The sequence below is a fragment of the Balaenoptera acutorostrata genome, chromosome 11, assembly GCF_949987535.1.
Source record: "Balaenoptera acutorostrata chromosome 11, mBalAcu1.1, whole genome shotgun sequence".
Lineage (NCBI taxonomy): Eukaryota > Metazoa > Chordata > Mammalia > Artiodactyla > Balaenopteridae > Balaenoptera > Balaenoptera acutorostrata.
The window spans coordinates 63,031,350-63,101,848 of record NC_080074.1 but is presented as its reverse complement, the minus strand read 5'-3'; the positions used below and the strand labels follow the sequence as shown (position 1 = coordinate 63,101,848).

Below are 70,499 nucleotides of genomic sequence, written 5' to 3'. Positions count from 1 at the left end.
TCGATCGTGGGGTCCAGAGGTCATGGAAAGAACACCTTCCACGGTGCTCAGTGAGATGCTTGGTTCAAAGTATTGACCTCTGGAACTACAGTCCCTAGTCCCCAGATGTCACTCCATGTGACTTCTAGGGGGTATAAGTCAAGAACCTCGTGTTTGTCCCACCTCTTCCTCATAGCCTGGAGGAGATGAAGGGAAACATTGTGGCTGCCATTTCAACTATCAAAAGTAATATTCAACAAAGGGTCTGGGATTAATTGATGCAATTATTAGCCTACAGACTTGAGGCGTGTCATGTGCCTTGAGGGACAAAAATTGAGTGTTTGTACAGTTATAGAAAAAAAAAAAACTCTGATTTTTCCCTTCAGCTGATTTTGGTACCTCTTCTTATAAAACCTAGTTACTGAGTAATACATTTTTGGAAATGTTCATTTCTTTTTGACTCTCCCTGTACATACTGGTATTGGGTAGGTAGGTACACTTGAAAGTATAAGTCACTGATAAGTGCATCATTGGGCTGGGACTGAAGGCATAGTTGGATGAAGGGGACAACCTTTGGCTTTCCTAATTGATGTGGGGAAACTAGTTGGAGGAGGAGGAGCAATTGGTATCTTGTGAGTGAGGCATTTTAATGCTCTGAAGCAAGAGTGATGCAGGAGGTGAGAAGTGTTTTAGAGAAGATGTGAGGATGGGGAGAGGACAAGCTGAACCCCAGGGCTAGTGTGGAGCATGCCTGGGATGAGCAGCCAAAAAGAGCATGGGGAAGAGGACAAGGGGCCAGAGCCTCCCTCGTCATATGTCCTCAGTCCTCAGTAGGAACAGAGGTTGAAGAGAGCCAAGCCAGGGCTCCAGGGGAGACCAAGAAAGTGCCCAAGAAGAGTTACCAGTGGACTGGTTTCTTTCTCTCTCCACTGCCTCCCTCACATCCTTGCCTCCCTTCTTATGTCTGCCTCCTCTTTGAGCTTCTTGTTTTCACCTCCTCACCTCTGCAGGGTCCACCTCTCTATACTGTGTCATTAAAAAAAAAAAGTATAGTTGGGTGAAAATTCTCCAACATTTTTAATAAGATACACGAAGTATCTGACTTAAATAACATGAGTGATTAGAAAAGATGCACCTTATGGGATGATGTCTTACTACCTCTGCCTTCTGGTTAAACTCCCTTTATTTCAGTAAAGGGGAAATATTGGTTAATTATGAATGTACTGGGTAATTCTCCCCACCAATTCAGGATGATTTGGAGTAATTCCTACCCCCCAAAAAATTCATCTCAAAACCATCTGAATGTCCTAGAGAGCAAACATGCCTCCAACTGTCTCCTCTGAGATTTCTTGGCATTCAATGGCTACTTCCATTTGTTAATCCTTTATAATCTTACTTTAAACCTAGGGCTGGAATTAGTAACAGATCATTGATACTCTGGCACAAGTCTGTGGAACTAACATTGCAAAGGAGACCTCAGGGTGGATCTGATACATTTAGCTTCCTTCCAATTTTCCTCTGCCCTTCCCTCAGCCACTTCCAGAAAATAGCTTGAATTTTTCTGATAGGCCCAGAAGAACATTCAAGATGGCTGGAAAAGTTTGGACCCTGTGGCAGAAACTGTTGATTTGGCTAATCTAGATTCCATTCCTGATTTACTTTTTTCTTTCCCGTTTCTACTTTAGAAACTTGAAACATGAAATATTCTTTCTCTTAAAAATTTTTGTGTTTATTGAGGTATAGTTTATATACAGTGAAATGCACAGATCTTAAGTGTGGTGTTCAATTGATTTTGACAAATTTGCTCACTTCTGTATCCACACAATATCAAGACATAGAACACTTCCATTCCTCCAGAAAATTCCTCTGTGCCCTTTCCCTTTAAGCCCACTGCCTAAAGCAATCACTGTTTTGATTTTTCCACCTTGAATTAATTTATTTTAGAATTTTATATAAATGGAATCACACAGCATTTACTTACATATTTATAAATATATATGTATATATTTGTGTGTGTGTAGTTTTTTCAGTCAGCAAAACATTTTTGAGATTCATCCAGATGGTTGTGAATATTGGTAGTTCATTCTTTTTTATGGCTGAGTACTGTACCATTGTATGAATAAACCACAGTTTCTTTACCCATTCTGACTCGTGGGTTCCTAAAATATTTCCATTTTGGGGTTACTTTCCATTAAACAATTATGAGCATACTTGTGAGTCTTTGTGTTGACATATGTTTCATTTTCCTTAAATAAGTACCTAGGAATGTAACTGCTGCATCAAGAGGAAATGTACAGCCAGCCCAGCCAGGCACATCTTATGTGTATATAACCAGAGCCATAGAAAATTCCATTCCTCTCTCTCTCTCTCTCTCACACACACATATACACACACAGATGAGTAAACGTATATCAGTTTTCTAAAATGGTTGAATCATTTTTTAACATTAGACTTTAATTTTTAGAGCAGTTTTAGGTTCACAACAAAATTGAGTATGATGTACAGAGTTCCCATACACTCCCTGCCCCCTCACACACATAGCCTTCCCCACTATCAACATTCCACATCAGAGTGGTACAGTTTCTACAGTCAATGAATCTATACTGCTATAAACATCATGTACAGGTTTTTGGGTTTTTTTGTTTGGTTGGTTTTTATTTTATTTATTTTTTTATACAACAGGTTCTTATTAGTTATCCATTTTATACATATTAGTGTATATATGTCAATCTCAATCTCCCAATTCATCACACCGCCATCTCCCCCCCCCCTCCACTTTCCCCCCTTGGTGTCCATAAGTTTGTTCCCTACATCTGTGTCTCAATTTCTGCCCTGAAAACCGGTTCATCTGTACCATTTTTCTAGGTTCCACATATATGCGTTAATATACGATTTTGTTCTTCTCTTTCTGACTTACTTCACTCTGTATGACAGTCTCTAGATTCATCCACGTCTCTACAAATGACCCAATTTAGTTTCTTTCTATGGCTGAGTAATATTCCATTGTATATATGTACCACATCTTCTTTATCCATTCGTCTGTCAATGGGCATTTAGGTTGCTTCCATGACCTAGCTATTGTAAATAGTGCTGCAATGAACATTGGGGTGCATGTGTCTTTTTGAATTATGGTTTTCTCTGGGTATATGCCCAGTAGTGGGATTGCTGGGTCATATGGTAATTCTATTTTCAGTTTTTTAAGGAACTTCCATACTGTTCTCCATAGTGGCTTTGGCAATTTATGTTCCCACTAACAGTGCAAGAGGATTCCCTTTTCTCCACACCCTCTTCAGCATTTGTTTTTTGTAGATTTTCTTTTTTTTTTTTTTTAATATTTTACTGAAAGAAAAGTCCTTAAGGTTGTGAACGTCTAGAAAGATGAGTTGTATTTTTATTTTTTAATTTATTTATTTTATTTATTTTTGGCTGTGTTGGGTCTTCGTTTCTGCGCGAGGGCTTTCTCTAGTTGCGGCAAGCGGGGGCCACTCTTCATCGCGGTGCACGGGCCTCTCACTGTCGCGGCCTCTCTTATTGCGGAGCACAGGCTCCAGACGCGCAGGCTCAGTAGTTGTGACTCACGGGCCTAGTTGCTCTGCGGCATGTGGGATCTTCCCAGACCAGGGCTCGAACCCGTGTCCCCTGCATTGGCAGGCAGATTCTCAACCACTGCGCCACCAGGGAAGCCCCTTTTGTAGATTTTCTGATGATGCCCATTCTAACTGGTGTGAGGTGATACCTCATTGTAGTTTTGATTTGCATTTCTCTAATAATTAGTGATATTGAGCAGCTTTTCATGTGCTTCTTGGCCATCTGTATGTCTTCTTTGGAGAAATGTCTATTTAGGTCTTCTGCTCATTTTTGGATTGGGTTGTTTGTTTTTTTTAATATTGAGCTGCATGAACCGTTTATATATTTGGGAGATTAATCCTTTGCCCACTGATTCATTTGCAAATATTTTCTCCCATTCTGAGGGTTGTCTTTTCATCTTGTTTGTAGTTTCCTTTGCTTTGCAAAAGCTTTTAAGTTTCACTAGGTCCCATTTGTTTATTTTTGTCTCAATGCTATGAGATTAGAAATCAATTACAGGGAAAAAAACATTAAAAAACTCAAACACATGGAGGCTAAACAATACGTTACTAAATAACCAAGAGATCACTGAAGAAATCAAAGAGGAAATCAAAAAATACCTAGAGACAAATGAAAATGAAAACACGATGATCCAAAACCTATGGGATGCAGCAAAAGCCGTTCTAAGAGGGAAGTTTATAGCAAAACAAGCCTACCTCAAGAAACAAGAAAATTCTCAAATAAACAATCTAACCTTACACCTAAAGGAACTAGAGAAGGAAGAACAAACAAAACCCAAAGTTAGCAGAAGGAAAGGAATCATAAAGATCAGAGAGGAAATAAATGAAATAGAAACAAAGAAAACAATAGCAAAGATCAATAAAACTGAAAGCTGGTTCTTTGAGAAGATAAACTAAATTGATAAACCATTAGCTAAACTCATCAAGAAAAAGAGGGAGAGGACTCAAATCAATAAAATTAGAAATGAAAAAGGAGAGATTACAACTGACACCACAGAAATACAAAGCATCCTAAGAGACTACTACAAGCAACTCTATGCCAATAAAATGGACAACCTGGAAGAAATGGACAAATTCTTAGAAAGGTATAGCCTTCCAAGACTGAACCAGGAAGAAATAGAAAATATGAGCAGACCAATCACAAGTAATGAAATTGAAACTGTGATTAAAAATCTTCCAACAAACAAACGTCCAGGATCAGATGGCTTCACAGGTGAATTCTATCAAACATTTAGAGAAGAGCTAACACCCATCCTTCTCAAACTCTTCCAAAAAATTGCAGAGGAAGGAACACTCCCAAACTCGTTCTACGAGGCCACCATCACCCTGATACCAAAACCAGACAAAGATACTACAAAAAAAGAAAATTACAGACCAATATCACTGATGAATATATATGCAAAAATCCTCAACAAAATACTAGCAAACAGAATCCAACAACACATTAAAAGGATCATACACCATGATCAAGTGGGGTTTTTCTCAGGGATGCAAGGATTCTTCATTATATGCAAAGCAATCAATGTGATACACCATATTAACAAATTGAAGAATAAAAACCATGTGATCATCTCAATAGATGCAGAAAAAGCTTTTGACAAAATTCAACACCCATTTATGATAAAAAAGCTCTCCAGAAAGTGGGCAAAGAGGGAACCTACCTCAACGTAATAAAGGCCACATATGACAAACCCACAGCAAACATCATTCTCAGTGGTGAAAAACTGAAAGCATTTCCTCTAAGATCAGGAACAAGACAAGGATGTCCACTCTCACCACTATTATTCAACATAGTTTTGGAAATCCTAGCCACAGCAATCAGAGAAGAAAAAGAAATAAAAGGAATACAAATTGGAAAAGAAGAAGTAAAACTGTCACTGTTTGCAGATGACATGATACTACATATAGAGAATCCTAAAGATGCCACCAGAAAACTACTAGAGCTAATCAATGAATTTGGTAAAGTTACAGGATACAAAATTAATGCACAGAAATCTCTTGCATTCCTATACACTAATGATGAAAAATCTGAAAGAGAAATTAAGGAAACACGCCCATTACCATTGCAACAAAAAGAATAAAATACCTAGGAATAAACCTACCTAGGGAGACAAAAGACCTGTATGCAGAAAACTATAAGACACTGATGAAAGAAATTAAAGATGACACAAATAGATGGAGAGATATACCATGTTCTTGGATTGGAAGAATCAATATTGTGAAAATGACTATACTACCCAAAGCAATCTACAGATTCAATGCAATCCCTATCAAATTACCAATGACATTTTTTACAGAACTAGAACAAAAAATCTTAAAATTTGTATGGAGACACAAAAGACCCCGAATAGCCAAAGCAGTCTTGAGGGAAAAAAATGGAGCTGGAGGGATCAGACTCCCTGACTTCAGACTATACTATAAAGCTACAGTAATCAAGACAACATGGTACTGGCACAAAAACAGAAATATAGATCAATGGAACAGGATAGAAAGCCCAGAGATAGACCCACACACCTATGGTCAACTAATCTATGACAAAGGAGGCAAGGATATACAATGGAGAAAAGACAGTCTCTTCAATAAGTGGTGCTGGGAAAACTGGACCGCTACATGTAAAAGAATGAAATTAGAATGCTCCCTAACACCATACACAAAAATAAACTCAAAATGGATTAGAGACCTAAATGTAAGACTGGACACTATAAACCTCTTAGAGGAAAACATAGGAAGAACACTCTTTGACATAAATCACAGCAAGATCTTTTTTGATCCACCTCCTAGAGTAATGGAAATAAAAACAAAAATAAACAAATGGGACCTAATGAAACTCGTGTACAGGTTTTTGTGTGGACATGAATTTCAACTCATTTGAACAAATACTAATGAGTACAATTGCTGGGGTGTATGGTAAGAGTATGCTTAGTTTTATAAGAAAAGTCCAAACTGTCTCCTACATTGCTGTATCATTTTGCACTCCCACCAGCAATGAATGAGAGTTATTGTTGTTCTACATCCTTGTCAGCATTTGTTGTTCTCAGAGTTTTGGATTTTCACCATTCTAGTAAGTGTGTGGTGGTGTCTCATTGTTTTAACTTGCATTGCCCTAATGAAATATGATGTGGGCATTTTTTTCATACACTTATTTGCATTCTGTATATCTTCTTTGGTGAAGTATCTGTTAAGATCTTTAGCCTATTTTCTAATTAGGTTGTTAGTTTTCTTATTGTTGAGTTTTAAGAGCTCTTTATATTTCAGATAACGGTCTTTTTATTGGATATGTCTTTTGCGAATATTTTCTCCCAATTTGTGGCTTGACTTACCATTTTTTGAGTGTCTTTTGCAGAGCAGAAGTTTTTAATTTTAATGAAGTCCAATTTATTAATTATGTCTTTCATGACTCATGCCCTTGGTGTTGTATCCAAGTCATTACCAGACCTAAGGTCATCTAGATTTTCTCCTATGTTATCTTCTAGGAGTTTTACGGTTTTGCATTTTACATGTAGGACTATGATGCATTTTGAGTTAATTTTTGGGAAGGGTGTAATGTCTGTGTTTATATTAATTTATTGTATGTGGATGTCCTGTTGTGCTAGCACCATTTATTTAAAAAGATTATCTTTTCTCCATTGTATTGCCTTTGTTCCTTTGTCAAAGACCAGTTGGCTATTGTTGTGTGGGTCTACTTCTAGGCTTTCTATTCTGTTCCATTGACCTATTTGTCTATTCTTTCAACAGTACCATACTGTCTTGATTGCCTTAACATAGTAAGTCTTGAGACTGTGTAGTGTCAATCCTCCAACTTTGTTGTCCTTCAATATTGTGTTGGTTATTCTGGTTCTTTTGCCTCCATATAAACTTTAGAAAGAGTTTGTTGATATCCACCAAATAACTTGCTATAATTTTGATTGGGATTGCATTGAATCTAAAGATTAAGTTGGGAAGAACTGACATCTTGACAATATTGAGTCCTTCTATCCATGAACATGGAATAGCCCTTTATTTATTTAGTTCTTTGATTTTGTTCATGAGAGTTTTAGTGTCTTCCTCATATAGATCTTCTACATATGTAGTTAGATTTATACCTACATATTATATTTCATTTTGGGGGATACTAATGTAAATAGTGTTGGGTTTTTAATTTCAAATTCCACTTGTTCATTGCTGGTATAAGCAAAGCAATCAACTTTTATATATTAACTGTGTATCCTAAAACCTTGCTATAATTGCTTATTAGTTCTAGGAGTATTTTTTATCAATTCTTTTGGATTTTCTACATAAACAATCAAGTCATCTGTGAACAGATAGTCTCATTCTTTCTTCCGAATCTGTACACCTTTATTTCCTTTTCCTGTCTTAATGCATTAACTGGGAATTCCAGTACAATGCTGAAATGGAGTGGTGAGAGGGAACATCTTTGCCCTGTTCCTGATCTTAGTGGGAAAACTTCTATTTTCTCACCACTGAATATGATGTTAGCTGTAGGTTGTTTGTAGATTTTTTTGTCAGGTTGAGGAAGTTCCCCTCTATTTCTAGCTTGCTGAGAGTTTTTATCATGAATGGTGTTGGATTCTGTCAAATACTTTTTCTGCATCTATTGATATAATCTTGTGATTTTTCTTCTATAGTCTGTTGATGTGATGGATTATGTTAATTGATTTCTGGATGCTGAACCAGCTTCATATACCTGGAATAAATCCTACTTGATCACGATATATAATTCTTTTTATACATTGTCAGATTTGATTTGCTGATATTTTATTGAGAATTTTTGCATCTAAGTTCATGAGAGATATTGGTCTATAGTTTTCTTTTCCTGTAATGTCTTTGATTTTGGTATTAAGGCAATGCTGGCCTTGTAGAATGAGAAAATATTGTCTCTGATTCTATCTTCCAGAAAAAATTGTATAGAATTGGTACAATTTCTTCCTTAAGTTTTTCACCAGTGAAAAACTTTCTGAGTTTCATCAGACTCAGAAACCATCTGAGTCTGATGCTTTTTGTTTTGGAAGGTTATTAATTTTTGATTCAATTTTTAGATAGATATAGCCTCATTGAGATTGTCTGTTTCTTCTTGTGTGAATTTTGGCAGATTGCATCTTTCAAGAAATTGGTCCATTTCGTTCAGGTTATCAACTTTGTGGACACAGAGTTGTTCATAGTATTCCTTTGTTATTTCTTTAATGTCCATGGGATCTATAGTGATCTCCACTCCTTGGTTTTGATATTAGTAATTTGTGTTTTTTCTCTTTTTTTTTCTTAGTTAACTAGGCTAGAGGCTTATTGATCTTATTGATCATTTCAAAGAACAAGTTTTGGGTTTCATTAATTTTTTCTATTAATTTCTTTTTTTAACTTCATTGATTTCTGTTTATTATTTCTTTTCTTCTACTTACTTTGGATTTATTTTGTTCTTCTTTTTCTAGTTTCCAAAGGTGAACACTTGGATTATTGATTTTAGACTTTTCTTCTTTTCTAATATATGCGTTCAGTGCTATAAATTTCTTTTTAAACATTGCTTTAGCCTACAAAATTTAGTTGTTATACTTTAATTTTCATTTAGTTCAAAATATTTTAACATTTCTCCTGAGATTTCTTCTTTGACCCATGTGTTATTTAGAAGTTTGTTGTTTAGTCTCCTCATTTTAAAAAGATTTTTTTGGCTATCTTTCTGTTATTCATTTCTGATTTATTTCTGGTTTTGGTCTGGGAACATAGATTGTACAATTTCATTCTTTCTACCCTGATGAGTGTTCCATGTAAGCTTGAGAAGAATGTGTATTCTGCTATTTTTGGATGAAGTATTCTATAGATGTCAATTATATCCAGTTAATTCATGGTGTTGTTGAGTTCAACTATGTCCTTATTGAGTTTCTGTCTGCTAGATTTGCCTGTCACTAACAGAGAAGGGTTGAAGTTTCCAATTATAATAGTAGCCATCTATTTCTCTGTACCATTCTATCATTTTTTGTGTGATGTATTTTGGTACTCTGTTATAGGTATGTACATGTTAAAGATTGTTATATCTTCTTGGAGAATTGATCCCTTTATCATTAGGTAATGCCCCTCTTTATCCCTGATAATTTTCCTTGCTCTGAAGTCTACTCTTTCTGAAATTAATACAGCTACTCCAACTTTATTTCAGTTAGTGTTAACATGGTATATCTTTCTCCATCACTTTACTTTTAACCTATATATGTCTTTATATAAGTGGGTTTCTTGTAGACAACCTATAGCTGGGTCTTTTGTTTTGATCCATTCTGTTAATCTGTCTTTTAATTGGTGTACTTAGATCATTGTTGTGTAAAGTGATCATCAATGTAGTTCAATCAATATCATTATTGTTACAGTTTTCTAGTCATTGCCCTTGTTCTTTGTTCTTATTTTTGTTTTCCACTTTTTTTTCTACCTTTGGTAGTTTTAATTGAGCATTTTATATGATTCCATTTTCTCTTTTTTCTTAACATATTAATTATACATCTTTTAAAAATTCTTTTACTGGTTGCCCTAGAGTTTGCGATATACATTTATAACTAATCCCAGTCTGCTTTTAAATAACAACTGTACTACTTCATGAGTAGTGCAAGTTCCTTATATTAACCAAGCATTCCAAATTCTTTCCTTGTGTTGTCATTCATCTCATTTGCACATAAGCTATAAACATTGAATATATTGTTGCTGTTTTTATTTTGAACAGGTATTATCTGTTAGATCAACTCAGAATAAGAAAAATGAAAACTTTTGCTTTACCTTTACTTATTCCTTCTCTAATTCTCTTCCTTACTTTATGTATATTTGAATTTCTGACCCATATCATTTTCTTTCTTTATGAAGAATTTCTTTTAACATTTCTTGCAAGTCAAAACTACTGGCAAGAAATTTCCCCAATTTTCATTTATCTGAGAAAGTCTTTATTTCTCTTTCACTTTTGAATGATAGTTTTGCAGAGTACAGAATTCTAGGTTGGTGTTTTGATTTCCTTTCAACATTTTAAATATTTCATTCCACTCTCATCCTGCTTGCATGGTTTCTGAGGAGAAATCAAAGGTATCTTCTGTAGGTAAGCTGTTTTTTCCTCAAACATTTTTTCAAGATTTTTTTCTTTTTTATCTTTGATTTTTTTGCTGTTTGAATATGCCTAGGTGTCTTTTTGTTTGTTTGTTTTTTGTGGTTCTGTTTTGTCACTTATCCTGCTTGGTGTTATCTGAACTTGGATCTGTAGTTTGGTGTCTGACAATAATTTGGAGAATTTTTCAGTCATTAATGCCTCCAATATTATTTCTGTTTCTGTCTTTTTTTCTCCTTCTTCTGGTATTCCCACTGCACGTGGGTTACACCTTTTGTAGTTATTCCACAGTTCTTGGATATTCTGTTCTGGCTTTTTTTTTTTTCTCTCTTTGCTTTTCAATTTTGGAAGTTTCTATTGACATATACTCAAGTTCAGGTAATCTTTCTTCAGCCATGCCCCATCTAATGAGACTATCAAAGGCATTTATCACTTCTGTTATAGGGTTTTTGATCTCTAGTGTTTATTTTTATTCTTTCTTAGAATTTCTATCTCTCTGCTAACATTATCCATCTGTTCTTGCATACTGTCTTTTTTCCCATTAGTGTCTTTAGCATATTAGTCATAGTTATTTTAAATTCCTGGTCTGATAATTCCAACATTCCTGCCATACCTGAGTCTGGTTCTTGTGCTTGCTTGTTGTGTCTCTTCAAACTTCTTTTTTTTTTTTTCTTTTTCTTTTTTTTTGCCTTTTAGTATGCCTTGTAAATTTTTGTTGAAAGCCAGCCATGATGTACTGGGTGAAAAAACTGTGCTATTTAAATAGGCCTTTAGTGATGTGGTGGTAAGGTGTGGGAGGAAGAAAACATCCTATAGTCCCATGATTAGGTCCTGGTTTTTTTGAGCTTGTGTTCCTGGGCTGTGAACTCCACATGTGCTTCTCAGGGGGTTTTTTCACCCCTTAGGTGGGACAGGATGGCTAGAGGAGGCTGGAGTCAGGTATTCTCTTCCCCTAGGTTGATTAGGTTCTGACAAAACCACAGCAGTTTAGACTCTTACAATACAGCTGATCCTTGAACAATGAGGGGTTAGGGGTACCAGGCCCCCACGCAGTTGAAAATTTGTGTGTAACTTTACAGTTGGCCCTCTGTATTTGCAGTTCTGCATCCATGGATTCAACCATCGATGGATCATGTAGTATTGTAGTATGTATTTTCCTGGGTTGTGGCTTGCTGTTTTGTTCTCTTTGTGTCTTATGGGCAGAAGTTTCTTTTTTAAGGGAAGCAGTTTTTTATGGTGTTTAAGATATTTTGCCTATCCTCAGGTCATAATGATATATTCTATTTTCTTCTAAATACATTATTTTACCTTTCACATATAGAACTATAATACAGCTGAAACTGATATTTGTGAATGTTTTGAATTAGGACTCGATACATTTTTTCCCATATGGAGAGTTAACTGATCTTGCATCATTTATTGTGCAAAGCCATCCTTTCCCTATTGCACTTCAAGGGCCCCATTGTTGTAAATCTAGTGAGTCTACGTGTGGTTTGTTTCCAGTTTCTGTATATAGTTCCATTGGTCCGTTTTTCAGTCATTTCCTCAATATCGCAATCTCTTAATTACTATATCTTTCTAATAATTCTCAGCATCTAGAACTATAAGAATTTTGTTCTTCTTTTTCAGGATTGTTTTGATTATTTTAGATCTTTTTCATTTCCATACAAATTTTAGAATAGGTTTATAAATTTTCATAAAATACCAAATGAAATTTGATTGAAATTGCTTTGAATCCATAGTTCAATTGGAGGAAATTGATATATTTACATTATTAAGTTTTCCAATCCATGAAGATAGTATATACATACCTGTTTATTAACTTTCTTTAGTCATTTTCAATAAACTTTTGTAGTTTTCTGTGTACAAGTATTGCATATCTTTGACTACGTTTATTCCTAGATATCAGATTTTTTTTTTTGATATCAGATATTTTTGATGCTACTGAAAATGGTATCTTTTAAATTTCATTTTCTAATTGTTTCTTGTAGGTATATAGAAATACAATTAATTTTTATATTTATTTTCCAGTGACCTTAATAAATTCACTTATTAGTTCTAGTAGTTAGGAGACTCTCTTGATTTTCTACATACATAATCATGTCATATGTGAGTAACTGTGGTTTGCTTTCTTTCTTTCTAATCCATAAGATATGTATTTCCTTCAGAAAATCTACAAACAACAAATGCTGGAGAGGGTATGGAGAAAAGGGAACCCTCTTGCACTGTTGGTGGGAAAGTAAATTGATACAGCCACTATGGAGAACAGTATGGAGGTTCCTTAAAAAACTAAAAATAGAATTACCATATGATCCAGCAATCCCACTACTGGGCATATACCCAGAGAAAACCATAATTCAAAAAGACACATGCACCCCAATGTTCATTGCAGCACTATTTACAATAGCCAGGTCATGGAAGCAACCTAAATGTCCATTGACAGATGAATGGATAAAGAAGATGTGGTACATATATACAATGGAATATTACTTAGCCCTAAAAAGGAACGAAATTGAGTCACTTGTTGAGACGTGGATGGATCTAGAGACTGTCATACAGAGTGAAGTAAGTCGGAAAGAGAAAAACAAATATCATATATTAACGCATATATGTGGAACCTAGAAAAATGGTACAGGTGAACCGGTTTGCAGGGCAGAAGTTGAGACACAGATGTAGAGAACAAACGTATGGACACCAAGGGGGGAAAACCATGGTGGAGTGGGGATGGCGGTGTGCTGAATTGGGCGATTGGGATTGACATGTATACACTGATGTGTATAAAATTGATGACTAATAAGAACCTGCAGTATAAAAAAACAAACAAACAACAAAAAAACAACTAATACTAAACTTTCTTTAGGTTATTTGTATGGAAATATGTTAATATAAATGTTTCAGACATTACATGAAATTTCTAAAAATCTTATATGTTATGGTATAGTGTTATGTCATAATTCTAGTTATTACTTTAAAATGTATGTCTCAGAAATAACTAAATTTCCTTGTCAATTGCATTATTATGAACTTTCATCAAATCTTTAACCGTGGTCATTTTTAAGTCTTTTGTCATTTACAGACAGTTCTGGGTGTACTCTGATGCTTTTGCAAAAATGTTCCTATAAAAGGGTTTCATCTTCAAGGAATTCATGGAAAAGACTCTGACAAGTACAAGTTTCTGGTAACTGACTATTCTGCTGAACTGAATGAATAAGCATTTTCAGAACTCTAATGGAAAACTGATGAATTCATAAAAGTGCTAACAAAAGATCAAGATGAAAAAAAATTAATTACATGGGACTGAGTGAACTGATGAGGATGCTTATAATTTTTGTGACTTTCTGTTTGAATTTAAAAAAAAATCCCACAAGGACTCAGAGGCAAAAAATATACAAATCAATTTTCACTGCAAAGTAAAGGAGCTGTTACAGTGGAGGATTACTGATCTGAATGTCAATATTATGACATAGTATGATTGTGTTTCGTGTTTGGTAATTGCAATCATTGTTGCTTTTGTTGTGGTCATCCATTTACAATGCTTGGTGTCAGTTTATTTATCTCTTGTAAAAATAAAATACAATGTGTGTGTGTGAAAAAAAAAAGATATTTATTTCTTTGTCTTGACTTGCACTGGCTAAAGCTCCAGTATAATGTTGAATAACTGTGGTGATATGGTTTTTCTTTTCTTTCTGATCTCAATGGAAAGTTTTGATCATTCACTATTAAGTATAATATTTCCTGTCTATTTGGAGGGAGAGGTGACCATTTGACTCCTCTCTTTTTATTCTGTAAATTTGCGTATTATGTGATTGAATTTTTTGAATGTTAAAGCACTCTTACTGGAATGATGCTTGACAGTTGACAGCTTCTAATCCCCACCCCTCTTCCTTCCCCAGCTAATAAGAAAGCCTGGGTGATCCCCACCCTGTTCGTGACTAGTGGGAACTTCAAACCATGTGCAGGAATCCTTGGCCTGGCCCAACCCCTAACCACCATAATAAACCCACTCCAGTCTCTTTCAAGCCATATGTGGACCAGCATGGGAGGCCTGCCCTACTCTTTCCAGAAAGCTTTATTATGTGAATAATATCATTTTCATACCATGTTGGTGTGTGTGTGTGGAGTCATCAGTCTCAATAGTGGAACCACATTTTGAGTGAGGGTGTTCACAATAATTGGTTTTGTGAGCAGGATGTCTGGATGATGACTGCTACCACTGAGATCTTTCTTTTCTTGTTTTAGCTTGCAGCATGGCAATATGCACTTTGAGCCGCTGCTTTCTGCCTAGTGAGCTCTTTGAGCTGTGTTGCTACCTGCTGTCAAGCTTGCACTTGAGCTGTACTGCTTTGTGCTACATTTATTGAGTTATACCAAGGCCTCTGTTATAGACTTAACTGATCTATGTCAGAAGTTTCAATCATTGTCATTTGGAGACAGTTATGGGATTGGAGCCCTCCTTAAAGTGTCATGTGCCTCGGCCTGGACCTATCTGTGTGTCTCATATTGAATTGTGTTTCTTGACTCCTCCATAAACAATGACTGGCGCCAAGCTCAAGGGAATGACTGTTACCCTGTGAAGATTGGTGTGTGTCTTAAGCAGGTGTTGGCCCCCATTCTATGAAGTGCTCAGGGGAAAGACTACAACCTGTGCAATATATGGTCCTATCAGGTGATCACTCATTGGGAGAAAAAGCAGTCACTCTGTAGCGTACTGAGGCCACACTCTTAAAGGCAGATAATGTATGAGAACCCTACAAAATGCTTTTCTGCTGCTGCTGCCTATGCCTCTGTTACCAAGAAAAGATCCTCTTCTTCAGGGTTATAGGGGAAGACACATAGGGCACCCTTGTAGCACAACTAAGGAGTTAATTCAACTATTTCTGTGGGGGAGGCCTTAAACCCTGATGATACTGATTTGAGGCCTTCTGGAGGAACAAATTTATAGATATGAGCAGGGTAGCAAGAATTCCTCTCTCATAAGTAATTCTAGTAACCCTAGAAAAGAGAGGGGGCATGGGAGAGGGAGGGAGGGAGGAAGGAAGGAAAGGAGGGAGGGAGGGAGGGAGGAAGGAAAGGAGGGAGGGAGGGAGGGAGGAAGGAAGGGAGGGAGGAAGAAGAAATAGAGAGAGAGAACCAGAGTGAGGAAGCAAGAAAAGAAAGAAACCTGGAAACAGGGGGAGGAAACAAAAAAAAACTTAAACACAATTCGATGTAATTGAAAATCCAAAATTTACTGAAAGAATTAATACATAAAAAAAGATATAAAGGGGTGTGGACTGGCTTTGCACCTCTACTGCATAGGTTCTGAATTAACTTTAACGTCTGTTGAAATACACCAATTGGCAAATCTTCATGGCCTTAATCCATACTGGAGCTCATATTATACTGGGGATCTCACTAAATTTAAACAAGGTACCCCCCTGTAATCTTGAAGAAGTTATTGAACACAAAAGAGAGAACAAACAAGTATGCCTCACCTTAATTATCAGAACTACTGACTTGCCTAAATTTCACAAGATAATTGCCCACACACCCCCCCCCCCCAGTGTATCTCACAGTGGTCATGGACACTCTGATCCAGTGAGTAACAAACCTAAAATTAAATTAAATCCTTGACACTAACAAATTTGCTTGTCACAATGGGACCCCATGGACCTTCCCCCAGGTAAAATTGTTAATACGTCCCAATGTAAATGAAAACAGGGCCTTCAAAGGTCAAACCCATTAAAGGGAATATATTTAGAGAATGGGGTGATTATGCCCGCTGTTTCTCCATTCAACAACTCAATTTGGCCTACTTTTAAACGTGGAAAGAATAAAGGTGCATGGCAGTGGATTACCACAACCTTAATGCCATGGTCACTCCCGTTAAGGCTCACTACCCAATATTATTGAAATCGTTGACTCTGTTCAATCAGCAACTGGTAGATATTTTGCTCTTGTGGATTTGGCTAATAATGTTCTGTTCAGTGCCCATTGCAACAGCCTCTCCATCACAGTTTGTTTCACCTCAGAAGGGGCACAATCCATCTCTACCCAGACGCTGGTGAGGTACCTCAACAGCCCTGCCATCACACACAGTCTTTGCCGGCAAGATTTTAAATGCATCTGACTTTCCCCAGGAGCATAGGTATGATATTGCATTGTTAAATCCCCCTTCGAAAAGATTCATTAAACGTACCCATTCAGGACCAACAAAGACTCACAAAGAAGTTCAGAAAAAGAGGATGGGCCATTGTCCAACACATAGTGCAAGTTCCGGTCACCTCCATTAAATTCTTGAAATTATTTGCTAATCCGAGGGCTACTTCATGCCTGACGCTGTTAAGAAACTATAAGCTATTGACACTCTCAGCACCCACGTTATTAGAACAGGCCCAATATCTTTTAGGCCTTTGTGGGGTTTCAAGGCAACATATTCCTTATTTACAAATTTGACTTAAGCGCATTATGTCGTTACTTGCAAGTTGGCCCACCTTCATTGGGGCCCCCCTCCAACAAACAGCTCTGTAATCTGTCGAAACAAGGAACCCTCCCCTTCGTGCCCTCCAGAGACTCCTTCATTCTAGAGGATTCGGCATCCACTTCTCATGCCTCCTGGAGTCTCTGGACCGCCCACGAGGACCACTTTCCCTCCAAGGCCATTCCGTCTCCCTGTGAATCATGCAAGGAACAAATCACACCTGGACAGATGGACCCACAGGGGTTCTCTAGGTTGGTTGTTGATCTTGAAAAAACAATTCTTCCCAACAGCTTATATTATAAAAGCATTTTATTGAACACACTCTGGAGATAGACCAGATGGGATTGGGGTAGGGACTCTGTTCTGATGGTTTCAATACTGGAAAACATTGGATTCTTCTGTCACCGAGGACCAGGCTGTAGAGACCCAAAGGCTAATTGCAAGCAGAGCATAGAATCAGGACACAGCAGGCTAGAGACTGGGGGTTGAGCCTTTCAGGAACCAAAGAATGTGGGTCTGCGATAGACTTGGTCGACTAGACTCCAGAAAAAGAGAAAACTTGGCTTGGGCCACCACCTAGAAGAGGCTGTTGCCACGGCCGGCTTCTGCACTTGAGAGACAGTGACCTGCCGCAGGCTCTTAGCTCTTGAAGCTCTTCCGGGAGGACGAGGTGGTGGAGACAAACTTGACGTTGGAGCTGCTGCCCCCACCACTGCCAAAGCCCAGGCTTCGGCCACTGCTCGCACTGAAGCCAGAGCCCCCCACACCGAGCCCACTGCCTAGGCCGACGCCCCCGCTGCTGCTAGAGTAGAAGCCGCCGCTGCCTCCACCAAGGCCGCTGCCAAGACCACCGCCAAGGCCGCCGCCGAGGCCGCTGCCAAAGCCGCCACCAAAGCTGCCGCCACTGCCGTAGGCAGAGGAGACGGTGTTCGTGACAAAAGCTGTGGAGAAAGGAGGGAGAACCTGGTGAGACCAGTCTGCCAGATTAGAGCCTAGGCATCTAATTTATTTGATCCTGCTGGTGTCGGCACTGTACTTGGCCCCTTTTACAGAGCAGCAGATGAGGCCCAGAAGAGCTAAGTCATTTAGTGAAGATCCCTAACAGAAAGCTGGTGAACACAGTAGGCAAGGGACAGTGCTAAGTCATCAGGGGATGGGGGTCAGGGCAAGGCAGGGGAACAGGGTCCAAGATAGTTAAGATACACGGCCTGCTCTTTAGGAGATAAGAAATGAGCCCTGTTGCTTCCTGTCTCAACCTGCGTTCTTTCCCCTCCACCACCTGCTTCTCACTAAGTGTATTAAATAACCATTTTGGGGAGGGGAGTGTCTGGTATCTAGAAACAGCAGGATTCTGAGTTGACACCAAGTACCCCATATTGTCATCATTGTGAATGTCTGTTCAAAGTTACTTACAGATGTTGACTGGTCCAACTCCTTCTCCACTCAGTCTGAAAGGGGAAAAATTGAAATAAGAGTTAAAAACTCCCCCCAAAGACAGCATTAGTCTGTATGGATAACTCCCATAGTCATGTTTAGAACTTGTTTTCTGAGCAAGGAGACTGCATGCCTGAAAAACTGCTTAAATTAGAGAAAGAGACAGTTCTCTGGAGGGACTTCCCAAGGAAGAGGTCTTGATCTAGAAACAGGTTATCAAAGGAAGCTTATAATTCACACTGTCCTCTACCCATTGTATGGAAAACGTGAGGGAGAGGCTGTGGGAACTGTGAATATGTAGGAAGCAGTTTTCGCCTTGTAGGAGCTTACGTCCTGTGAGAAGACTTGGCCTGGACAGAAATACTTCAGACAGGACGTAGGCGGTGGGCAGTGTCAGAAGACTGAAGAAAACCCAGTAGTTTGAGAATCCAAAGGCAGGTGAGTTTAACTCAGCTGGAGTAATCATGAAAGGCTTCCTGAAGGAAGAAGCACCTGAAGAATGGGGAAGACATTTGCTGGGTTGCTTGGTTGTTTGAAGGAGAGGCAGCATTCAAGAATACTGGTGGTGGGAATAGGGTCAGAAAGTGAGTTGAGGTCACATTGTGTAGGTCAGCTGTATGCCCAGGTGTCAGATTGGATTGGATTGGATCATCAGATTAATGATGGGTAATCGTCATGCACAAGATAGTGGCCACCTGTGTGTGTGTTTGACACCCTGCAGTGAAGAAGAAGCTCCACTTTATCAAATGTGAGGCCATCGTGGGCTCGTGATGTCGGCCGTGTCACCCACCTGCACTCCTCGCCCTCCAGCAGCTTCCTGTAGGTGGCGATCTCCACGTCCAGAGACAGCTTGGTGTTCATGAGCTCCTGGTAGTCCTTCAGTAGCCGCGCCATGTCCTGCTTGGCCTTCTGCAGGGCGTCCTCCAGCTCGGTCAGCTTGTTCCTGGCGTCCTTGAGGGCCAGCTCCCCACGCTGCTCAGCATCGGCGATGGCGTTCTGCAGGTTGGCGCACTAGAGGGGAAGGAAGGAAGGGTGGGGACCCTTTAGAGGCTGAGCTGGGCCTGCAGTGTCTCTTTCTGAGATTCCAGAGAGAAGCCAGCACATTTGTCCTGGTCATTGTGGATGGTGGAATACTGAAATGCTGGTACTTGCTCCAGCTCTGTGTATGTGTGTATGTGTGTGTATACTTAGAAAACGTAAAACAAAACAAAATAGGTCTCCCTTTCAAAGTGGAGGCCCCTTCTCTGCCTTCTTTCCCTACCTGCTTCTTGACGTTGTCGATATCGGATCTCAGCCTCTGGATCATCCTGTTCATCTCGGAGATCTCATGCTTGGTGTTGCGGAGATCGTCGTCGTGCCGGCCCGCAGTCTGCTGCAGCTCCTCGTACTGATGCCACCAGAAAAGAGGAAAGAGTCCATTTATATGAGGATGGAAACACTTTCCCAGGTTCACAGGCGGACGCTACCAAGAGGTGGCAAGTGGTGTAGTTACTGGGGGCCCGGGGCTGGTCTTCAATAATCTGCTCTTTTTGCCTTTGCTTTTCTAGAGACACTGGTGTGAAACTCAGTGAGATGTTCTCTAATGTTCCTGAATTTATGTGGCAGATGCACGCATGACTGTTCCCATAACTCCTCCCGGTAGGCCTCAGCCAGTCTCAGGAGCCACATGCTTAGCATTTGGTCATGGCCTGGAATCCTAGACATGTGTCCGTCCCTCGCTCAGGACACACTCGCACATTCGCCACAGCACCCACCTTGGTCTGGTACCAGGACTCGGCTTCCGTGCGGCTGCGGTTGGCGATCTCCTCGTACTGGGCCTTGACCTCGGCGATGATGCTGTCCAGGTCCAGGCAGCGGTTGTTGTCCATGGACAGAACCACGGACGTGTCTGAGATGTGCGTCTGCATCTGGGACAGCTCCTGCGGGGAGATTTCAAGTCAGTCATGGGAGTCCGTGTTATTTAATAGCAGGTCCATTCAAATCTTCTACTCATTGTGCTATGTCGACTTGAGAAAAATAAGAATAACCACCTATGTAAAAAACTTAGGTCAGTTAATAAATAATCCAGGGCTTCCCTGGTGGCACAGTGGTTGAGAATCTGCCTGCCAATGCGGGGGACGCGGGTTCGAGGCCTGGTCTGGGAGGATCTCACATGCCGCGGAGCGGCTGGCCCCGTGAGCCACAACTACTGAGCCTGCGTGTCTGGAGCCTGTGCTCCGCAACGGGAGAGGCCGCGGCGGTGAGAGGCCCGCGCACCGTGATGAAGAGCGGCCCCCCCCCCCCGCCACAGCTGGAGAAAGCCCTCGCACAGAAACGGGGACCCAACACAGCCATAAATAAATAAATAAATAAATAAAATTTAATAAATAAATAAATAATCCAAATCACTACTAAATCTATTTTTTTTTAATTTAACAACTCTGAACATCAAGAAACCCCTACCGTGTAACCTCTCAGACTTGAATCTTCTTAGGTCATAACTTATTTTAAACAAAATTGAGTTATTTGTAGTGAGGTCGATGGACCTAGCGTCTGTTATACAGAGTGAAGTAAGTCAGAAAGAGAAAAACAAATACTGTATGCTAACACATATGTATGGAATCTAAAAAAAAAAAAAAAAAACGTTCTGAAGAACCTAGGGACAGGACAAGAATAAAGACGCAGACGTAGAGAATGGACTTGAGGACACGGGGAGGGGGAAGGGGAAGCTGGGATGAAGTGAGAGAGTGGCATGGACATATATACACTACCAAACGTAAAATAGATAGCTAGTGGGAAGCAGCCACATAGCACTGGGAGATCAGACCAGTGCTTTGTGACCACCTAGAGAGGAGGGAGAGGGAGGGTGGGAGGGAGACCGCAAGAGGGATGGGATATGGGAATATATGTGTACGTATAGCTGATTCACTTTGTTATACAGCAGCAAGTAACTCAACAATGTAAAGCAATTATACTCCAATAAAGATGTTTTAAAAAAAGGAAAGAAAAAAAAAGAATCTAGTTGTGTGGTCTGCCATGCTGGGAGTAAATAAAGACGGGATGATACTCCAGAAAGGGGAGGTGGCTGGGAAAGGTATACCTGGGGCTCTAATAACTCATTCTAAATCTCGCTCTGCAAAATGATTACTGAAGCGGTCTTTTGCTTTAAATTTGACTTAAAAAAAAAAAAAGAATTGGCTTTATTAAGTAATGTGAATAGTACTAAAGGAGTAGGAAAGACAAAAATGTGCCCATAGCTTAGGAACCACTGAAAGTCACTTAACCCTGGAGACCCTAATCCCTGGTGGTGTCCTCGTGGCCATCTCTCTGGGTCCCGAATAGGGGGCATTTCTTACCGCCTCAAAGAACATCTTCAAGAAGTTGATCTCGTCCATCAGTGCATCGACCTTGGCCTCTAGCTCCACCTTGTTCATGTAGGCGGCGTCCACATCCTAGAGAAACAGGGATGGTTGGCACCGCACCCCATTTCCACCCTGACTTAAATGAACAACACCTTAAGTGAGCATAGCCACAGGCAACAGGTTCTCTGCTACCCACATACCTTCTTCAGCATCACAAACTCATTCTCGGCGGTGGTACGCTTGTTGATTTCATCTTCATACCTGGTGGTAAAAAGGAAGAGAAGTGCTTATCAAAGGATGAGGTCTGGGGTCTGTACTGCATAAAGTCAACTGTGAGCCTGCTTTCCCACCAAAAGGGGCTTCTCACATCATATAGGCAGAGAGGGAGGGACACTGGGAGGGTGAGCCTTTGGGCAAGGTCCTTACCCATTAGGGTACTGTTTTCTCTATAATTGTCTAGCAGATAACTATTGTTTTATTGCTATAATTCAGTTGCTTCAAGAACATTCCTGTAGAAAAGCTGTGCTGTTTCTCCCCAACTCCACATCTAGTCAATTTCTGTAATGCTTTTTTTTTTTTTTTTCAGCTTTCATAGCCTTTGAAAAAAACCAAAAAATTAGCAACCCAGCTGCCGGTTCATAAGGACTAAAGAAATACTTTGAGCCACCAAACTAGGTTACGTCATCAGTTCCTGCTTTGGGGGGAATCCATCAAAAAGCCAATGCTGTGTGCTTTGAGTGTACTGGGGAGAAAAGCCCCATAAAGCAAGGATTACATGACAGCTTTTTCCACCAAGTGGTACCAAGGGTGCTGAGTCTGTTACTCTGGCTGGAGGCTAAGTGCCTCGCAGAGAGACTGAGCTTGCAGCTAGAACTTTCTAAACACCGACCTGGATTTTTTTCCAGTACTTTAGGCGTCCATGGAAGGTATATGATTTCACCCCTTGGGAAAGGCATAAGCAGTAGTCTGGTTATAAAGTACATCTGATGCCAAGACCCGCCCCTGTCTCCACTCCACCCCAACTCACTTGTTCTTGAAGTCCTCCACCAAGTCCTGCATGTTCCTCAGCTCTGAGTCCAGGCGACCTCTCTCCCCCAGGATACCATCCAGCTGTCTCCTGAGATTGTTGATGTACTGCTCAAACAGAGGCTCCAGGTTCTGCTTCACGGTCCTGGTGCCCTGCTCCTGCAGCAGGGTCCACTTGGTGTCCAGGACCTTGTTCTGCTGTTCCAGGAACCGCACCTGGAGGGGACAGAGTTCGAAGATGGACAAACTTGGATTTCATGTTTCAGTGATCAATTTCCCAGTTTTCCTCCCATCTCATTCTGTCCTCCTAAACCTTCCCATGATGGGCAGTGCTTGGACCTGGGCCCCAGAGGGCAGGTCCAGAGTGAAGCGTTTAAACTCACTCTTCTAGGGGAGACAGGACACTTCTCCAGGGCACAGATAGCAGTGGGCACGGCTGGGCAGAGAGTGGCCCGGTGCAGGGGTGGCTGCAAAAGCACTCAGGCTGCTGCCCAATGAGCTCAGCCACCTTTCTGTGCAATCAGCCCTGTTACCTGGAGTACAGAATATACCTCTCTGCCCAACAGTAAGCAAGGATCCCTTGTGAGGTTATCTCTGAAGGGGAAGAATTAAGACCTTCTCTTCCAAGCTGCCAGTCTAATTAAGAAAGCAGGCCACAAATCCAGGACACAGAAACAAAGAGAAAAACATAACTGCAAACTATGAAGATATTTGCACAAAGTCAGGAAATTGCCCCTCTTTCCACTTTCTTTGACACTTATTCCACACTCATAGCGGTTTTTCACAAAGAATCATGTCTCACCTTGTCGATGAAGGAGGCGAACCTGTTGTTGAGGGTCTTGATCTGCTCCCGCTCCTCAGTCCTGACTCGCTGGATGGTGGGGTCGATTTGCAGGTTGAGGGGAGTCAGGAGACTCTGGTTGATGGTGACCTCTTGGATGCCTCCAGGGGGACAGACGGCCATGCCAGGGCCCCCATAGCCACCTCCAAAGCCAGATCCACCACCGAACCCAAAGCCACCACCAGCTCCACCGCCAAAACCAAATCCACTCCCGGTTCCACCTCCAAAGCCATAGCTGCCTCCAGCACCGGTGGCACAAACTCGGTTCCTGAAGCCACCGCCGCTACTGCCAATGGAGATCCTCTTGGAGCCCCCCAGGTTGTAGAGGCTCCGGCTGCCATAGCCACCCGCGCCGTAAGCACCCCCAGGGCCGACCCTGCCAAAGCCGCCACCTCCACCCCCGGACCGGGACACAGAGGTGAAACTGGTGCGGGAGACAGACGGGGTGATGGCAGAGGCGGTGCTGAAGCTACGGCTGCCCCCGCTCCGGAAGGACACGCTCGACTGGCGAGACATGATGGCTTGTTCCCGGTGGAGCGAGAGTAGTGGGCACTAGCGGTCACGAGGTGCTGGAGAGAAAGAACAGAGCAGGACAGGACGCAGGACGTGGCTCTGTTAGCCAGGAGCGGCAAGGCATCCTTTTATCCTCTAGACCTGGGTTGGGCGGGAGAGTTGTCGAGCTGTGAATGATTAAGTGGGCTGGGCATGCCTGAGGGGCAGCTGTGAGCTCACCGGCACACCTGCACAGCGGTGTGGGGTGCAACCGCTTTCTTCCTGGCAGGCTCTGCTCAGGTAGGGATAAACTTGCCTTGCAGCCCAGATGTCTTGGCAGCAAACCTCTCTTCACCGTGGGAGCCCAGGGCTGTGAGTAGCCCAAAGAAGCAAGGGGGCATTTGGCCAATGTCCTGAAGGATCCTTCCAGGACCAGGGATGTTGTCAAGTATCCCAGCACGTGTACACTGTCCGTGAACAGGAGGCTTGGGGGCAGAGCGAGTCCCCCACGGGCAGTGGTCTGCTTTGCTTACTCCCCTAATGACAGGTTGTTTCAGGGATTTCAGCCCTTGGAAAGCCGAGTGTGGCCTGATATCTCAGCTCTGTGCCAGAGGCGAAAATAGACTTCGGTCCGCTACTGCAAAATTTCCTTTCCTGGAAGAGGTACAGTTATCCCAGAGCCCACTGGGCAGATTCTCCTGCAAGGTTCGGGCCAGAAAGACTCCCCAAGCCCCAAGCTCCAGAAACAGAGTATGTGGGAGACCCCCAGCCTCCGGTCTATCCCACTTTGTTCTCTGCACGGGCAGACCCATCCCTCCACAACGCCTCCTAATTCAGCCTTTTCTGTGTCACTGAACTTTTCCCTTGCTCTTTGGCTTGGCCGGGACCCTATGAGGGCTAAGTAAACCCAGGTGTCCCATGCAATCAATAGTCCCCTGCCCCCGAGGTCCTGAGACTACGCCTGGCAGTCAAGTCTCTCTTCAGGGGGAGCTGCTCTGCTGTCTCCCCAGCACCCCAGGTGTGTTCCAGCAAGCCCTCAGTGATTCCACTAGGGAAGAAATGAGTCATCATATCTGTTGATACAGGCTGAAGGCCGCCACAAACACATACCTGCAGGAGCTTCTAGTCTCATTAGGAACATGTTGAGAGTTGGCCGGCCTGTTACACCAGTGAACCACCCTGTTCCAAGCAGCGGGAATTGCTGGGCTTTCTCTGAGCTCCAGCCCGAACCCTCCTTCAGGGCCTGGAGAATGGAAAAGGAATTCTAAATCTATGGATCGTCCTGCCAGAGAGACTAGAAGGGGCAGGTTTGGGCGACCAGACAGCTGGCCTAACAATCTGCTGAAGTTGTTTTAGAAAGCCCCCATGTCCCGCCTCTCAGGAAGACCCCTCTGCAAAGCTTGTCCGGATGGGCTGTGGTACCGGATGGAGGACAAGGGGTCTGGTTGGGTTTTACAAGTGTCTGTCTTAGATCATACCCCATCTTTTTGGCTGCAGACCTGAGTGGGCTCACATCTCTTCCTCCCCAGAAGAGAAGCAGGACTCTCAGGCAGTGCCTCGGCCATTAAGAGCTGTGGGCCGGGCCGGGGGGGCACCCCTGGGCTGGGGCTGGAGGAAGAGGTAGGGTGAGGGTAAGTTTGAAGCCTCAAGGCTAAGGAGGTACGTTCTCAAGGGTAAAGGAGTGAGGACCCAGCCGTGGCTTAGGAATCTCTAGTCAGGGCCTGCAGCTGGCCACAAGGCAGCCCTGGCTGTGGAAAAATGACTCGGAGCCACTGGGGATCAGCCGAGAGGTGATTGCTCATCAGAGGCTGTGATGAGAAAGCAGTGGATAGGTAAATCCAGACAGACAGGTCAATGGCCAGAGCTGGCCTTACAGGTCTTGGGCAATGAGGTTTGGTTGCCTCCCTCCCTGAAGGATTCCTGAGATACTCAAAGATGCAATTTACTGAGCTTGTCAATTTCACACTCTCTTGCCTCTCAGGGAACAGATGTGAGTGTCTTGGGGGCCCTGTCTCATATGGGTAGACTCTCAGCCCCTGACAGAACAGATCTGGGGACCCCTAGCACGAGTCTTCTCTCTCCACTGGAAGGTCACCGTCAGGGTATGTCCCCCCGCTGCCCACCCCCCCCCCAACACACACACATCCTGGGTCTAGTCTCCACTGCTCTTGGGAAGCCCCACCCTCCTAAGACACCAGAACATTTGCTTCTCCCCATTCCTCCTCCTCCCAGGAAGAAGCAGGACTCCGTGTAACAGGAAGGCATTCTGGCCAGCCTGAGAATGGCTGGAGTGTGCCAAGCTCAGATTCAGATGCCAGGGACAAGTCACTGTGGCTGGGACTGTTTGGATGCCTCACTGGGGGAAAAGCATCTCTCTCTGTGGGAACTGCCCCCCAAGCAGGCAGGGCAGCCCCTCCCACAATGCCAGACCCGGATGGCTACAAATAGTGGCGATGCTCCCCTGGGGAACCAGGCCCCAGCACCACTACAGTGTGAGAGAGTCCCACCCCAGCCTGGAATTTCACCGTGGCAGGAAGAGAGAGATTACACAGAGCTTGCCGAGCTTTTCTACCAGGCATTCTCACAGAGAGAGTTACCAAGGCTTGGCAGGACATGTGAATTAGCTTCTCCGGGCATCATTTTCCTCATCAGCAAGAGGCGAGTGTAGGACTGAAGGAGCTTCAGTGGCTGTCCCTGCTGGTCTCCGTGTCAGAGGGGGACAGGGGCAGCTGCCTTGTCCTCCCTCATAAGGTGTGCGAACCTAGAGCATGGGCAGCATTTGTCCACAGGGACGCACCTCACAGACCAGGCAGGGAGTAGGATTGGTCCAGGTGACCGTGGGACAAAGATTAGGCAAATCCTGTGATCCCAGCCTAGAGCTCCCTCCACGGATCCCCCAGCACTCTCTGTGTGCCTTTCATAGAAAACGATGGAATGGACATATTTAACGGGAGATGGTTTGGCACATGCCCTCTAGGTTTCCCCAGACAGTAGACTCCCCCAGGTTAGGGAGCACACCTGGCTCGCCTTGCCGCACCCTCAGCCCAGCCGCACACACTGATGGGGCTCAGCAAACAGTTTCGAATTGAACTGACAGAATAAGGTCATCTCCCTTCCCTAGGTCTTTGTGGGAGGCCCTCCCCAGCCCCATGCCAAGTCCCAGGGTCCTGTCTACCTGCTGCTGTCCCTGGCTTCCCATCCAGAGAGCAGATCTCTTGTCCCCTTTAGCCTGGGCACCCTCTGAGGACACAGTTCATGACTCTTCATCTCTTGGACTTCCCTTCATTCCTCTCCCCCAGCCCTCAGCCCCAGCAGCCTCGTCCCCCTCCAGGAGAGAAAGAGAGCTGCAGTGTCCTTGTCTTTGCGGACCTTCTATCCCATGCTTGTTCATCACAGACAGTGGGGAGCAATAGTTGAGACATGAGTCACCTATTCATTGGATGATGGTTGGCTTCCTCATCTGGGAGCACGGAGCCAGATCCAGCAGAATGGGGAAGGACTGACGGAGCCCAGAGCCAGCCCTCGAAACTCCTCACAAAGCCCTAGCCTCAGGGAGGAATTGAGGGAAGAATTCTCCTGCCTCCACCCAAAGCCAGAGGGAACTCTGGGTCCCAGCTTTGATCTCAGATTCTGGATTCCCGGAACTGCAGGGGCAGAGAGGAGTCGGGCCCCTTTGCGGACGGGAGAGCAGGATCCACCACCCCTCCTTCATGTGACCACATCTGCCAGAGGTACTTGTCGATGCAAGTACCACCCGGCCTCTCTAGGACTCTCACGTCTGAGAAGAGGCCTGGGTAGAAATGCACATGTCCACAAGTAAAGGAACCACTCTTTCTTGGCTTTGGAGTGGCTTTGGAGGGGTGCCCTGCTGCCATTATTTGGGTCATGGTGACAAGGGGGCCTTTGGAGTTGACTTTTGTGCAAGGGCTTCACACAAATTGTGGGTCCCAGCAGAGGTACAAAAGCCAGTCCCCCCCCGCCCCCGCTCCCAGGCCATGTCTTGGTCCTAATCCAGCCCTTGAATTGCTGGGATCCCAGACACAAAGCCCAGCTTTCAATGCAGCTTCCCCCACTGGTGCTGGGAGACGCAGCAGGAAAGGGGTCTGGGCTCATTGGAGGAGGCCATGGGAGCTGGAATGGTAATTTCAAGCTGGCTGGGGTTGGCTGGAAGGGTGAGGCCAACATGTAGGGGGCTGTGGGGAGCAGCCTTGGCCCCCACCCCTCAGACTGAGCTGGCGATTGGCACTGGTGGGGCGAGAACCACAGAGCAGACCTCTCAGCCTCCCTCCAACAGGTCCCTGCAAGTCTGGGGAGTGTTCTTCCCTCATCGGAAGGGTATTTTGCCAAAGGCATAGCAAAGTCTTTGAAAGTCTCCCTCGGTTGATTGAAACTATGGACTGGATATCAACAAATAATTAGTCAGAGGGACTAAAAAAAGGGACAGGCAGCAAAAACCTCTGTGCTTTGTTTTCTCATGGAGGGTGGTTTTATTTTTCTTTTAATAAACACTCATATAGGGCTTATCATATGCCAGACCCTGTCCTACAAACTCCACATCTGTGAATCTAAAATTGCAAAGAAAGGCTTTTACCATTTTCTTGGCCTTTCCTTTTTTCCCACGTGGGTGTGGGCAGGCCTGGTACTCCAGAAATTCGCAGACTTTCTCTACAATGGAGAGGCAGGGACATGATTCATTTATACCAGGCTTCTATCCTTATAGGGTCAGAGGCATGCCGGGAAACTTTTTTACATCCCTAACCTCCCCCATGGTTTTGTTTTGTTTTTTCCTTCCTGCTCCTTTCTCTACCCCCAGCATACTAGTGACTTCTCATCCAGGGATGAGAAGATGAAGGTAGAGACGGGAGCTGCCCTCCTGGAGTATGTGTCTGGTGTACCACTTCCTCATCCTGAGGAGGTAGGGCAAGGCACGGGGACCGAGGCTTGTTTCCATCTCCCAGGTGGCGAGGTCCAATCACTGGGGCATGATTCAGTGTAGACAGTGATGATACGATAGGGAAGGAAAGAAAGAGACGACAGTGCAGAGGCTGGAGATGTTATCCCTCCCAGGGCTGGTTTCTGAAACACACCTGGAGTTTGGACAGCCCCAGAGGCAAATGGTTGCCTTCCCAGCCCAGCTACACCCTCTGCACGTGCTCTCAGCTCCTGCACATCCCCCAGGTACACAGACCGCTGGCCTCACCCACTGTCCACGGGGACCACCAGGCACTGTCCAGGGCTCGTGGAACCAGGTTAGCTTTTCCAAGAGAGACACAGCTTCAAAGGCACCTGAGAAAAGAAAGAGCACGGGAACACGTGTACCAATCACCTGATCACTTCTTCATCCAGCACGTGTGTCTTGAGCAGTTGTGGGGTGCCACGCACTGGGGCGCAGTCGGGGTACAGCCATGAACAAGACAGGCCCGGGGGGAGACGCAGGGTCCGAGGACAGGCCTGGGTCCTGCCAGGCCCAGGATGGTTTGCCCACACCACTCTCCTGGTGACAGGGGGTGGCCATGCCAAGGCGGGCTTAGGGAATCCCGCCTGACTTGGTTTCAGGAAAACTCAGCTCCCACAGGCCATTCCAGGCAAGTCTTGGCCATACTTGCTTATGTGAATCTTCTGACTCTGATTCCTACCCTTACTCTCCCCCTGCCCGTCCATGCCCAGGTGTCCACCAGAAACCTATTCCCAGAGGAGGAAGCTGAGTTCAGAGAGGGAAGACCTAACCCCAAATCCCCCAGCGAGCTGCTGTCAGAGCCAGGACCAAGCCAGGGCCCGTCCCATGTGCTGCCATTGCCCTGCACTGCCTCACCTGCACCCCAGCAAGAGCCCACGCATGTCTCACTCAAGGCTGCGTGTCTCGGCCCCCTTCGGAGAACCACCTCCCCAGGCCAGTGTGGAAGGAGGCCTGCGTGTATGAGGCCACTTATGGGTGATGCAAATTTACTGCTTCCCACCTCACCTCCATCCAGAGCCCTGACAGCTTCTGACGCTGACCCGGTCTTTCCCGGGCGAGACCAGCCTCAGGGCGAGACCAGCCTCAGCCAAAGTCAACACCAGGGCCCTTCCCCAGGGCTCTTGCCTGTGCCAGGCCTCTAGGTCCCAGAGGCTGTGGTGCTGACCAAAGATAGGAAGAGGAGTGGTTGATGGAAACCACTTTCTGCCCTGCCCCTCTCCCCACCTCCTACTCCCACCGAGTGAGAATTCACACCTCACTCCGTTTGCCAGGGTTCAGAGCCCCGCAGTGCTCTCTGCTGGCTCTCGTCAAATCGTATCCTCTGAAACAGTTCCAAGGGCTCCCCATTCCACTCACCCATCGTTGGGTTCCCATGGCTGTTCAGCCTCAACTCTGCTCCCCAGCCAGGGGGATCCATCCGCACCCACACGCGAGGGCCTACCTGCTCCCCTGCTTTCATGCTAGGAGGAACAGCCAGCTGAGTGCTGGCTCCGTCTCTGTGTCTCTGTGTCTCTCTATCTCTCTCTCTCTGTCCTGACTTCCCACAAACATGAAGCAAAGACCCAGATGTTTTCTCAGACAGTCTCTTCCAAATGGGGGAGACATGTCTGATGATTGCTAGATGGGGTGCCTCTCTGAAACTCTGAACTTTCCATGATCCCAAAGCAGCTCAATATATGGGTTGGGTCAGTGCCCAGGATGTGCTCTGTGGCATGATAAAAGGCCATAACAACAGCCACACTTATAGAGCACTGACTGTGTGCCAGGCATGGCTCTGGATGTATCAATTCATTTAATCCTTACAACCCCAGGAGATGGGCCTATTATTCATTATCCCTATTTTACAGATGAGAAAACTGAGGCTCAGAGAGAGGTTAAGTAGATGGTCAGTGGCAGAGCCTAGATAGGAATCCAGGTAAGTGTGGCTCCAAGAACCCTTGTCTTCACCATTGAGGATACTCAAGTTGTTGGCCCGTGACCCTGACTTGACCCTGAAGAGGAGGCCTTTAGCTGCAGCTCTGGTCTCCAGCCAACCTGTGAGGGCAGCAAACACACAGGGCCTTAGATGCCACTCGGCAGTCAGTGTTCTCAGCGTCTTCCAGCAACCCTCAGGGAGAAGAAGCTCTAGCCTTGGGTGGAGATAGGGGAATGGATCCCTGGAGAGACCCTTCCCCTCTCTGAACTGTCAGAACCTGTGGTGAAGCAGCTGGGGCCCTGGGGCAAGGTTCCAGTTAATTGGGGTCACTCGATACAATGTTCCTGGCAGTGAAGCTCTGCCTACTGCTGCTCCTCTGCCCGCTTCCCTAGCACCAGACACAAAGCAAAGGTTCAGGTGCCTTTGGGGTAGTCTCTTCCAAAGGTCCAGACATGTCTAACAACCTCATGTGTGGACTGGTGCCTTGGTTCAACCTTCAGCTTTTTCTTCTATGTCTCGTCTCTCCCAGCCTCCAAGGTCCCTATGGCCAAGACTCCCAGACCGGGCCCCACACAACTTTGCTCTGAATGAGCAGAGGCCACGAACAGGAGAGGATGAAATGGGATGACCCAGCCTGATGTTCCTTTGCCATTTGTAATCCTTTGGGATGGGCCGAGCTAGCCAGTGGCCTCACAGGGATTACGCCAACTCCTTGCGTGAGGCTGCCCCACTCAGAAAAGAAATGAACCCCATTTCATTCAGATAGGTGGCCTCATTTCTTTGGGTGACACTGGGCCTGATTTCTTCTACCCCTCTTTGAAATGAATGACTATTGGAGGCTTGCTCTGTGCCTGACACTGAGCTAAGACTTAACATACATTGTCGTATTTGCTACTCGTGTCACCGATAGGCAATAAAGCATCATTATCCCCATTTTCTGAACCTCAGAAAGGAAATGTGTCTTATCTAAGGTCACACAGCTAATAAGTGTCACACCTGAGAGTTGACCCCAGGTCTGGCTGGTCCTAGAGCCCATGTTCTTAACCAGCACACAAGTGGTGGTGCCCAGGGGACCTTGAGGAGCCCAGCACGCCCCTGATCTCCATCAGCAGCCCATACGCCAAAGCCTCTTTAAATAAACATACCACCTAAATGAAAAAAGTGTGCTCCCAGGCAAACTAGCTCTGAGACCAAGCCTGCCATACAATTGTCTCTCTCTAACTAGATCACAGTTCCTCAACTCCAAGCCCGACCCGTAAGAAAATTCTGGAGGCACCATTAGGGCCATCAACACCACAATGCCCCAGCAAGACGGAACTTCCCAACTGTCTGAATCCACAGGCCTGAGTGTTCGCCACTGATCCATCGCTTCCCAGGCAGGGTATGAGCCAAGGAGTGAACAAAAGCTCCTTTCACGTTGACCCTCCCCCTGCCCCCACCATGCCCCGCTTCCCTCCTCAGCAGCCCAGGAGTCCCAACCGGTTCCAGAGTCTGCCCGAAAGACTTGTCCCACCCATTGGTCTCCTCACCCTCCAGGCCCCCCCGGAAGGGGCAGCCTCACCATTCAGACCTGCGGAGACACTCAGCACCTCTCCAGGCCTCACAGCCAGAATGTCATGACCTATCCAGCCTCTTGGACAGCCTCCAGCTGACCTGGGCATCCCCGAGGGCTGGGCCCCCTCACTCTGGTACCAGCTATGGCCTCCTGCAGGTTGGCACCCTGCCCTCAGCAGAGAACAGTAACACGTTATGGTCTGCAAGCCCTCAGACAGAACATGGCTCCGTTGTTCTGAGACTGGAAAATGATCTCATGATAACCCTGTGAATGTCGGTTAGCCCCAGTCTCTCTGTGAAGCGCGGTCCTCTTTTGCTCAAGAACATAAAATAGCTTCTTACTGGCCTTAAACTCACCTCCACATTCCTCTGGGTCCCCCTACCTCACCATCCCTCCTACCATCTATGGTAGGCAGGACAATGGCACCCAAAGGTGTCCACGCCCTAATCCCCAGAACCTGTGAGTGTGGTATTCTACATGGAAAAGGGAAATTAAGGTGCAGAAGGAATTAAGGTTGTTAGTCAGCTGACCTTAAAATTGGGACACTCTCCTAGATTATCTAGGTGGGGCCAATGTAATCCCAAAGGCCCTTAAATGTGGAGGAAGGAGGCAGGAGAGGGAGGAGGTCAGAGTGATGTCAAGTGAGAACTTGACTACCATTGCCAACTCTGAAGAAGGGCGGAGAGGGGCTGTGAGCCAAGGAATGTGGGTGGCCTCTGGAAGGTGGAAAAGGCAAGGAAACAGATTCTCCTCTAGAGCCTCCAGAAGACATGTAGCCCTGCCGACACCCTGATTTTAGCCCAGTGACACTCATTTCAGACTCTGATCTCTAGAACTATGAGATAATAAATTTGTGGTTTTGGTAATTTGTTACAGTAGCAACAGAAAATAAAGACATCGTGCTCTCCAGATTCTGCTTTGACCAAGGAAATCCAGCCTGCATCCTCCACATCCAGGTTACCCTCCCCCGACTTCAAGATGTCTTCCTTGCCTTCTCCACGCAGCCCTGCCTGCCCCTCCGTCTCCCTGAATTCTGCTCCTCACAGTGTCCTCCAAAATCTGCCCACTGCCCAGGCTCACCTGTCACCTCATTTACTCACCCATCCCACAAGCTGTACCACCAGGAGCTGGACTAGGTCTACGGGACAACGGCGAATAGGCCACACTCACCATCTGCTGGGGGTCCTCTGCTTGGATGCATGTTTTTCTGCCCCAGGATCTGTATGCATTTCGTCCACTGCTCTCAGCTTGGAGTTCAGTATGGATTGGGTCCCTAAGCCCACCTTCCTCAGTACTGACCTTCCCTCCGATGTGTCCACATCCCCTTGCCCAGGGCTCAGCAGGGGCAGTGCCTGCTGCAGACTGACAGGTGCAGGAGCTCACCCGCTGGCTGAGGGCAGGGAGAACTCGGGCTGGAACAGGCCCAGTCTTTGCTTCCTATTTGATGAGAGCGAGCCGTCAAGCCATACCTGCTCCACCCTGGGACCTGGCCTCTTGGAGTGAGCACAGCCTGCTTGGTGGAGATCACCCCGCCTTGCCAGGCTCTGTCCTGTCTTTTTAAGAGGATTGGCCCCTTGGCAGCTCAGTGGCTCACTTCCTGGCCAGTTAACTTTGCCCGTTGCTGCCTTTGTCTACCTTGGGTTCTCCCCCCATCACCTGCCAGCTCCTGGTCTTCATGCTGGTGAGGCCAAGAAAGGGAAGATGGCAGTTCGTAGGGAAAGAGTCTCTGCCAGCTGGTAAAAAATGTGTCTGCCCCAGAAGGTGACACCATGATCACTGTCGTCCTGAGGACGTTGGCCTGATGGACAGATGCTGACATTTCCCAGTGTTCCAGCTCCTTGAGAGGGAGGCTGTGGACACTAGCCCCACCCTTTCCCCAGACAGTCCCCAGAGGGCTTTCTTCAAATGGCATGGACTCTCTCCATCTGCCCAAAGCCTCACAGCCTTCCTGGTTGGCGAGGACAGAGAGCACCTTTGTGATAGAATTAGGTCTAGTCCTGGAGGAGAACCAGGGTGTGCCCGATAGGTCTATCTCATAACGACCTCAGCTGGGAGCACAAGCTAAAATAGCTCTGGGCTACTCGGGAATTGTGCCCTCCCCTTGACCTACACCCTCGTGAGGATTCCCACGGCCTGTGTCCCCCACCATGTCCCTGCAGATAACTGAGCAGCTGGGCTACAGCTCCTCCATGGCCGGGGGCAGCCCCAATGGCAGTGGAAGGAGGAAAGTCGGTGTTGTCTTGGGTTTGCTCCCTGAAGAAACTGACGCAGCACGCATATCCCAACACCCAAACATTGGTTTCATGGTACCAAATTGATACCATGAGTCAGCTGGGCAGGCACCTCCAAAGGCCTCCAGCAGCATCAGTTACCTGCCTTGCTCTGGTACCCAATTCCAGCTGGGCCTCAGGCTGGGTGGCATGTTGGCCACATTCTTCAAGCTGACACTCTCAGATCGAGGCTGTGGTTGTTTTCCATGGACAGGAATCCTGACATGTCTGATGCAGGGTCTGCATCCAAAACTCTCCTGAGGACTGAGGGAGGGAGCCCATTCTATCAGGTTTCAGAGTGTCTCTCTCCCTGTTCTCCTTCATCTGCTCCCAGCAATCAGAATTGGCCTTTAACTGGCCTATCAAGCATCTCCCCTCAGGCTCCAGGAAGAAAGCAGAAGTAGACCCTCCCCTCTGTTTCCTGGCTACCTTTGTCCATTCTCCGGCCATATAGCCAGGTCTTGCTCTCTGCTCCTGGGCCTCAACTCTCGCCAAGCCAGAGCCCCCTCGGGGGCACTTAGGAGAGATGGGGGCCGGGGCGATAACCTGGGCTGCTTTACATTCTCAGAACATCCAGCTGTGAACCTGGGCCAACAGGTACACCTGGGCCTCAACTCTCGCCAAGCCAGAGCCCCCTTGGGGGCACTTAGGAGAGATGGGGGCCGGGGCGATAACCTGGGCTGCTTTACATTCTCAGAACATCCAGCTGTGAACCTGGGCCAACAGGTACACCTGACCCAGAGTCATGGAGGTGGAGAGTCCATTTCCGTAATTATACCACTGAGTGTCTGGAAACCACAAATGAGCACTTAGAAAGGCAAATTACAGTCCTTTGAGGGCGAGAGGGTGAGTGTAGCAAGCAGCAGCTTCTGACCAGGCAGTCAAAACAACCGGGGCTGTCGGCAGTTTGGCCCAGGTGTGTTTCAGGGAAGAGGGAGGCGGCTGAGGCTCCTGAGCCCATCCCCACCTGAGACAGGTAGAGAGATGCTGAGACGCACTCTCCCTGGCCTCAGGGAGAAATTCTTGAAAAGCTGCTCACCTCGAGGCATCTGCCACCTCCCCAGGGCACCGGGTTCACGACCATGACCACACTGGCCACCCTCTAAGGGTGGCCTGATCATGTGGTCATTCGGAGCGTTGCATGGACTTGACCATGTCTGGTGGTCCTGCCCAGTCCACAGTGCTTGCTGCAGCCTTACCCTTTACCCTCCCAGACCCGTACCATTGGTCCCACACAGAGTCCCCAACTGCTCTGGAACACCTCTCCCAATACTCCGTCCTGGAGACAGAGTCAGGCCCTGGAGCAGACACAAGATGAGGACAGTGAATTTCCTGTCACCCCTCTCCAGCACACTGTACCCCATCAGGGCAGGAGAGAGTGCAGGGGCCACTTCTGGCTGGTGACCCTAACCACATTTCATAGTCTCTCCAGCCCTAGGTTTCTTTATTTTATATAAAATAGGGATGCTAATGGAGTTGTCGATGAGGATTGAATAAGGAAATATCCTTAAAGAACCTAGCTCATCATCTGGCACACGGGAAACCCTCAAGAGACAATAGCTATTGACATTATTCTTACCTTCAGATGTTCTCTCTGTACTTATTTCTCATCTCCTTGATGGGCTCAGCACCACCCCCTGGCCTGCTTCATCCTCTTGGCCTTTGACACCCAGAGCTTGACCTAGGTGCTTAGTTCTACTCCAGTCAGTGTCCTAAGTGTAAGTCCTATGTCCCGGAGCACCTTATACTTGGGTACGAAGGGCTCCTGCCCTGGACCCCACTTTAGTGGGCCCTGCTGTGGCCCTTCCCAGCCGCCCTCTCCCCACAAAGCAAGGAGTGTGCAGGGCCACTGGGACAAGTTCATCTGAAGCCACACTCCCCTTCTAGACCAGCTTAAGTAACTAAGACCTCAGAATTCCCTGCCCCGTACCCCCAAGCCCACATCCAGGCCTGTGCAGGCCTCCTCCCAGGGCCTTCCTCAGAGCACAGACTGCCTTGCTGATGGGCACTCCTCCAGGCTGCTTGTGGGCTGTAGCTGGAGTTTGGAGATGTAGGCTGGGGTTCACATGGGGTCCTTGCAGGGAGGACAGAGCCAGGGCTAGGAAGGGAAAGGGGCGGGCTGCAGGCAGGAGCTGGGAGTGCTCTCTGCTGTCAAAATTCTGACCTGGAACTCGGAGCAGTCCAAGAATACTCCATTTGAACCTGGCCTGCCAGCCTGTTGGGGACCCAAAGCCTGGACATCTCAGTAGGGTTGAGACCATCTCTGCCAGCTCCTGGGCCACCAGGCTGGAGACATTTTGGAAATCAAGTCTTTGACTCAGTGTGTGGAGGGGATGGGGGTTACCTGGGTGCCTGGGGGGGTGCCTGGGGCTCTCAAGAGATCTCCAGATGGCAGATGTTGCTGACTGTATTCAGCTTGATCCTTCAAGGTCCCTGGACTAAGGATTGGGACACAGAGGGAAGCTGCTGGGGGTCTCCCCCAACAAGAGCAGATGCAAAGCCGAGGTGTCCAAATACCTGGGCCCTCTCTCAGAGGCTAATATAAGCTAATTATTTCTTTTTCATCTTATCTCTTTGTCTTCTAACTCTCCAGTCCACCAAACGGTCTCCATTTCCTGACCTCTCAATGGGATGTGGGAAAAGAGCGTGTGTTCTGGGGTCAGGCAGATCTGGGTTTGAACCCCAGCTTTGCCCCCTTGCTAGCTCTGTGAGCTTGGGTAGGTTCCTTAACATCTCTGGGCCTTGATTTCCTCATCTATAAGATGACAATGAGGTTGTAATGAGAGTTACACCTAAGAAAGCATTAGGAAAGATGTTTTCACTGTTTTTTCTTAGGCATTTTATAGTATTCTCCCCATTTTCCATGCCCTTTTCTGAAGATGCCTTTTTGAGAATCCTGGACCCAAGCATCTTTACACAGAGCGAAAGAATTTAGGTTTGTTTTCATCAATGATTATCCTACACTCAAACATGTGGAAATATGTAGCTAAACGGGATAATTATATAAATATGTGAGTTTGGACATGCATGCGTTAATTATGTATATCTTTATGTATATCGAGTCACTTGGATCTGATTTTCCCACCTGCTAGCTGTGTGACCTTGAACAAGTTAGTTAACCTCTCTAAGCCTCAGTTTCCTCATCTAGTAGCTCTCTGGATAAACTCTAAGAACACTTCCACACCTAAAACTCTGGTACTTACCCTCTTTGCTCTTCCTTCCTTATTCTGCAGTCACACGGGGGCACTCATCTCCTTCCCAAAGTGTCCTTTCTGTTCCTGCCCCTCTACTTTTGCCTTCACTGTTTCTGACGCCTAGGATTCCCTTATTCTACATCTCTATGCATTGAGAACAGCATTTGTCAAGGCTAGCTCAAGTGCCACTTCATCCAGGGAGTCACCACCCCCAACTCATCCTGCGAGAAGACCCACCTTGAAAGCTGGAAGGGAACCTGGCCATTCACTCAGCCCAACCCTCTGATTTAACAGACAAGGAAACTGACAGCAAAATGAGGCAGTGACCTAGAGACAGAGTCAAATGTCCTTTTACCTCTTCACCTCTGGGTCCACAACCCTCAGGGCCACCCTTACAACTTGTACTTATTATTGCTTCTACAGGTCTCTGTGCCTCCCTAAGATCACAAGGCCTCTGAGGGCCAGAATCATACTGTATTCATTCTATTCCCCACCTCCACTCTTGCCCTGCACCAGCTCTCCATATATATATATGGCATTAGCTCACATGAATTGGGAGGCTGAGAAGTCCCAAGAGCTACAGTTGCCAAGCTGGAGACCCAGGTGAGCCAGTGGTGTAGTTCCAGTCTATGTTTGAAGGTCTAAGAACTAGGAAAACTAACAATGTAAATTCCAGTCCTAGGGAGAAGACCAATGTCCCAGCTCACATATTCAAGTTGGCAAATTTGCTTCTTACTCAGCACTTTGCTTCTGTTTGGGCCTTCGGCTGATTGGATGAGGCCCACCCACAGTGGGAAGAGCAAACTGCTTCACTCAACCTACAAAAGGTTCAAACGTAAATCTCATCTAGAAGCATCCCCACAGACACACCTGGAATAATGTTTGACCAAATGTATGGGCACTTTATGGCCCAGACAAGCTGACACATAAAAATAACCAATAAATGTCTATTTAGTTTAACAGAGGAAAATCCCATTTTGATCCCTGCCCAAAACCCATATGTCTCATTTGAAAGCTCCTTTTGTTCTGATCTCTGACTAGTGTTTTTCCGGACCCAGTTCTGCTGGCTTACAATAGCTAATTGATACATTTTCAAGAATTTTGTGAGCTGGTTTTTAAACATAGCCATGATTCAAAGTAAATTATATCAACTTACAATTAATTAAATCAAAAGCAAAGGTAAGAAATGCTTAAAACTGATAACTTCCTAACTATTTTACTGTTCTCTAAGCTCTTGAGGTTATTTACATCTATGGAATCTGTAGGGTGGAAATACTATACAATGATGGGCCCTTGCACATTTCTGCAACTCTGAGATCAGTGACATCGTGTTGGTAGCTTGAAACCACCACTGTGGGAGCATCTATACCAAAGGAATCACCAAACACTGCAAATCAGAGCTTAATTTACTGTTTTTCTTTTTTTTCTCTTTTTGTATTTTTTAATTGAGATATAAGTGACATATAACATTATATTAGTTTTAGGTGTACAATAAAATGATTATATATACACATACATATATGTGTAAACATGTGTGTACACATACATGTGTATACACATATATGTATATATGTATATATTTTATTGTTTTGTTGATTGTCTAGAGCTACACTGTCTATCACGGTTGCCACTAGCCCCATGTGGCTATTAAGCACTTGAAATGTGGGAGGTCCAAATTTAGACATGCTATAAATGTAAAATACACATTGGAATTTGAAGATTTAGTATGAAAAAAGCATGTAAAATATATCATTAATCATTCTTATATTGGTTACATGTTGAAATGATAATATTTTGTATATATTGGGTTAAGTATAATACACTATTAGAATGAATTTCAGCCATTTTTTTTTTTAGTGTGGCTACTAGAAAATTTTAAATTATATGTCTGGCTTACATTATACTTCTGTTGGACAGCTCTGGTCTAGATTTAATGAAGTGATGGTGAAAATGTTATGCAGATTAAACTTAAAAGTGTGTCCTGTCTATAGCCATTACATTGTGGACAGCAAAAAAAAAAAAAAGTGACCAAGTAATCTTCCAGGATTCAAAAACTGTTACCTGATTCAGCCATGAAGTCACTCACATCACTGAGGAACAAGGGAAGCTCTAACAACCATCTTCATTGTTTCACTCTCATCTTAATCATTAGCATGAAAATATGAACTAACGTTCCTGTCAGAGTTATACTTGTTCGTCAGTTGTAACCACAGGCTGGTGATGGGTGTAAGAACTTAACAAAAATCAATTGAAAGCATTTTGTGAGAATCAGTAGGCTATTACAAAGTTTATAATAAAGAGTATTGAATATTTTATTATTATGTATAACTTGTGTGTTACACACCTTATATATCAGTAAAATGTAAAATTATGTATGTATATATGTGTGTATACATATGTACATGTATGCGTGTGTGTATGTGTATTTACATATACATACTTTTTTCAAAGAGCTGATTAAGCTTTAACCAGCACACCACTGTCTCTGACCCTCTTGCACCCAGGCCTTGCCCTCTGTGGTACTGACTGTCCCTCTCTAACCTTCACTTTCCAAATCTGCAGGCTTCAGCGATATGACTGGCAGCCCCTCTACCGCCCTTCCCCAGGCCCTCCTCCCCCTCCCCCGCCCAGCTTTGTTCCACTCAGGACGTCTTTTTTTCAGCCTATTCTCCTCTTACCCATCCTGGCTCACACCCCAGTTTCCAGACACCAGCCCTGAATAGTCAATCACGGTGCCATGGAAATTCCGTTCCCAGGCTTGGTGCTTAGCCCGAGCCCTGCCTGCTCACTCTTGCTTTGAGACTCTGTCAGCTGGAAGTCGGCTTTGGCAGTGACTCCTGGCACACCTGGCCCTCGAGGATGAAAGGTGGCCGTTCCCAGCCCCGTCAGACAGGTCCGCAGCGAGGCAGAGGGGTGACTGAGCGGCAGAGAGGGGCATGGTGCAGGGGAGTGGCGTTCAGAGCTCTTGAGACACGACTCTGCAGGTGTCTTCCCACCGTCATCAAAAACAGCGAGTTCTGTCCTGAACACCACACAAGAAGACATTGCACCTCCCAGGCTCTGCCCACCGGGGACCCTGGAGGAAAAGACACCTCCACCACCGAGACTACTAATAAATAGGCAGGGAGTCCTTGGGGGCAAAGTAGCAATCCTGTTTAAAGTGAACAACAAGCTGAGCAACATATACGCGTCAGGAGCCAAGGCAGAGTTTTAGGAGGAGATTCCAAGGGTTTGGTTTAGGGAAAAGTCCAGGGGCAAAAGCTCCATTCTGGTAGGGAGAGACTGAGAAGGAAGCCGTGGGCTCTGAAGAACTGGGCTAGTTCCCTGGCGGAGGCAGTTTCAGAAACATGGACTCAAATACATCAGTCTGGGGGACAAGCCAAAGATGAAGGAGATAAGCACTCTTGCTGCTGGGAAATCAACTCAGGATCGGAGTCCCAGTTAACCTCTAAAAATTACCTGTGTTTCCTAGCTATCATTGTCCCTAATGATAGTAATAATAAGAGTAATAATAAAACTAACATTTATTGTGGGCCTGGTATGTTATGTCTCAACCACAACAATGCCAGGAGGTGGTTATTATCATTCCCATTTTTGCAGAAGAGGAAGCAGACACAGGGAATAAGGCACTTGCTGTGAGGCGCGGCCCTGCAGGGTGGAGTCTGGGACCAGTGCCCGTGCCCCTCCCTGGCCAAAGGCCTCCCCTCTGCGGGATCATCACTGTTATCGCTCCTTTCATTCCCGTAGCTCATTTCTCTACAGGCTTCCCCTTTATTGTTCCTTTTGATGATTTTCTCAGTGGCGTGTAGTTGACAGAGTGCTTTTATCCTCATTGTTTGGATGAGGGCCTAAGATAGGAAAAGGTCGCACAATAAACGCTGAGACAGAGCCCACACTCGAAGCAGTTTTTATTGGTCTGGAGCTAAGGGAGTGCCAGACAGTAAGTTTCTCAGGTGGCTAACAATTTAAACCTTGAGGATTGAACTTATTCTGAGAGCGTGTCCTTCCTACTGTTACATGGTCCTTTTCTTTTACGAAAGGATAAAGGCAGTAGATGGTACAATAAGAGGCTGGCAGCCCTAGCATCTGATTTGAAATCCAGCTGGATCGTGGACTCTGGGCATGGGGCTCTCTCACCACATACCTCTTCCGGGCAAGGGAAATTAATCCAGTGCACTTAGGCTGCTGAGAAAATACGAAGGATCCCCAACCTCTATCATCCCTGACTGTGGAGGAAAGGGTATCAGAAGAAATGCTGGGCCTGGGCTGACCTGCCAGCTGAGGATGTGCAGAGGGAACACCCCAGTATTTCTGGCTTCAGAGGGTGCGGTGTCCCCACCAACCCTCCTTTTCAAACCTGCCTCATCCTGCATGGGGCCCCTTGCCCTGACGCTCCATTTGCTGACTTGAAGTTGGCGGGGGGGCAGGGGAAGTCAAACAGGAATCTTCCCACCATGCATCCATCCCTCAGGCAGTCAAAGCCATGATTCATCCACCTTTTATTTGCTTCGAGGATTTTCTATGGCAACCTAGAGGTCCCTCTTTCCTGATTTGGCTGGATGCCAGGACTATCTATGAGCTATTCAGACAAAGAAAAGAATCAGGACCAAGTGAGGGGAGCTAGTTCCTAGAGGATAAATATATTTTCTATTTCTTGTAATGGAAATAATCCTTGGATCATCTACGCTTCTGAGTTATCTGCTCTGTGGCCTAGTCTTCATTTTTGAATGGATTTTTCTCCCTCTTGCACCAGCACTGGCAGTGGCCAGTGAATGTATTCAGTCTAGAATGGGGGAACAGAAAGAGCTAAGGCAGAGAAAGGGTTGACACTTAGACTTGAAAATATCTTGTCTCCTCGAGCTGGCGTTGATAAGCCCACAGCTGATGAGATTTGGGCCAGTGGGGTTAGGCTACAGGACCCGAGAATCCCCAGCCCTGAGAAGCAGCAGGTGAGTGAGCCAGACGAGAAACAGTCTTCATTGCCGGGCAAGGTAATGCATGCAGGGTAGGGAACCAGGTCCTGGGTGGCAGGAGGGGTGGCGGTCAGACAGGAAGCAGAACTTTTCTAAGGTCAGGTTGTGAGACATGAAGACTCCAGGGTCCCCTCAGAAGACGCTCGAGAAAAATGGAGATGCCTCTGTCGGGGGTGGTGGCAGAGGTGGCGGCCGTCTCCAGCTGGCTGGACTGGCTACCACACTGATGTCTAGACAAAGGACAGTGCCCAGAAGAGCTGACTTGCATGGCCGGGGCTGTCTCCTTCATGTATCTCCTGATTCTTCTTGCTGATCTAGGGTTTCATTTTGATGCTTCAGGTCCCAGAGCCCAGCCAGCCTCTCGGGATAAACGGCCTGCCCCAGTCTGCTTCAGCCCCATTCCCTCCAAAAGCCCCCTCCACCCGCCTCCACTTGGCCCACCTCCACCACCTCCTCACAGCCTCCCTCCTCATCCGCCCCTGCTCCTGCTCCAGGGGCAACACCACCCCACTGCCCTGGCCGCCTCTGGCAGGGAGATCAGGACTTCAAGAGGAGCTTGATCAAGGTGCTGCCTTGACAACGCCCACCATTGAGGGGATGAGCTTCTGTGACTGACCAGTGACAGTGCGGCCACAGTCTCTGCAGGAAGCCTGCAGTATGTGAAACTGAGACGGCTTACACGGCAGTCAGGAGGTGGAAAAGGAGCCCAGCCCGGTGCCTAGGACTCAGAGACGTCAGGCTTCAAATGATGGAATATGATGAAAGTGCCAACAAAGAGCGGGCAGGGAGCCCGTGGGATGTCAGTGTAGGGTGGGAACGAACACACAGCAGCTGGGTGGGCGGAGCCAGACAGTTTCCACACCAGGTGGCGATGTGGAAAGAGAGTGGGCTTTGGAGAGACAGAGCTCATAGAATCCTGGCTCCAGGTACTAGTTCTGTGGCCCTGAGTTTAGCGTGTCTGTCTTAGGAACAACACCTGCCTCAGAGAGGTGCCCAGCCAGGGGAGATTCTGATCCAGTAGTAGGGGCTCTGTAAACATTAGTTTCCAATCCCTCCCCTCAGACCCCCACCTGGTACTCTGGGCCTAAAGTATAGGAGAGGGTCTAAGGGATGAGGGTTCTCAGATGGAGAAAAGAAGCTGGGCAGGGGTCAGTGTCGGGAGGCTTCAGCCCCTCGGCAGGACCCCTGGGCGCAGCATGGAACCCCTTTTCCTCTCCTTGCCCTCCAGAGTTGTCCAGAGGGTGCCAACATCCACATGAACAGCCTGACTCCGAGCAGCCGCCGATAGTCCCCCAGCTGGACCACTGTTATGGCTGGCCTTCCTGCTGCAGGGGCCTCCAGTGGGGTGTCCCAAAGGCCGGCTCCCGTCAGGAGCCATGATGGCAGCCCGGAGTCAGGGCCTGCGGAGAGGTGGGGGGGTACATAGTCCACCAGCTTGTGCTGAGTGCAAATGGCGTGCCAGGCACAGGAGTACAAAGGAGTACGATTCCGTCCCCGTCACTGGTTTTGGGGGAGGTGATGAGTAAGGTGGGTGGGGGAGCAGAGACGTCTCAGAAAGCAAGGGCCACTTGCCAAGTACCAAAGGCCTTCACTATCAGCATTTGAGGAAAGGAACACATGATGACTCCTCTCTTTCCTCTTCTCCCATAGTCATGGCCAACCACAGCCTCTATACCTCTGGGATGCCATCCTAGCCCTGCCCTTGCCCCTCAGCCCCACTCCAGGCTCCGTCTTGCACAAACTACCCTGTCCAGTGGAGCTGTCCAGCTGTTTCTAGGGCTGTCTTAGACCAGTCTCCAGCCTAAGAGCTGCCCTAGCAACTCCGTCACACCTGGTGATTGATCTTCTGACATCCCAGTTCCTCTCTGCAGCCTCAGGTATTGCGTGAGAGGTGTCAGGTGGGCCCTGTCACCCCCTTCCCACTGTGGGAGCCCATTTAAAGTGTCCTGGGCCCTGGACCTGGCCCTTTAGTCAGGGAGGGACACAGCTCTGTGCCCCGCAGTGTTCTGTATCTCCCACTCTAGAGTCAGTCTCTACAACCGCGTCTCATACTTGAGTCATTTGCACCAGTTTTTCCTCCACCTGCATTCTTCCTGAGTGGCTCTTCCTGCCTGTAGGACCAGACGCTTCCTGGTGCAGAGACTATAACTTTGCTTCCTCTTTCTCCTGCATCCATGGCACAGAGCATCCCTTCAGTGTGAGGAAGACAGCAAAGTGGGACAGATCTGGGGGCAGGACTTGAGGCCCATCACAATGCTCTTACAGCCCTGGGATCAGCTCCCTTCCTGCCCCTTGCCCTCTGCTTGTGTCCACACCCCGCAACACACCGTCACTCGGCACAGGGCCATGCCTTTTACTTGACCCAAAAGGCTAGGCTATTAGATATGAGCTTTTTCAGCTTCCCATCCCCATGTCCCCTTCAGAGCTCATCCTGCCTTCTCTAATCCCTTGATACCATCTCTACTCCCTTATTCCAAGAACTTGCTGCATTGGCTGGAATTTGTTTTTGTTTTGTTTGTGTGTTTGTTGACATCTCAAAATCTACTTTATTCTTCTTGTTGATTTACTACGTTGTGTTAGTTTCTGCTGTACAAAATCAGCTGGAATTTGAACCACTCTCTCCACCGATCACATTCCCAGAGACTATACATATACACCATGTGCTCCTTACCCTCTACCTCATACTGCCCCATCTGTCTCTCTCCCTTCATGGTCAAGTTGACTCTGACCCACCCCACTCCCACTTCTATAGGCCTTCTGCCCAACTCTCGCCTGAGCCACTTAAGCAAGGTCTCCTCTCATCCCCATCACTAGACCCAAAGCTGTCTTTTTGTTCTTTCCTTTTCCTGGCCTTTCTGCAATATTTGCCCCTCTTCATCCTTTTCTTCTTCAAGGATTTTTCCTTTCTTAATTCCTGAATGCCCTCTCCTGTTCTCTGCCTATCTCTCCTCCTCAGTCTCCTTTGCTGGATCTTCCCCCTGTGCCCCAGGGCTCTGTTCTAGACCCCCTAATTATCTCTCTGGGTGTCCTCTCTGTCCCCAATTTCTGATGCTTCCAAATCTGAATCCCAGGCCTGACCCCTTTTTAATTCAATCACTTACTGGACATCTCCATTTGACTGTACAACTCAGCTTCTCCAAGCCTGAACTCCACATCTTCCTTTCAGAACCTAATCTTCTTCTTATATTCCCTTTCCCTGTAAATGGTGTTACTTCCCAGTCACCTAAGCTAGAAACCTCAATGTCTCCCTAGACTCTTATCCATCCCCTACCCACAGTCACTACAGTGGGCAGACTCCAAGTTGGCCCCTGTTGATTCTTCCCCTCTCTCCTCTCCCTGAGAAGAGTCCCAGCCTCTCGGGAAAATGCCCAACTGCCCAGATGGGCTTGTCCCACCGTACAGAAACTTAACAAAATTCCAATGATGAAACCAAAAGGAAAACAAAGTCCAAATCGGAAAACACTACTCTAGATACAAATGCCCTTCATCCCTTTACTCTGGGCTTGGCTCTCTCCATGAAATCTCCTGCTAGGACTTAGTAGCCACGTTGGGGCAGAAACAGTTCAGTTATTAGGGAATTTAAAGCTCTCAGGTTGGAAATGATATCCAAGGATGAACAGCATCACCTACACCTGCAAGCTCGGTAGAAATGCAGACTCTTAGGCCCCAGCTGGGCCTACTGAAGCATAAGGTGCATTTCAGCAAGGTCCCCAGAAGACTGACATGCAAAAGAAAGTCTGACAAGCATTGGTCTAGTCAAACTGTCCATCCAATTCTTAAGTCCCCTATAAAACCGATCAAGAGTTGTTGAGTCTGTCCTTGAACATCTCCAATAATGGTGAACACCCTATGTCTTAAAGCAGCCCATTCCATCTTGAGTATGGTTCATAACAGTCCTCACTGCATGATTCCCCCACGTCGTTCTTGTCCTTGGCTTCCCCACTCCCCATCCCTTAGTGTCACTTTATCGTGGCTCCAGAGACTCAAGACCTATAGCAAGCACCCCAGGAATTCACCCCAAGCCCAAATCTATAGGAACCCACTCCGAAGGTCAAGGGAGATCCTATTTCTGTGAATCTCCCTGCCCAATTTTTATTAACCTTCCTGCCTGATGTCATTTAAGCCTGGGTTTCAGCGCTACAGACCTTTGCCCTGGAGCTCTCAGAAGACAGAGGGAGCCCAGCCAGAGAGCACTGCAGGGCCCCCTGGTCTTCCAGGGCCTGGGCCTCCCTCCCACGCGCCCCCCCACCCCTGACCATATTCTCCTACTGGGATGATGCAGCCAGGTCCAGGAGCTGCTTGTTGCCCGTGGACAGGAACGTGGATGTGTGTGAGGCCCAGACCTGTTGGTGCCCACCTGCAAGGCGGTGGGGAGCTCAGCTCCAGGCCAGCAGGCCAGCTCTCATGACACAGTAGCATGAGGAACTCCTTGACTTAGGGCACACTTCATACTCCGAGTGCATGTGACCAGGTCTTTACCCTGTGGGTCCCCACACCAGATGGATTTGGGGATCCAGCAGGGCTTGTTATGACAGGTAGGAACACTTCAGGAACAATGAATTTGGAGTCAGTGGCCTGGGCCAGGCTCCATCACTTACCCCTTCTGAGGTTCAGTTTTGGGGTGTGGAAGTGGGAAATGGACAGGAAATGTGATCCTGGGGGTGGGGGAGATGGAAACAGCTCAGTAGCTGAGGAAAACCAGGCCATGTTAACTCCAAGGGCACCTTTAGCCCCGTGTCAACCGGCTCAGTTGCAACTCTGACCCCCAGGGCCAACCTCAATGAGACCCGCCCCCGGGAAGCAGGTCTCCTCACAGCCCTTCCGTCTGAGCCTCCATCTCCACTGAAGGCCCCTCCACATGGGCCTCATCCTTATTACAGTGAACCCACATCTCTTTTCCTTGCCTTGAATGCCTCCAGAGACCCTGTTCCTTCCCTCTGCTCCTCCTGGGCTTCAGGGAGCAGAGGCTTGAGTGGAGAAGAGCCGACTGGCTACACGTGATGTACTTCCTGCTTCCCCAGACAGCCTCTGCCCTGCCTCCCCCTTGGCTGCCCACTCCCAAGCCTCCCTGAGCCGCCGCAGACCCACCTGCACTCCTCCACCCACGACACCACTGAAGGCTGTAAAGTGCTCACCCTTCTATGACTGTCCAGCATCCCCTCTGCTCCCGAGGCTACCCAGGTCCCTAACCCGCCAACCTCCAGGACATGCCCCCTCACCCATGTTGGAGATCAATGCCATCCTGCCATGGATGTGTTGGAAAGAACACCGGGCTTTGGGGTCTGAGCCTGGCTCTGCCCCTGACAACCTAAGTGACCTTAGACAAGGCCCCTGCCGCTCCCTGTGTCTCAGTTCACTGGTGAAATAAATAGAGAGCTTCCTGCTATGTAGCACAGAAGGGCCACCACGTCAGGACCGTGGGAGGAGTCAGGGCAGCACCGAGCCCTCTTCCACACTGACCCTGAGGTTGATCTCCTCCTGGAACCTGCCAGGAGTGGGGAGCAGGCACGTGGCAGCACTGCCAAGGACAAACTCCTGTCCAGACTCATGCACTGGAGCCGAAGCCCTGCCCCCACTCTCCCCTCAGCCCCCTAAAATTAGGCAGGCAAGGGACAGGGTACCTTCGGGGTCTTCTCCAGCCCAGGGTGGTTGTTGATAGACAGGGGATCTGAGCCTCAATATTTTTTCTGTAAAATGACAACAGAAGCATTCCCTCACTCTCAGTGCTGTTCAGACAGTGGGTGTGAAAGTACTTGGTAAACTGTGAAGCCACAGGTGGGCACCAATGAGAGAGGACATCGTGTGCTGTGACTCACTCCACCTGCGGCCATGGCAGGCATTACTAATCAATGACGCCCTTCTTCCCTTCTGGATGGTTAAGGCCACACCCTAGGCCTACAGTTCTCAGCTATGGCCACTCCCTTGAACCACTTCACTAACTTTCAAAAGATACCAGTGAAACTTGGGCCCCATCCCAGTAGCCTGACTTAATTGGTTTAGAATAGAGGCTCAGACATCAGCATTTTTTAAAAGCTCCCATGTTATTTTTCAGCCCATATTGCTCTTGGCAACCACGGTCCAATGACCACGTAGACTCATGTAACACAGTGGCTACCCTGCTTGTTACTCATTGCCCTTAGTCCCGTCCCCAGAGCCCTCTCTTGTTTCCCAAACTGTCCACCAAGTCCTGTCTGGTCTGTAATGCACATCCAGCCCAGCCCTCTCACCCTCAGACCTACCAAGCTAACTCAGGTCCCGAGCACGGGCCTCAGTGTGGGGCTCCTGACTGCCTCCTGCAGGAAGCTCCACTCAGTCTCCAGCGCCTTGATCTGCTGCTCTAAACAACAGACCCAGAACCCAGAATCACCTTCCCACCCAGGAGACCCCTGGGAGCCCTGAGGCAGAAAGGGATGTGGGAGAGCTCCTCACTCCATCCCGACCACCGCCCCCCACCCCCGCAATCTGGGTGATAGAATGGCAGCATCTAGAGAAGCAGCCTCCATCCCCATATTTGTGAATCTAGCATTTCTTCAGAACTGGGAAGTTCTTTCTGCTATCCCACCTCAGTCCTTACTGCTGCAAAGGGAACAGGGTGGCAGGGGCAGCAGGTGTGTGTGGATCCTTTGCTGAGGAAATGGCAGGGTCTCAAGCCAGTTCTGGAAACACACACACACACACACACACACACACACACACACAGACACTGGCCTCACCTTGTCAACCGGGGAAGCAAAACTTGCTTCTGAGTCTTGATCTGCTTGCCCTCCTCCACCCACACCTGCTGAATGGTGGTGTTGACTTCCTGGTTGAGGGCAGCTGATGGTCGCCTCCTGGAGCGGGGCAGGGGCTCAAGCCTGGCCCTGCGGCCTTACCTTAAGTCCCAGCCACTACTCTCAAGTTCAATCCGTCAGCCCAGCCCATCCATCCCATCCTCCAATCCCTCCACCTCCATCTCTGGAAGCCCTTCGGACTCCCAAAGACTTCCTGGCTGAGTTTTGCTGGCTCCTGCTGGTCACTGGGGAATCTGTCCATCTGTCCTCCTTCCAGCCCTCCTCACCACAGGGCAGCACTGGCCACCCCAACAGTAGTTCCAGGGTGGACAGGTGTCTGGAGAGGTACCAACTGCATAGTCACTAAATTTCACAATCTGCCCCACCCCCATCTCACTCCCCCTCAGTCGAGGCTCAGGTGCTCAGAGCTCTCGCTCCCGATCTTAGATTTTCTAACAGAGGGGCCAGCATGTGTGGTTCCCACCAGCTCCACCCTTCCTTGGAGACACGCCCCCCCGGAAGGCCAGGACTGTGAGAGTGGGGGACAGGCTGAACAAAGGCAGACACCTGTCCACCAAGCCCCTACCTTCCCTCTGGGAAAGATCCAGCTCTCAGGAAGAGGCCAGGACCCCGGTCAGGAGCAGGACCGTTTCTGCCAGTGGACACAGATGACACTTTTGTTGAAAACCACAAACCAAGCTGCACACACCCCCGCTCTCTGCTTTCCTTTCTTCTCCCCATGCCTTCTCCTGCCCTCTCCGCAGACTCCTCTCCGCGCTTCACCTCCCTGCAGCCCCAGAAGTGCTTCCGGCCCTTCTGCCGTGTGTGGTCTGAGAACATCTTCTTTTTCTGCTCTACAGAGAAGATTAACCTGGAAATACAGGCTGCACAGGCGATGCACGGTGGTGTGGTGTGTCCATGTGGGTGTGTGGTGTCTGCTCACGTAAGTATCTGGACTGAGGTCCATGTGCACACCTTAACTACTCAAGAGGCCAAGGCATCAGATCATGATGTTTATTGAGGATGCAGCGGGAGGGCCTTTAAGAAGAAAGGAGAAACGAACAGGCCTCCTCTTCCCTGCTTGTGCGTGCAGGAGAACGATGAGAGAGACCCTGAGTTGTACTTGGTCCACTCAGAATGAGTCATGAGCCAGCCAGGGAGGGGCGGGGATGGCCTCGCTTGGTCGTTTGTCTTTCAGCCCTCCTTTTCCTGAACACAGAGCCGCTCCTACCATAGGCAGTTAGTAGGAGCTGGGACAAAGGCCCCAGTGTGAGAGGGGGTCGTCAGTCTGAGACCCACGGGGCCAGAGAGAGTAATTAGCGACTGAGCCAGAGGCTGTGCAGGGGATGGAAGACTGGGAGCTGGTGGCATGGCTTGGGGACCACAGCCAAGGAGGCGAGCCCCAAGCGTGTGCAGGGAGGAATTTCACCAGGCTTAGTCGTCCACAACTGTCCAGGTTCAGGATGACACAGGTGGGTGGCCAAGGCCAGCACTGGAGGTACAAAAGCAGGGCCAGCAGGGTGGGAGTGGGGCTGAGAGCAGGCTAGGGAGAGCGCATGTGGGAGCCAGGAGTCAGGAGACCTTGGTTCAGATCACAGCTCCACCACTTACCGCAGTGCCACCCTCTTAACCTCTCTGAACCCCAGTTTCCTCATCTGTAACAACAGGTAACGCTTGCGTCACAGAGTCTTTGTGAGGATTCATTGTGATAAAATGACAGGAGATGCTGCTGTTGTTAATGTACATGAGAATCTTGTCTCCCCACCTACTAGAACTGAGACTGCAGCCTACGTTCCCAGGAGCAGCCCCGAGTAAGGCCTTAATAGATATCCACAGAAGGAACTTGAAGGGGTGCTCTCTGAGCCCACTTCTCCTCAATCACTGAATCAACAAATGTTTATCAAGCAGCTACTCTGTGCCAGGCACTGTACTAGACGCTGGGAAAACAATGGGAGCAAAGCAGCCAGCTCTTCTGCCTCCCTCTGGTCCAGTGGAAGAAGGGACATGCAGGTGTCTGGCAATGACAGAAGCCTGACAAGTACGGGGGAGACACAAGTGCCAGGAGAGCACATTGATCAGGGCAAGAGGGGCAGAGGGATGTGGTCCTAGCCCACCCTGGCGGGTGAGAGAAGTCTTCCTAGGGGAGGGGGCTTCAAAGCAGGGGTCCTTGGGGCGAGTTGCAGATGAGATGCCCCAGGGACACCTGTTCTAAGGGTTTGACACAGTGACCTCTTTGGTCCCTTTCCTCTGCTGGGCAGAGATGTGGGAGGCTGACACTCTCGGCCCACTCATTCCCCTCCAGCTGTGCCTGTCCATCCCACGCAAAGGCAACCAGCCACCTCACCTGCTTCTTCACATTCTCAATCTCTGAGCGGATCCTCTGGATGAGCCGGGTGACCTCTGAGATCTCATTCTTGGTGTTTTTGAGGTCGTCCCCATGCTGGCCAGCTACCAGCTGCAGTTCCTGGAACTGGGGACCCAAGGAGGCGGAGCCATGCATGGGGGTGATGAGCGGGTCTTGGGAGTACATGGTGGCTTGGGGTTGGTGATGCCATGGGGGCAGGCCACGCTGGACACTTAACTCGATATTCCGGCCCGGCCCTCATGCCTACTGGGGTCACCCTCCCCGGCCCGGCCTCAGCCCAGCTCCCCTTGGTCTGGTACAGCGCCTCGGCCTCGGCCTTGCTCTTCCAGGCGATCTCCTCGTGCTGGGCGCGGACCTCATCAATGATGCTGTCCAGGTTCAGGTCGCGGTTGTTATCCATGGACAGGATGACAGACGTGTCGCTGATGCGGGACCAGATCTGAGCGATCTCCTGAAGGGGAAACAATGATGGTCTCAGGACTTGACTGATGGAGGCCAACAACCTCCCTCCCAAGGTAAGCAAATCCTGGTGATGCCAATTTAGAGGCTCCAAACCAAGGCTGTTGCTCTCTGGGCAAAGCGAGTTCCCTCCAGGCCCCAGACAGAGTCCTGCTGCTATGGAGATAAGGCCAGGACCATTTCCTTCCCACCCAGAGAGGAGATGGGGAGCCCCTGAGGGCTGAAATGGAGATGAGTGGTTGAGAGCTGGGGCCTGGGTGCCCCTCCCGGCCCCAGAATAGAGTTTTACCCGCTGGCAGCCCTCGGAGGGGTGGAATGAAGAGACGGACTTACGGCTTCATAGAGACGCTTGAAGAACTTGATCTCCTGGTCCATGGAGTCCACCTTGGCCGGCAGCTCCACCTTATTGGCATAAGCTGCATCCACGTCCTGGAAGATAGCCCAGCCGTCCCCAGGTCACTGCCAGTGCAGCCCAGAAGGCAACACACACCCCAGCCTGGGTCCCCTGTGCGGGGAAATAGCCACCTCTTCTCTTTGGGAGGTTCATGGGAAAGGGGAGGAAGGAGCAAAAGGCCCAGCCCTGCCCCATCCTGAGAATGGGCTCCCTCGGCGGCAGGGATGGGGCACCCCTCTAAGGAAGGGAACCCATCGAGGCTGCTGTCAGTCATCACTGTGACATCCGAGCCAGGCCCGCAACTGCAGGGAGAGCCCCTGTGTGTCATCCTCCGCTGTTCGTCACTGTGGACAAACCCCGACCCCATTAAACACTCAAGAATGCCATCATCCTCTCTGCCATTCTATTCCCTTCTCTGGACACTCTTGCATCGTGGTTTTCCCCTGCCTTCCCCTCACTATTTCTGAGTCAGTTCACTTTCTTTGAAAGCAGAGCACACCAGCAGGCTGAGCTCCTCCAGGTCCCAGGCCAGCCCGAGATCCAAGACCTGCCTACCCCTCACCTTTTTGAGCAGCACAAACTCATTCTCTGCCGCTGTCCGCCTGTTGATTTCTTCCTCATACCTGCAGGAATGCCAGGGCTCTGTCGGTGAATATGTCTCACTGAGAACCCTCGTTTGCCCAGGGAAAGACCCTGAGCGAGGGCACAGATGCTGAGGGGCTGCAGAGTCCAGGGCCAGTAGGGCCAGCCAGGCAAGGAAGGCTTCCTGGAGGAGGAGATGTGGTCACCAATTTTGGAAGAAGGAGATTATTGAAGATCCAGCTTCAAAAATGAGGAAGGAGCGTGGGGCATGAATGTCCTGTAGGAAATCTCACATCTGTCCTAAGTGCGAGGCTGGAGGAGCAGGGGGCAAGTTTCCGTTTTCTTGGGGGTGATTCTGCTTGGTGTGACAAGGAACACTGCCTCCCCCCACCTCCAGAAATGTTAAGCTGGGGTAGCTGCCCACTCCTGCTTGACGAGCTCAAAAGGGACAGGGACAGTCGTGTAGCTACAGGGGGTCCCCTCCCAGCTCACCTCTTCTTGTAGTCTTCCACCACACCCCGCTGGCCCCTCAGGTCCGAGTCCAGCCTCACCCGGTCCCTGGACAGCGTCTCCAGCTGCTTGCACAGGTTGCTGGTGCAGCCCTCGAGGATGGGCTCCAGGTTGTTCTTAACAGTTGTTCAGGTCCAGCTGCTGCAGCAGCCCCCACTTGGTCTCCAGCACCTGGTTCTGTTGCTCCAAGAACCGCACCTGGAACCCAACGCCCAGAAGTGTTGAACCACCAGGAAAACAGTCACATCCGTCACTCCCAGGGAGCTTTGCAAAGCGCTCCCCTGCATTTTCTCCTTTACCCCTCACAACATCTGCATGAGGTGGGTGCGTCGTTAACCCTATTTTGTGTAAAGGAAACTGAGGCATAGAGAAGTTGGGTTTCTTTCCAAGGTGCAATAGTTTAATAAGTGGCAGAGCCCAGAACTGAATCCAGATATGTGTCCCCATAACCCATGCATCGGATCACTCTGAACCCACTGTGGCCAAACCAGCCCAGGGCAGGAGTGAGCTTGAAAGTACTGGAGCAGAGTCAGGCGGGGTTCATCTTTGAAAAGGTTGACCACTCTAAAGAAGGCAGTCTGCTCTCCATTTTCTAACATCTCAAGCTCAGCGAGGCTCAACGGACCAAGAACTTCTGGGTGCTCTAAATTCCTGCATCAGCCTCCAACCGCATCTCTGCGCCTGCCTCTTCCTTCTCCCCTAGTCCTGCGCCTCAGGACCATCTTCCCTAGAGCAAGCATGGCTTATGCAGCAAGACGGACAGACGGAGCTCCCCACGCCACTGTGTCCTCACTGGGCCGGGAAACTGACCTGAGCTGGTGGGTCTGCATACATCTCTCTTGTTTGGTTTGGGGTTTTTTTTTTTAATGTGACTTCCCTTAATCGTACATGAGCGCAGCTACTGTTTAAACAAGGTTGTGTCCCTTAAAGTCAGAAACACAGAACATTAGAAAACTGTCTGGTATTCAGTGTTGAGATGGGATTGGTCACCAAACAGCTTGCGTCCAGCAGATCTTCCAGCATTTGGTTTGGTTTAACCAGTCCTGACTTTTTCATGTCTATTCATAAGACTAAGCATTGACCAAAGAGAAAATCCTACACCCAGGACACCACAATACGCATCTGGACTCCACATCTGGATGACCAATAGGATGCACCCATCCTCTCCGGCTGCCCTGGGTTATGGGATTGTACTCCTCTAGAGACTAAAATTATTTAGGAACCCTCCAGGCTTTTGAGCCTGTTTCCCCCTCACCCCAGGCAGACCACCTTTTTCACAGAGGTGACTGTCTTCATGTTTGTCTTTCTTTCCATGTCTCCAGACTTTACTCCTTAATGAGGTTTGACCAGCCCAGCCAAAAGTCAGTCCGCTCCCATCCCCCCAGACCTCAAACTTCAGAACACTTTGATCTCCTAGAGGTGGAAAGGCTTAGAGGTGAGAAGCCACAGAGAAGGTGCCAGCCGCTGGAGAGAGCAGAGGCAGCAGGGAATCCTCCGAGCCGAGGTCCAGAGCTGTGGGGAGGCGAGGCTTTGATGGCCACTGACCATCACAACATAGGATTTGTCCTGGGCTGACTTGTCCTTGGTGCCTCACTGTCACGTGGCCAGCATAGCCCTCCAGTCTCCAGTACTAGGTCTGGAGGCAGGAGGCTGAGCATCCAACCTTGCCTTCCCTCTCCTGGAGATGACCTTGGGCACGGCATTACCTCCATGCTTTTGCCGACCCACAAAATGGGAGCAATCGTTTCTTATCTATGGAAAGTCAGGGCCTATCTGGACTGGATGATCCCTTGAGGCCTCTTCCAGACCTTTGATTCTTCTCCTTCTCAACACCCCTACCCTAGCTCTCGGAGATAGAAATGACAGTAACAATAACCGCCATCTGGGGAGTACTTAGTATGTGTCAGCCATCGTGCCAACATCTTCACATGCGTTTTCTTTCATGAATCCGACAATGACCCCAAGAGGTAGGTTAGTATCTCCATTGTAGAGATGAGGAAACAGAGGCATAGACGGGATGAATGACTCTCCACATGTCCACGTAGCTGGCTATGTGGCTGGCTTAGCCACACGAAGTCACACAGCTGGTAAGTGATGGGGCCAGGGTGGAAGCCAGGTCTGACTTCAGAACACTGTGGAGACCTCTTCCCCACCACACCCTTCTGCTTCTCAAGAGAGTCCTTAGCCCACCAAAACTAATGCCCATGGCCAAGCCACCTGTGAATGACCACACACCGATGCTCCCAATCCACCTGTCAAATGCCTAGCGGAGAAATCAGCTTGCAATTGATGGGAGGAGGACAGCCTCCCTGACCAATCAGGGGCAGACTCCCTCTCACTGGCTTTCCCTGTGCACAGCCTGCATGGGCCCAGGCTTAGCAATAGCACCAAGCTGGCCCTCAGGAGTAAGAAGCAAGGGTCTGTCTTCTCTTTGGAGCTCCTGCCAGTAACCCTGACAAGCCTCTGCCAGTAGAGTTTGACCCACCTCTGTCTTCTCTCGGGAAAGACTACCCAGGAAGCCTTAATTAAGTTACTCTGAGGTTAGAAAATATCCAACTTGTCCACAGTAAGTGCCTTCTCATTTCTAACCTCAATCCCTCCTGCTGCAACAAAAGCTCATGTTCCAAGAAGAAAAGAGAAGTGCTGTTCACAGTTCCCCCAGGTCCTAGCAGACCCACCTTGTCAATGAAGGAGGCAAACTTGTCATTCAGAGCCTTGATCTGCTCCCACTCCTGGGCACGCACTTTCTGAATCTCAGGGTCTAGCTCCACATTGAGGGGGGCCAGGAGGCTCTCACTGACGGTGACCTGGTGAATGCCTCCAGGCGGGCACACGGGCCCGAGGGCCACACTGCCAAACATGCTGCCGGCAAAGTCTCTGGCCCGGCCCCAGCCAGACCTATAACCTCCACTCTTCCCACTGCCCCTGACCATGTTGAAGGAGATGCTCCGGAAGCCGCCCAGACTGTACAGGCTCTGGCTTCCGAAACCCCCGCTGAGCCCTTTGCCCCCTGCCCGGTAGGAGGACGAGCTGCCCCCCGAGAGCACAGCTGAGCAGCCGCTGAAGCCCCCCTTGGTGGCAGCTCCCGACTTGCAGGTGAATTGGCGGCTCATGCTTCCGATGGAGACGGAGCTCAGACACAGGAGGGGCGGAGGCAAACTCCCACACAGCTCTGCAGGTTGAAGCAAGGACTGGCAGGTGCCCTTCTTTATATGCATTTGGCACTGGGGCTCATGGCTGGCCAGTCGAGAGCTTAATTCGTGGGTTTGGCTTGCCTGGGAGCAAGAAGTCATTTTCTCTGTGCTGAGCTAGAGATCAAGCCTTCCCACCTCTGAAACAACATGAAACAATCAAATTGCTGGGTTGCAAGCTTTGCTCATGTAATTTGGGTCTTATCTAATTAACCTGCTGTTATAGGGTAATTTCCCCCAGGCCCCAGCCTCTTCAGGGGGATGTCGCTGGCTCTTCACCATCCCTATCCTGATGAATCTTCTCTCAGTTGTGGGCTTCCTCTTGGGGACCCAGTGGGAACAGATGAACTGCCCTGGACACAGCAGGCTGCAGCGTAGAGTGTCTGGGGGCTTCAACCATAGCTGAGTCCTCTTCTTTTCTGGAAAGGGGCCATTCATTGAGCTGTTTACCCCTCCCCCAGAGCCCCTGAGACACACCCCACTGATGGCCTCTTCTAATCCACAGAGGACAGCAGCTCTCTCTGTGGGGTATTAGGGGTGCTCTCCCTAGCATGGGGACATGAGCAGCCCAGGCCAGAGCCAACCCTGGACACAGGGGGCCCTTGTGCTTCTGTAAGTTCTCCCAGAAATGGGATTGCCACATTCTCCTCTCTCAAACTCCCAAAATAAGGCAGGTTAGAGGCTTGTGCAAGGGGTGTCTAGCCCTTCAAGCACTGGACAGAATGAAGAAGCAAAGAGGAAGATGGAGTTGGGCAGGTGGCTGAGAAATTCCCGGAGTCAATTGGGAGGAAGGAGAAAGGCTCGTCCAGGGCCTGGAGGTTTCAGGGGAAGCCTCCTGAGTGGTCCATTTCATCATGTCTGTCTTTCCTCCGAGGTGTATTTGCTCATAAGACTAGGAGCAACTTGAGGTCAGGAACCATCTGTTTAGAATGTAAATGAGAAGCTGTTGTCAAGGTGAGACTGGACTCCTACTGCCTCCCTCCAGACCCAGGCAAGCCAAGAGCGCAGGCCGGCTGGGGCCCTCCCTGGGGAGGACAGGCCTGGCCAAGAGAGGTGGCCACGTGAGCATGGTGCGTCCCGCTCCAAACAGTCCTGCGATCCCTGCCCCAGACTCTGCCTGCCGCCCCCTCCCTCCTGGGTCCCTGGCTTCCACAGTGGACCCCAGTCCTCCCCCATGATTGCCACTGCTGCTGCGGTCCCAGCTCTGCCCATGACTGGCTCTGGCCCCTGGAGATTGCTGTTGCCCAAAGATCCCTGCTGGGGGCCCGTGGGTGGGCTGTGACTCTCGGCTGGGGGTGGCCACAGGAGGGAGGAGAATCTGGGGCCCGGCTGGTGTGGGGCTCGCTGTCACTTTGTTTAGGGGGTTAACTTGGAATCCCTTCCCCCCCGCCCCGGCCCCTGAGTTCCTCCCCAGCCTCCCCTGCCCTCTTGTCTGCGTGGTTCACCAGAACTTCTCTTTCCCTCCCTTCTCTCTTCCTACCTCCTGTCTCCATCCCGCCTCATCCCTCTTCTCCATCTTCCATCCATCCTTCCCTCTCTCCCTCTTGCTCTGCTGCTTGCCCCTCCCGGCCTCTTCGCAGAGGTCTTCCTGGGCCAGCAGAGCCTGGGTCTGACTCTTCCATCTCCCTCAGCCCTTGGCATGTTCTTGGCATGAGCTGGAAGGACAGAGAATCTGTGGGCAGTTTCCACGAGCTTCCTCTGGAGGCTGCATCACGCGTCATCTCAGCTTCCTTCGTAAGGAGAGTTGAAGTTTCCCAGATTAGATGCCTGCTGGTGCGCTCCTCCGTCCCTCCCCTTCTCCCTCAGCAAATCTCGATTGCGCACTTGCTGTGTGCCAGGCATTGTGCCCAGGAGCTCTGGTACAGCACTAAAGGCCAGTCTCAGCTCTTGGAATGCAGTCCTCACATGAGGGTGGTCCCCTCGAAGGTTTCGCTGGCTGTGTGTTTCTCTGACGCACAGGATGGCTCCCCAGCCCAGCCTTCCAAGTCCCTGCAGCTGCCGCCCTGCCCCTGCCCCATCTAGCAACCTCCTTCCTGGCTGCTTTTTGCTCTCCTGCACCCTGGACTCTTCTGTCCATTGACACCTGGGTGGAGGCTGCCATGTTCCCTAGGGCCAGGGGTCTGGGCAAGGGTTCCGTGGCCCCCGGTCGACTCCTCCCTCCATACCTTCCCGCAGGGCCTAGGACCAGCCTCTGGACATCCCTTCCCAGGTGTGAGAGGACTGACAGCTGCTGGAGCAGCAACCAAACGGCAGGGATGGTGCATCTTCAGGGAGCCTCTGCACCTGCATCCACCTCGAATAGCGCCAGGTAGGAGCAGCCCAGGCTCCGGGAACTGGCTCCCAAGGTCTGAATTCCACGCCACCACCCAACGCTGCTTAACCCCTCGAAGCCTCAACTTCCCAGCTCTAAATGGGATCGTAACTCTTCATGGTGTAGTTGTGATGATTACATGTGTTAATTCACGTAAAGCCTTGGCAAGTGCCTGGTATATTTCAATGTCCAGTACACGTTAATCAATGACCAAAAGTAGAGCATAAAGGAGAATTTAGGAATCAGCCTGTCTTCTCCTCTCCTCCTCTCTCTCCTTCCTCTCCTCCTTTCTCTCCTCCGGATCAGCACATTCCCATACGGTGTCATCTGCTCTTGGGGGACAAGGAAGGGCTGGTGTTCCCAGTGGTCCCAGGCTCAGGGAATCTCTCCGCACAGAACATCTCTGATAATGGAAAATTCACCATTAGAAATAATAACAGCCACTGTCTAATAAGTGCTTGCTAAGTACAAGACTTGATAGGAAGCACTTTTCAAACATTAAGTATATTGATATTGATCCCTTTATCAGACACTCACTGAGCACCTACCAAGTGCTGAGGGAGGTGACACAAAGTATCCTACCCTCAGAGAACCTAGCTTCTGGATCCCTCCAAACATAGGTATCCCTGGGAAAAGCATCTCATCAAGCTATTAACAAGTCATGAACACCTTAGCATAAATTAGTTAATTAGATACTGGACATTAGGAATGAAACACCCAATGTTTTGATGAGGATGATGACAGAAGATGAAGGGTGGGCCCAGGTCGGGCTCCTAGGGTGCTTACTGGTGTTTTTGCTGGAGGGAAAAAAGGGAAGGACAGGGCCGCAGTTCACCAAGTTACAAAGGCCCTGCCCCAGCCTTAACTGAGATCTGGGGAGACTTAGAGGCAGGAGGAGACAGAACCCCCTGCTTTGGGAGACTTCTCGAGCTGGTGAGGGAGAGAGGATGTGATCTACCACGTCCCCCATCCCAGCTTCATCTTCCCCTCATGTTCGTTGCAGTATCGGGTATTGCCCAGTTTTCTGGGTGGGAATTAAATTCTGAGCGATGCTTGGCCCGGCATGGATATCTCTGGGCTGCAGTTTTACTCACCTGTGAATTGGTGGGAGGCAGTGTGTCAGATCAGAGAATCAAACCCCCAAGTTACCAGGAACATCTAGCTTGAACATTCAAGGAAAATTTACATTGCTTGTTAAATAAATTACATTTTTATGGCTCTTGGCTCTACAGCCAAAATGTTTTATTCAATTTACACAAATAATTTGTAGCTTTCTTTATATTTTTTTTCTACATCTGTGACAATGATCAGTTTGGCACCTTTGTGTAATTCCATGGCCTCAGACAGGACCCATTGGCTCCCACCCTCAGCATTCTGGGGTTCTATAAGCTTCCAGAGAAGGCCTCAAAGAGAAAGGCAAGAAAATCTAGTACAGTCAAAGAGGGTATTTGCTGGGTGAGAGGAAGGGGGAATGCACAGAGGAGAGGCAAGACCTGGGGACAGTGAATCCACAAGGGCTGCCTGGAGGAGGAGGGGGTTTGGATTCCAGTCTTCTAAGGTAAAAAGGCTTGGGTAGACTGTCAGTGAGGGGTGGTAAAAGCAACCCAGGCTGGCAGGAGGAAGGGCATTCGTGAGGGAAATACCCTCCAGGCTGGAGTGATTATGAGTGAAAGGTGGAGGGAACCCCAGATCCCAAGCTGTGCATGTGACGGGGCAAGTGATAGGGAGCCATTGAGGGTTCTTGAGCCAGACAGAGCCTGAGCAATACATGTTTGAGGAAGTATAATCTAGCTGCTGTGTGAGTAGGAGCGAGGGTGGGGTGTGAGGCTAGAGGCACTGAGAAAGGGGCAAGTGGTTCTCTGAGCAAATAATTGTCTCCAAAATCAGGGAGAATGAGCTGGGCTATTTGGATGACATCAGCTCCGGTCCTGCCAGCCCTCCTCAGCAGATGGACCCAGGAAATGAGCATGTTTTCTGTGAATCCCCCCACAGGTCCCCGTCCTCATCCCCCTACATCCTCCTATAGTTTTGGGCAGGCAGGGCACTCAGCCCCAAGCTAGCTGGATGGAGCACAGTCCCTGGGGGGCTTGGCCACAATCAGAGCCACACATCTGGGGACAGGACAGCTGTTCAGCAGGTTTGCAGCTGGCAAGGCTGAAGGTGAGCTCACCCCAGAGGAGCTGAGATATAAAGGCCGAGGAGGACTGTCCTGCCAGACACTCAGCTCTGCTCCCATCCTGCTGTTTGGCTGCCAGAGAGGTGCCTTCCAGGGCAGCCCCGTCCCCCTCGCTTCCTCCTTGCTCAGCTCCGTGGCCGGGACCATCTCCTTTGAGTTTTGCTGGCCATCTCCTTCCTCCAGCCCCACCCCAAGCCTCTGGTGAAGTGTGTGGACTCAGGACTCTGAGGACCCAGGTCTTGGTCCTGCCATGTGACCACGGGCAGGTATCCCAACTTCCTAAGCCTATGTTTCCACATCTCTAAAAAGGGGGGTGCTAATACCTGCTCCACCTACTCGCAGAGGTGGATGGGAGGCACCTTGTAAATAATAATGATGATGGTAATGATAATAGCTAACACACAGTGTGAGCTCTGCTGGGCATTGCTCTAAGCACTACACATATATTAACTCATTTAATGCTCACAGCGGCCCTGTGAGGCAGGTACTGCTGTTATCCCCATTTTACAGATGAAGATACTGAGGCACAAGTTAAGTAACTTACTGGTGGTTGCACAGCTCGTGAGTAACTGAGCCAGGATTTGAGCCAGGGTTCAGCCCAGGCAGCCTGGCTACCATCTGTGCTCGTAGCCTCTACACTGTCCTGGCTTTCTCATGTGCAAATGTCCAGTGCCTGCACGGTGTGAAAAACTGAGCTCACCAGCACTCACTTTTCCTGCACTCTTCTTCCTGTCCCAGACTCTCTAGGCAGCGGAACTGACCCACCCGCTCCCCTTCTCAGCCTGCTTTACTCTTTTGAAGACAACTGGGACTTGGGTAGGTGTGCTTATGAGACGACTGCATGTTTCTCTGCATGCTTTTCCCTGATGACATGCTCTGGGCTGTTCTCCCAGCCTCCTGCCCCCCAGGGCAGGCTTGTCCTATCCTTTAAGACAAACCAAGACACCCCTCCTCTAAGAAACCTCCCCCAAGCCCTCCCTGGGTCAGCTGCACCTTTCTGCACACAAGCCTATTGCCCAGGTGCTGTGTGCATCTCTCCAGCCTAACAGTTCCCTCCGAGGCCAGGCGATGCTCTCTGCTGCTTGGACCCAGGCTCGGGCTCATGATAGGAATTGTGAGCACTGCTCACCAGCTGAAAGACGTTCTCCCATATGTGTCAGAGGCCACGTGGGGGTCCACATCTACATGCGGGTGGTCGTGAACACGAACTTAAGCAGAATGTTGCCCAGGCACTGGCATGGCTGTCTCGGTTGTCTGTGGCTGACAACTACTTTGATGAGTTGGTGCCTGATTATACCAGTTGTTAAGTATTTTGAGTATCTTCCGTAGACTTGAGTCTGTGAGCCAATGAGCACGTGTCTATGCGTGTGTACCCTGGTTTCTGTTGACAGTTCACCCGACAATGGGCCCCATAGTAGACTAGCTATCGCTTTCAGCTCTCCATGTCTCCATTCCTCTCTGTTAGTGGCACACAGGTGAGATCAGATTGTCCTGTTTTTATTATATTCTTTTTTAATAATGGGGAATGTGGTGACTCCCAGCTGGAAACCAATTGAGGGAATCAAATTCATTCATTCATTCAACATCCCTGAGACCATGAAAGCAAGAAAGAATATCCCTTCCCACGGGTAAGAGGGTGGACCAGGTGACTTCTCAAGGTCAGAGCACCCGTTGGTTTTTTTTTTAATTTTTATTTATTTATATTTATTTTTGGCTGTGTTGGGTCTTCGTTTCTGTGCGAGGGCTTCCTCTAGTTGCAGCAAGAGGGGGCCACTCTTCATCGCGGTGCACGGGCCTCTCACTGTCGTGGCCTCTCTTGTTGCGGAGCACAGGCTCCAGACGCGCAGGCTCAGTAGTTGTGGCTCACGGGCCCAGTTGTGCCGCGGCATGTGGGATCTTCCCAGACCAGGGCTCGAACCCGTGTCCCCTGCCTTGGCAGGCAGATTCTCAACCACTGCGCCACCAGGGAAGCCCAGAGTATCCATTTTAATGGGACTTTCTCTACCAATGAACGTGGATGAATCAGTTAAAGCCTCACACTACACCAGGCTTGGAAGCAAGCTTGGGATGTTTGCAAAGATCCGAAAATGGGAAGGTCAGAGGCAGAAGGAAAGGCACAGGGAGGAGAGGCAGGAAAGAGTGGAGGAGGTTCCAGGAGACAGAGCACAGACATTGTGACTGCCATCCTCTTTTGCATCAGTGACTTATTCTGCAATAACTGAGCAAGCATTCAGGGCCAGGCATTTGCCACATACCAGAGACAGATGAAGACAGAGGTCCCCCACCCCTAGGCTTGCCCTCTGCCAATCAAATGGAGGGAGAGTTATCTCCATCTTTCTACTGGGCGCAACTGCTCGCCCTATCTGTATTCCAGGTTGCTATCTGACATATGGTGAGAAAGGTTGGGAGCCAACTCCAGGCACACAGTTTCTCTGGCCTCTTCTCTGCTACCCACCCCCACAATTTATTTTTTATTTGAGTTAGATTCACATACCATAAAAATAACCACTTTAAAGTGAAAATTCAGTGGCATTTAGTACATTCAGAAAGCTGTGCAACCACCACCTCTATCTAGTTCCAAATATTTTTATCACCCCAAAAAGAAACCCAGTACCCACTAGCAGGCACTACTCATCCCCCCCTACCCCAATCCCTGCAATCACCAAACCTCTATGATTTACCTATTCTAGACATTTCATATGAATGGAATCATACAATATGTGACCTTAGGGGTCTGGCTTCTTTCACTCAGCAGAATGTTTTCAAGGTTTATCCACACTGTAGCATATACTTCCTTCCTTTTTATGGCTGAATAATATTCCGTAGTAAAGTATATACCACAATTTTTTCATCCATTCAGACATTGATGGACATTAGGGATATGTCTTAGTCCTTTCAGGCTACGATTAACAAATACCATTCTGGCAGCTTATAAACAATAGCAATTTCTCTCTCAGGGTTCTGGAGGCTGAGAAGTCCAATGTGAAGGCACCAGCATGGTCGAATTCTGGAGAGGACCATTTTCCTCATTCATAACCAGTGCCTTCTTGCTCTGTCCTCACATGGTGGAAAGGGCCAGGGAGCTCTGTGGGGTCTCGTTTATTAAAACACTAATCCTATTCATGAGGGTCCACCCTCATAACGTAAGCGCCTCCCAAAGGCCCCACCTCCTAATACCATCATCTTTGGGGGTTAGGATTTTAACACATGTATTTTGGGGAGACACACATGCAGACCATAGCAGACTATTTCCACCTTTGGCTATTGTGAACAGTGCTGCTATGACCATGCACATACATATATTTGTTTAAGCACCCGTTTTCAATTCTTTTGGATGCAGACCTAGGAATGGAATTGCTCGATCGTATGACATTTCTATGTTTAACTTTTCGAGGAAGTGCCCAAATGTTTTCCACAGTGGCTGAACAATTTTACATCCCCTCCAGCAACGTAAAAAGGTTCCAATTTCTCCACACCTCTGCCAATACTTTTTATTTTCCATTATTTTTTATTATAGCCATCCTAGTGTGTGTGATGTGGTACCAATTTGTGGTTTGGATTTGCATTTCCCTGATGACTAATAATGTTGAGCATCTTTTCATGTGCTTGTTGGCCATTTGTATATCTTCTTAGAAGAAAGGTCCATTAAATTCCTTTGCTCATTTTTAAATTGGGTTGTCTTTTTGTTATTGAGTTGTAGGAGTTCTTTATATGTTTTGGGTGCTAGACCCTAATCGGATACATGATTTGCAAATATTTTCTCTCATTCTGTAAGCTGTCTTCTCATTTTCTTGGTAATGTCCTTTGATGTATAGAAATTTTTAATTTTAATGAAGTCCAATTTCTCTATGTTCTCTTTGGTTGCCTGTGCTTTTGGTGCCATTTCTAAGAATATACTCCCAAATCCGATCCCCTACATTTTGTTTTAAGAGTTTTATGGTTTTAGGTCTTATATTTAGGTTGTTAAACCATTTTGAGTTAATTTTGTATATGGTGTGAAATAGGGGTCCAACTTCACTCTTTTGCATTGTAGGAATCGAATTGTCCCAGCACTATCTGTTGAAGGTATTGTTTTCCTCCACTGGGTGGTCTTGGTACTCTTGTCAAAATGGCCATAGATGTATGGATTTTACCCCCCAAATCTGTCTGTTGGAGCCAAGGGAGAGACTCACATGGCAGGATGCACCCTGCGTGGGTAGCAGGTTGTGGGAGGCATTTCCTGCAATTCACAGTATCAAGAATCTGTGTTTTAGTAGGACCTCACGGGGTCATTTTTACCTCATGGGGTCATTATCATGGTCCCAGTGAGATTGTCTCCTGTGTGTATAGCCTCTGGGGACCAGAATCCTACACTTCCCTGATCTCCCAGTGCAGGGTTTTGCACTTTTCCATTAAAACACCCTACATTCTGTTTATCCTAAATCCCTCCTATTGGCATCTCCTTAGACGAGCCAAGTGAAGCCCTCAGCTGGAAAGAGGCGGGTGGGGGAGAGGTGGGAGTGTCCTCACCGCATCATACAGACATTTGAGGAACTTGATATCTTTGTCCAGAGAGTCCTCTTTGGCCTGGAGCTCCACCTTGACCTTGTAGGCTGCATCTGCATCCTGCTGAGAGGCACCCAGAGCCATTGGTCAATACAACCCTCATCCGATCTGCTGTCCTGTCCCTGCCCCAGAAACCATTTGATTTCCTATTTTTGCCCACAAAGGGAAGCATGTTGATGAATAAAATCCCTCAATATTGCTTTTCTCTCCTATTCACTGCATCTTTGGAAATAGGGAAAGCAGAAGGGGTCTGCTCTTCCTCTGTTACACCTGGAGAAAACAAAGCCCAGAGAGGTAGAGTGAGTTTCCTCAAGTCACACAGGAAGGCTGAGCTGGACCAGAGTTTCCCAATTTCCAGATCAGATTTTCTCCCGTCTGCCTCTGTCCATTTCCTGGGTGTGTGTCTTCTCCTTCTTGCTAGAGGCCAGAATACAACTCCATCTCCATTCAGGCACCAGTCCCTCCCCAGGAGGCCAGGGCTGGAGTCCTGAGCAGGGTCGTTTAGGATGGGGATTCGAGGGAAACCAGAGTCCATAGGCTCTTCTCTCCCTCACCTTCTTGAGCACCACAAACTCGTTCTCAGCTGCCGTGCGCCGATTAATCCCCATCTCATACCTGTGCGCAAGGAGAGAAGATAGCAGAGGCCTCAGTCCCCTCGACCAAGTGACCTACTCTTCCCACTGGCCAAGCAAGTGCTGGGGATGCAGAGTCCCCGCAGGATCTCCCGGAAGTGAGCACTGCAGGGGCTGGTGGCGGCAGTACCGTGTCCCTGAGTTGCCTCATTTTCATTCCACTCTCTGGATCCTAGGAAAATATCCAGGTTCCCCAAACCAGTCACTGAACCAATCAGTGGATCAATGAGCAAAGGAACTTCTTCCCATCAACCAGGTAGGAAGTTCTCATCAAACAAGGAGGGGGTCCTTCCCCCACAGTCAGAAGAGAGGTGTGAGCCCCTGACCCTGGTGCTTGTTCCCTCCCCTCCTAAAAAGTGGCACAGAGATTGGGTGAGCCCAGGAACGTTTAAGAACATGACCCATGACCTCGGATGGGCCCACTCACCTCTTCTTGTAGTCCCCCACCAGGTCCCGCATGCCCTTCAGCTCCAAGTGCAGCCTCACCCGGTCCCCGGACAGCGTCTCCAGCTGCTTGCGCAGGTTGCTGGTGCAGCCCTCGAGGATGGGCTCCAGGCTGTTCTTGCAGTTGTTCAGGTCCAGCTGCTGCAGGAGCTCCCACTTGGTCTCCAGCACCTGGTTCTGCTGCTCCAGGAACCGCACCTGGAATCACACGGATGCTACCGTGTCCCGTGGAGAACTCCACTGACCGCCCCCCTCCCCGGTTATATGGATTTTCCTAAAGTCACTTGGCTCCAGTCCTGACTCTCCACTCATGGAATTCCATGCAAACAAGACCCTTTACAAGTGCTCCTTCCATAGCCTTTTGAATAAAACCAATCATCACTGAAAACCCACTGAAGAAGGAGATTCCACAGGGCTCTTCTGTTGCCTGACCCAGGCCGCAGGAGGTGCTCTTCCTCTGTCTCAGCTAAGGGTTTGTTCTGCACCATGAGCCTTTCCCCCTGATTAGTGCTGATTCTATCAGCCATTCATCTGCCTTAAAGAGCCAGAGATGCATCCAGCTGTTCTCCAGATTCCCATCACTTCTTTCTCAAGGTAGGGCTACCCTTCACCCAATTTCCCACCCTTCTCTGTAAAATCCCCGAAGAAAGCAGCACATTCATTTATTCCTTCGTGCCACCTAGCTCACAGGTCTGTTCTTCTCCCTGCTATGATCACACCACCCTTCCTGAGGTCCAGCAGCAACCTTTCTATCCACAATGCCCCGTGCACTCCCAGGCAGCATGGAATCACTCACATCTCACTGGACTGTCTTATCCTCCTGGGAGACCCACCTTGTCGATCAAGGAGGCAAACCTGTTCAGCGCCTTGATCTCCTCCCACTCCTGGGCACGCACCTTCTGGATCTCGGGGTCCAGCTCCACATTGAGGGGGGCCAGGAGGCTCTTGTTGACAGTGACCTGGTGATGCTCCCAGGTGGGCACATGGATGGGCACATGGGCCCCAGGGCCACACTGCCAAACACGCTGCCGGCAAAAACCACTGGCCCAGCCCCCTCCATACCCAGAGCCAAGCCCAAAGCTGTAACCTCCAGTCCGAACGCTGTTACCAGCCACATTGAGGGAAATACACCTATTCCCTCCGAGAATGTAGAGGCTTCAGCTGCCAAAGTCAGCCCCAGCTCCTTTGCCAGCTGCACGGTAAGAAGCCGCACTGCCCACAGCCTTCCTCAGCCCCACTGCCGAGTACCCACTGAAGCCACCCTTGTCGCCACCAGACTTGATGTTCAGTTGCCGGCTCATGGTGGCAAAGATGGAGTTGGCAGAGCTGGAGAAATGCAGTCACCAACAGAGAGAGAACACTCGATGGGGCACCCGGAGCACGGCTTCCTTTCTTCCTGTCCATCCCTGGACACCAGAAAAGGGCGTCTCTCCTCTATCTCCTCTCCTCCTGCTGAAGGGCCTGGGGCTGTGGACAGTTTGGGGAACAGACATCTCCAAGCCCTTTGCAGCAACAAAGCAGTTCTGATAGCGAGTGGAATATGCTGTCCTTGCAGACTCGAGGGGTCTAATCGGGCGTTTATCTGTGCTCATAATTAGGGACCTGGAGAGTGATCCCCTTCAGAGATCTTCTAGCTTTATTTTTCCAGGGCTGCCTCTTTCTTGCTTATCTATCAGTAAAGCGCAGGGGAAATGGCCAGGTTTGTCCAGAGAGTGCTCCTCAGAAAACCCCAGGCTTCCTCCCCAGAGTACCCATCTCCCTGTTACCCAGTCTTGTTGAGGAGCTGGGGTATAGGTCTAGCCCTGCGCCAGGGGCTGGGCAGTTGAGAGTCAATTGATGGTGAGGATGGTGATGGCCATGGTGGTGGTGGTTATAACATAGAAGGAAAAGGAAGAGGCAGAGGGGAATTTCCTCGTAACAGTGTTGTGAGCGTGGCCAAGCACAGCTACCCTCCCAGGCGATTTAATTGCAGAGAATTGCCTTTGCTACACGGTAGGATCTCTGACAGTCCCAATCTTCACCGTGCTGGCTACTCTCTAATTAGTCACCACACTCCACACCCCCGTCTTTGAGTTCACTGGACTAATGTGTGTCCCAAGGCTTGAAGAGATTGGTTCATTCAATAAGTAGAAATTTGAGTGCTACTATGTGAATTGCTCTATGCTAGACATCGAACGAGAAACATCTAAGACCCTCTCCTTCTTTCCAAGAGATTGAAATTGAACAGGAGACAAAATATAAGCACGCGAAAGTTGTTTTGCTGTTGTTATTGCTATAGTTTAATTCCATATGTTTAAATGAGGACTCAGACAAGCCATTATTGAAATTCTGCTTTTTTTAAAAAAATCAGAATAAAATACATTGGGCTTTCTGGGGCAGGGGTTGGGAATGGGAAGGTGGGCCAGACTGGACCGATGCAACAGTGCATCCCAGAGGCAGTGAGTAGCCCAGGAGGGCTGCAGGGGAAGGTTTGACTTGGGAAGCAGAGGTTGATGGGAGAAAGATGACAGAGCAGGCCAAGACACTTCCCTTCTCCCTGAAGACAGAGTGGAATCATGTAAGGGTCCTCGGGGGAAGAAACTTCACAGAGCCTGTGCTTCCGATTGACAAACAGGCTCTGGGTTGCAGAAGGAGACCCATCGGGGAGACTGGTAGCCCAGGGAGCCTTGAGGGAGCTGAGCCCATGTGCACCATAATCTCCCACCATCTTGGTTAAAGCTACTCCTGGAGGGTAAGAGTCCTGCTCTGCAGAGCACACCACATTGGAGGGGAATAGAAGGCAGTGCCACCAATAGTCCCAAATGGACCTTATCGAAGTCATGGCTGCTTGGTTTGAGAATGGATACCAAAGGTCTTTTTTCTCTAGTCCGTTGGCCTTTTGACTATTCCTGGACACAGTCAAGGAAGTCAGCATTCTGTAGAAGGTAATTAATGAAAGAAAAAGAAGCTTGAAGCTTGAAGGATTCTTGAAGGAAGCTTGAAGGGTAATAAGACTTGGGGGCAAACCACAGCACCTTAGAATGGAAAGGACAC

General features: G+C 48.3%; 3 protein-coding genes across 5 annotated transcripts; all 3 read right to left on the bottom strand.

The window, feature by feature from the left end:
• Nucleotides 1-17,401: 17,401 nt before the first annotated feature.
• Nucleotides 17,402-30,293, bottom strand: LOC103000742 (keratin, type II cytoskeletal 5). 3 transcript variants are annotated; one of them, XM_057556467.1, is made up of 12 exons: nucleotides 30,186-30,293; nucleotides 29,424-29,509; nucleotides 25,334-25,466; nucleotides 23,693-24,877; nucleotides 22,892-23,106; nucleotides 22,065-22,125; nucleotides 21,859-21,954; nucleotides 20,278-20,442; nucleotides 19,785-19,910; nucleotides 19,314-19,534; nucleotides 18,503-18,537; nucleotides 17,402-18,030 (listed from the first exon to the last, which is right to left on the bottom strand). In XM_057556467.1, the coding sequence occupies exons 4-12, from the start codon at nucleotides 24,245-24,247 to the stop codon at nucleotides 17,729-17,731; spliced, it is 1,776 nt and encodes a 591-aa protein (XP_057412450.1). In that variant the 5' UTR covers nucleotides 24,248-24,877; nucleotides 25,334-25,466; nucleotides 29,424-29,509; nucleotides 30,186-30,293; the 3' UTR covers nucleotides 17,402-17,728. The 3 variants fall into 3 exon arrangements, with proteins under 3 accessions (XP_057412450.1, XP_057412449.1, XP_007179468.2); XM_057556466.1 differs by lacking the exons at nucleotides 29,424-29,509; nucleotides 30,186-30,293 and adding an exon at nucleotides 27,399-27,514; XM_007179406.2 differs by lacking the exons at nucleotides 29,424-29,509; nucleotides 30,186-30,293 and adding an exon at nucleotides 27,399-27,514 and having other exon boundaries at nucleotides 23,693-24,300.
• Nucleotides 30,294-48,514: 18,221 nt separating this feature from the next.
• LOC103009325 (keratin, type II cytoskeletal 71) lies at nucleotides 48,515-57,280 on the bottom strand. Its single transcript, XM_057557541.1, is given in 10 exon segments — nucleotides 48,515-48,572; nucleotides 49,801-49,917; nucleotides 51,360-51,400; nucleotides 52,202-52,326; nucleotides 52,508-52,673; nucleotides 53,015-53,110; nucleotides 53,638-53,698; nucleotides 54,150-54,286; nucleotides 54,288-54,365; nucleotides 56,846-57,280. Coding segments are annotated over 10 exon segments (1,314 nt in total).
• Nucleotides 57,281-60,451: 3,171 nt separating this feature from the next.
• LOC114237626 (keratin, type II cytoskeletal 74-like) lies at nucleotides 60,452-68,767 on the bottom strand. The gene is given in 7 exon segments (XM_057557540.1): nucleotides 60,452-60,466; nucleotides 66,355-66,450; nucleotides 66,945-67,005; nucleotides 67,450-67,664; nucleotides 68,300-68,430; nucleotides 68,433-68,502; nucleotides 68,504-68,767. Coding segments are annotated over 7 exon segments (852 nt in total).
• Between the last annotated feature and the right edge of the window lie 1,732 nt (nucleotides 68,768-70,499).

Bases quoted from the DNA above. Each gene is read 5' to 3' on its own strand.
- LOC103000742 (XM_057556467.1), bottom strand. From the start codon at position 24,247: ATGTCTCGCCAGTCGAGCGTGTCCTTCCGGAGCGGGGGCAGCCGTAGC. The intron at 21,955-22,064 runs GTATGTGGGTAG...CTGTTTCTCTAG, and splicing joins AGTTTGTGATGCTGAAGAAG to GATGTGGACGCCGCCTACAT. The intron at 18,538-19,313 runs GTGGGTGACACG...TTCCCCTTTCAG, and splicing joins CTGGAGGGCGAGGAGTGCAG to ACTGAGTGGAGAAGGAGTTG.